This window comes from Callithrix jacchus, chromosome 21 (genome assembly GCF_049354715.1).
Source record: "Callithrix jacchus isolate 240 chromosome 21, calJac240_pri, whole genome shotgun sequence".
In the NCBI taxonomy this organism is placed as follows: domain Eukaryota; kingdom Metazoa; phylum Chordata; class Mammalia; order Primates; family Cebidae; genus Callithrix; species Callithrix jacchus.
The window spans coordinates 33,797,308-33,869,396 of NC_133522.1; the positions used below are offsets into that span (position 1 = coordinate 33,797,308).

At 34.4% G+C, this 72,089-nt stretch overlaps 1 long non-coding RNA gene across 1 annotated transcript; it reads left to right on the forward strand.

Annotated features, from left to right (window-relative positions):
• Nucleotides 1-23,300: 23,300 nt before the first annotated feature.
• LOC128930352 (uncharacterized) lies at nt 23,301-42,865 on the forward strand. The gene is made up of 4 exons (XR_008478318.1): nt 23,301-23,606; nt 33,301-33,401; nt 41,980-42,079; nt 42,212-42,865. It is a non-coding gene; the product is annotated as an uncharacterized LOC128930352 (long non-coding RNA).
• The last annotated feature ends 29,224 nt before the right edge of the window (nt 42,866-72,089 follow it).

Below are 72,089 nucleotides of genomic sequence, written 5' to 3' on the forward strand. Positions count from 1 at the left end.
GAGTGTAAAATAGACACGAAAATACTGTTGGCTAATAGTTCTTAAACACTTACAATGTAAAATCATTATGCTGAAGAGTTTGTAAATTTTTACTCATTTACTATCACACACTTTGAGGTAGTATTATTACTGTCTTCATTTTGCATATAAAAATTGGCACATTAAAGTTTAACAATGTTATGCACAAAGGATAGTGATAATAAAAGTTAGGGAAGCACATTTCTTATAAATAAACACAAAAGACTTGGATATTACAGCATGAGGATTTGCCAAGCAAAAAAAATGAATGGAAATAAAGGTTATCTCCAAGGAAAAGGTCAGGGGATCCCCCATACAGAGGTTCAAGTGCTTATTAACATTTAAATGTGGCTGGATTCAAGGCGCCAACAGATTCCTGGAAGTGAAGCTGACCATGGCCACATCATGAGTTCTGATCCTATTTAACAGATGAGCAGGAAGCCACACAAAGCTATTTATTATGGCATTACCATAATACCACATTAAAGGCTGAGTTTAGAATAAAAACTTTAATGATTTATACACAGCTTAATGAAGCTTATTTTGAAATGTCTTTTCTATTTTTTAAATGCAAGGGAATAGCTGAGTTTTAGATTAAAATTTGAGTTTTAGAATAAACACTTCAGTAGTCTATGCACAACTTAGTGCAACTTATTTTAAAATTTCTCTGCCTTTTTTTTAACATAAGGGAATAGCTATATTTAAGGTGCATACTATGTTCTACACATCTTAGTAGTTTCCCTGGTTATGTTGTATCATTCCCAACATTAGTAGAGTAAGTAGACTCATTTTACAGGTTGGGAAAGTGAGTCACAGAAAGGATGTAAAAATGTTCCTGGATTACATAAGCAGTGGGGGAACAAAATGTGAAATTATCAGACTCCAAACCTTGGCCACTATGTGTGAGAAGTACTGAAAGTCAGAGCCCTGTACAATATATTTCTCGGATGTAGTAACGTAAGTTTAGTGTCACTAAGTATTTGATAAATGAACAAAAACGTAGTGTAATGTATAAAATGTATATTACTTGATAGTAACTAAATTCTTGACAAGTAAAAGAATCAGCTAGTATCAATTGGCTATTATTTCCAGTTTACTTTAAATCATAAAATGCCATAAATAGGCAGAAAAATTCCTCAAAAGATTTCTAAGGTTATCCAAGCTTGAGAGTAAAAAATTTTACTACTGAAACAAGAAAGAATCAGTGTTCAATAGTATATAGATTTTCAAAAGCTTAGATGCTGAATTTTTTTCTCCAAATTTGTTTTTGTTTATATTTCCTTTCATCATTGTATTTACCGCTTAAATCTCATGTCCTGTAGTAACCTCCTCTTACCATCCCTTCCCCTTAGATATGAAAAAGTTTTAATATCATTACATATTTATTTAACCAAATGTCTGTGCATTTTGTGTTGGTGCGTAACTGCAAGTTAATTATCATTTGGAGAAACACTCTAGACTGAAATGAATTTCATTTTCTTCAATGGTCTGAGTGGACTAGTTCTTTTTCTCCTTCAAGATACACATGCAAAGCTTAAAAACATACTGAAGGAAATTGTACCATGCTTTATTTTATATCCCTAATATCTTGCACTGCAGTTGTGTAAGCCAAAGATCAGAATAATGTCAGGAGAAAATGTGAGCACAGGAACCTTGCAGTCTATAGTCATGATGGCCATTATTGGTTAAGGCCACTGAAAGCAATGCACAGGTGAGAAGGAATTTCAAAAGCCTGTTTGCAAATGGCTATGGCCAATAACCAGGTTCTTAGAACTACTTTAGAAACCTCGGATTTTACCTTAAAGGGTTAATCTCTTAGCAATTTTTAGATTACACGACTGAAAGTATTGCAAAAAATTTTGCTTCTCCGTTTTACATTTCTAATTATACCACTATCAACTCTGGTACCAACCACTGTTAACAACAATCATCAACCCCACCAACACTATCATCACCACCACCACCATCAGCACAAACATCATCCAAATAATAGCAGCAACACCAATATCATCATTATTGCTACCATTACCATTTTCAGCACTACAAATTTCACTCCTGGTAATATCAGATTCACAGGAACCACCACTGGCAATGCAAAACTCATTACCAAGAGTAACAAGTACTTAGAATTTAAAGGCTTCTTTTTTTTCCCTCTTCTGCCCTGCCATCTCCAAATGTGTAGAATTTAGTCTGTGTTTCATTAAGTCATTAAAATATCAAGTACTATTGTAAGACACAAGGAATGCCATTGAAAAACATTTATTGCTATATTAAACAGAGCTGGTTTTCACTACTACTGGTCTAATTTTTATAGAAAAGCTACAAAATCTACTCTATGTGAGACCGGGAGATTTAATCAGCAGCCACAAAGCAGCACTCAGTCTAACTTTTAAGCACAGAAATAAACATTGCATATATTCACGAAGTTCAGAGAGCAATGTAAGAATGTGATTTATGTTTAATCATAAAAATCCTTGGGTTTAGTTTGAAGAAATTAATCACATATACGAGAAGGTTATTAGTATGCTAAACTTACTTGTCAATATCATAAACTAGCATTTTTGTGGCAGCTTTAATATTTGAGACTTCTTTTATTTTAATTGGAATATATGTTGAAGGTGGAAAATGTTAAACTGAACTTCAATAATAAACACAAACATCAGATGGTTCAATCGTTATGAAACAACACTATTTGTGAATGTTCATCACTGAAATTTTAAGTAGTTGGAAATATTAGTTTGAGAATAAAAGGCATAGATCAATGCCTTTATTTTTCTAGTACATTTTAAGAACTGTTTTAAAAAATGTACAGAAAAAATTATGAAGATAAACCAGGGAGTTCTCATAACCCCCAAATCCAGATTCCTCTGTTACTCAGATCTTACACTGGTATGATGTAATTGTTACAATTAATGGGCCAATGCTAATACCAATCATTCACCGAAATCTGTAATTTGTTTGTTTATGGTGTCTGGGTAGGAATTAAACTTTGTTTATTGTGTGTCATAGGCATAGGTACCAGAAGCTTCAAATTTCTTTCATGTGTTTGATTGTGTCTTCCTTTTTCTCTCTGAGTTTTGCTAAGAACTCATCCTTATATTTTAAGTCTTGTCACACAGCAACTTCATCTGTAATCTACTGTTGGTAACCTCGATCCTTACCAGTTTTGAGGTAAGGTGTGAAGAGGGTAAGTTTTCTATAATCTGATGATTAAATCTCAATATTGTAGTTAGTATCTCACCTTCACAATTGTTTCTTGGCATTTATTTCCCCATTAGATGAAATAGGAAGACTAGAGTGGGCTGGAGTAGGGCAAATAGCAAATACACTTTCTACAGGATGGAAATATTTCTTGTAAAATCCTTTCCCATGGAGAATAGACCTTTGCTGTCAAAAAATTCTAGATATATATGACAACGGCTCCTTTTTTTCCCTTTCTATGGCTACATATGAAGATTTCTTGAGTCTTTACCATAAGAAGCAGGTGGGATTCCTGGAGATTGAACCTGTGAAAGTGTAGGAAACTCCTGAGATTGTGACTTGCAGGAGTTCCTCATTCTCAAACTTGTCTACAGTCAGTCTCCAGGAATTTGTCTTTATTACCATTCACGTGTTCCTACCAGTTTATGGCTACAGATGCATCTTCCCCCAGTAAAGTGATCTTAATTGAGACTTTGGATTTCATATTTCTTTAAATTTCAGGGTAGTGGTTTTCTCTTTAATCTTGTTTATCTGATGAGTCCAAGAAAAGTTATTAGTTTTCAGTTTGTTTAGTTTTTTGTGTTGTAAGAATGTAAACAATTTCAATCTCTTTACATATTGGAGTTAACAGTGGAACCACTTTCTTTTTAATATTATTAATTTTTATGGCAAAATATGATAGAGGAGATAAAATAGCATTGCATTCTTCAAATATATTTTCATTATGGCAGTTTTTATATGTTTATATTAATAATATTAAATGGACACTAATGTTAAAACTTTATGACTATCAGGTGAATAGACACAAGACTTTCTAAATGAACACTAAGATATAGTCACTTTCATTACCTTAATATGAACTATCTTAGAATTGCTCAAAGATTCAAAAGAAATGCCATATAAACCTTATTACAAATGGAATTCTTCAATGTGAATAATAGAATAATGTGAACTATTATTCTAAATATGGATTTCATAAACCTATGGTTTTTTTCTTTTTTCATATGTTTAGTTATAAAAAAGTGACATGCCTAACTTTATCTGATAGAGACGGGATCCATCGAGCTGCCCTTTGCAGTATTACTTTTTTTAGAAAGACATTAGAAAATTATAAATCTACCTGAACAACATGGAGAAACCCTGTCTTTACCAAAAATACAAAAAATTAGCCTGGCATGGTGGCACATGCCTGTAATGCCAGCTACTCAGGAGGCAGAGGTAGGAGAATCGCTTGAACTGGGGAAGTGGAGGTTGTGGTGAGCTGAGATGGTGCCATTGCACTCCAGTCTAGGCAACAAGAGCAAAACTCCATCTCAAAAAAATATATATATAAATCTATACGTTTGTATATATGTATATAGATTTTTAGAATGTGGAATAAGCAATTACGTTGCACTAAACGGGAGACTGAATGTATTTTTCAAGTTAGAAAATTGATACACTATGTATTGTATGTATCAAGGTCAGTAGTTAACAAAACCCTGACCTATAGTTTAATCCAACTCACAGCTTTCTGTTAGATAATGTTTTACTGAAACATAGCCACCCCATTAATTCACATGTTTATGGCTTCTTTCAAAATTGAAAAAGCAGAGTTTAGTTGCAACTGAGACCTTGTAGTCTACCAAGCTAGAATCTTCATTTAACACAATGCACCAGAATTTAAAATTTAAACATAGAATATGTTGATTAATTAAGTATTCGAATTTAATGAAAAACATTGAAAAATTCTAAGAGCATATTTATTTTTCCAAAGAATATGCAGTTATACTTAGGTTTTTATTTGTTACTATTTTCATAACATAGAAAATACTTATACATTGGATCTAATTTTATGACACTAAAATGTTTTCATCATTGCACATAACTAATTAATCCCAATGGATGTAACGAAAACAAAGGAAAATATTAATATGTTTAGGGGTACCAGGTATTTTATTTAATACAAAAATTCATAAAAGAAAACATTTGAGAACCTTCTTTAGCATTAAATAGGTATTAAATAATAATGCACACATTTTTAATGTATATATATTTATGTGTGTATATTTTTAAAATATGTATGTCAAGAGAGTTAGATTTAAAAACTTTGGTTTTATCTAGTACATATCTATTTCTTCTCTATATGTAATAGATGAAAATATTTTCATTGGTAAGTTTATATTTTTTTTCCTTTCCAAGCACTAGCATGATAAATAAACAAATTCAAAGGGAACTTTTAGATACTGCTTTTCACATGAAATTTAAGTGTGACTCAAATCTGTGCTCATGAGCCATTTAGTCTTTTTCCTGACTTGTAACAAGCTCACATGTGACTCTGGAAACCTGTACTTGTCATGAGATTTGAGCTTTCTATTTGGTTGATGGATGCAGTGAAAATTTATTCGTTAAAGTGGGGAAGCAGTTACTAGGCATGGTATGGTCAAGTCATAAACAACACTCTTTTACTGAGACCAAAAGTTTGGTAGTCTGGCTTGACTCTAAATTATACTCAAACAAATCAAGGAAGTAAAACAGCAAAATTCCAGTCCTGACTCAGTATTCACTGGAATTCATAAATGTAACTGAGAACTAGAGCTTTTGAAAATGTAGGTAAGGATGTTTTGGGGATTTCTTTCACTATAAATGTTTCAATCTACTTTTTAAACGACACTAAAACCTAATATATATTCTGTTTTATTAGATGCAAAGGTACAGTTTACCTTCACATAGCTTGTTCTAAAAAGGTTATACACTTTTAAAACAAAAAGTTTTAGTACAAATATGTCAAATTGTTGATTTCTGTTTCAGTTCTCCAACTATCTTCATCAACTTTAAGTATTATATATCTAAGTATAGGTCACATTTTGGAATAAACACAACTTGAGTTAGTCTGGACTCACACATCCTTCTTAGCCAGGTTCCCAGGTGACCACAGCCATCTTTCCCAGTCACAATCAAGTTCCCCATTGCCCAAGAGTATATAGAATTTAGTGAAATAAAAAGGTTTTGTTTAAATTTGGAGTTCCACCTACCAAAACATATCAGTCCTTTGTGCTCATTCTCTCAAGATTTTTCTCTGTTTCTATTACAAGAGCCATTGAATATTTAGTGCCTTTATGGAATTTCTGTGCTTTGACCAACCAGAAATAGGGCTATTTTTATTAAAGAATGTTCATCGGAGCCATTCCAAACACACCATGGAAGCAACTGCCTTTTGAAAGGAACACCCTTGCTTTGACATTTTACAACAATGCTCTATATAATACTTAAGACTTTTTAAATTTGAGATAATAGAAAATGTAACTCAAACTAGTTTAAACAGTAAAGTGAATTTATTGGCTCATCTACCAGGAGAGTACAGAGGCTTGTGCTTGTTTATTTGATGTTGCTACTCATCAGAGATTCTTCATTTAGTCTATTCTGCTTTTCTCAAATAGCCTCATGTTAAGGCTGGCTTCGGTCTTTTCAGGAACAAAATAACCACAGCAGAAGTTACATTTATACCTTATGACACTTCAAAAGGTACAAAGAGAGAGCATGCAATTCCGGAAATGTTTTTCCCCATTTCATTAGCTGAGGATTGATAAAGTTCAGTGGCTTCTCATTCATATTATGCCAGTTCTCTCAGTGCTGATAACATGCTCCACCATAAGACACAGGTGTGAGAAGGCAATGTAAACACTTGAATAAAAAGTAGGGCAATTATCAAGTGAAGGTGTTATAATTGGTAAGGAGATGTGACGCTTCATTTTTTTTTTTTTTTTTTTTTGAGACGGAGTTTCGCTCTTGCTACCCAGGCTGGAGTGCAATGGCGCGATCTCGGCTCACCGCAATCTCCACCTCCTGGGTTCAGGCAATTCTCCTGCCTCAGCCTCCTGAGCAGCTGGGATTACAGGCACGCACCACTGTGCCCAGCTAATTTTTTGTAATTTTAGTAGAGACGGGGTTTCACCATGTTGACCAAGATGGTCTCGATCTGTTGACCTCATGATCCACCCGCCTAGGCCTCCCAAAGTGCTGGGATTACAGGCTTGAGCCACCGCGCCCGGCCTTGACGCTTCATTTTATGTGTCAACTTGATTGAATCACATGGTGCTTACATATTGGCCTAAAATTATTTTGGTGCATATCCATAAAGGTGTTCTGGATGAGATTAGCATTTGAATCTGTAGACTGAATACAGCTGATGCTTCTCCTTAATGTGTGTGGGCATTGACAACCAGTTGAGGTTCTGAATAGAGCAAACGGTGGAGGATAGGTAGTATCTTTTGATTCTCTGCCTTACTGCTTGAGATGGGACATCAGACTTTTCCTGCCATGGGACTTAAACTATTGGCTCTCCTGGGCCTCAGACCTTCAAATGGGGACTGAAACTACAACATCATATTTTTTAACGTTTTGCTTGCAGATGGCAGATAATGGGAGGACTCAGACTTCATAATCGCATGAGCCAAAATCTTATAATAAATCTTATAGTTATGTGTGTACATGTGTGTTGTTTATATATACACATATATTTATATGGCTATGTATATTTTCTTTTATCCTATTGGTTCAGATTTTTTAAAGAATCCTGATGAATACAGGAGGTAATGAGAATGTCCATAGCATTCTAAATCATGAAATAATACTTAGGACCTAAAGATAAATTTTAACTCTGTTTCTTAATCGTATGAGTCTCTATTTTACCAAATAATCCAGTCAACCAATCAAAGCCATCAACAACTGAAAGATTAAAAAGTTTTTCACTTTCAAGTTATCAAAGGCACTTTTCAATAATTCAGGGAAAATTCACTTCAGCTAACATATATATTGGTATGTCTTTCTCACTAAAGTAGAAGAAACCAGGAGGAAATAATTCGATTTAATTACACAAAGAAAATGGTTTCTGTATGCAGAAACAAACCTCTGAACTTATTTTTAAAAAGATCAATAGTGCAATTCACTCTAATTATTTTGAGCTACTTTATCTGAACACCAAATATTATATTAATGATTAAGTTAATGGAAAGCATGATGATCAAAATGAAAAATCAATCTTAAAATATAGAGACAAATCTCTCTTTTATATTTATGATAGTGGTCTGGAAATCAGTTATAAAGTTCTATCAAGGAAGGAATGATATTTATCTTCTTTGTTTTCAATAGTGGCATTTTTAGTTTACTCTTAAAATTTTCTAGAAGTCTCTAACCAGTTTTAATAGTTTTTAACCTTCTTCACATATTACTTTCTGAAAAAATAATACCCCATTTGATTGAAGCCCATAGTCATGTTTAAAATTACCATGTTCTGTGTCCATTTATCTATTCATATTTACTGAGAGCCTTCTACTTGACTGTCATTGGATTTTAAATGAGGAAACAAAATAGTAGAAAATGAAATATTTCCTGAGGGAATATAATGTCTAGTGGCGTATGCCAATGGAAAACTAGGAGAAGAAGGAATAACTTTTGTCCTGGAGTGCCACACAACATCATGAAGGAGGTGAGGAGGCCAACTCAGACAGCTATGGCTAATTAGGTTAAACCATATAGTGAAGTACTTGGGAATAGATGCATGAATCAGACTGAGCTACATAGAGAAACGGAAAGAGCGAGAATCGCAAGAACTTGGATATGGATATGTGTGATTCAGAGAACTACAGAACGGAAAAGAAAGGAAAAATTGTTAACTTAAATGAGATAAGACACAGGCCAGATCACAAAAATCACTGGATCCTATGAAAGGTGTTTGGGTTTTAATTACTAAGAATTTCAAACTGAGAGGGGAAATAATAGATTTATTTTTCATGTTAGAATAGTCCATCTTTATCATTATGAATAGGAGATTGGCTTAGGAGAAACAGAGAGTGAGATGCTCAGGGCCTGAAGGAAGGAGATCAAGACGAAGAGGCAGTAAGAAGAATCTAGGCTAGAAGCTAAACATATGGTGAAGGGCGAGAATGCTTATAGGAGTACAAAATATTTCCAGGAGGAAGTTGTTTTAATGTGTGGGAAGAGGAGGAAGTTCAGAAACGCATCCAGGTATGTTGAACTATTAGAGAACCACTTGCAGGAAAGGCAAGAAGGGCGGGGTTCTCCTAATACTTTTTTTATCTTCTTTTTCCTTTTTGTTTTATGCATTGACACAAGTAGAAAGAGTCCCAGGGCTCTGGGTATTTTTAGTTATACCTCCCACTTCCTACCCACTCTCATAGTTTCACTTTAACAAACTCTCCAAAAATCTAAAGAATTCATTCCATCCTGCTCTACTTCTCTATTTATATCAGTGCCACAAGCTCACGCTTCCCAGATTCTTCTTTGCCTGGAATCCTAACCCTTATGCATGGATATGGATCTCTGAAATTCTAAACCACACTGGGCCCTAAGGGAAATCTACTTCCTCAGGCTTTTATCAAACATGTCCTTTACCCTCTTGTTCTAATTGAAATCTTTCTCATTTCTGTGGAATTGCTTTTATACATTTGTTATTTTTTTCTGTCATTGTCTTTGTAAGACTGGACATAGAGGTGGAGTAAGTTCCCTATTTGCTCTGGGTATCATTGTACATTTGTCACACCTTTCTTTTTCTCAAACTCCCACCTTTGAAACTCATACTCTCAGTCTATGCTACCTATAACAACTCCTTGCTGTAATTATTTACAGGTTTGGGCTCACATCAAACCCTCCTTCCATGATGATTTCTCTATCTGCTTTATTTTCTGCTTTTCAACATGTTTTATTATATATATATGTGTGTGCGTGTATGTGTGTGTGTGTGTGTGTGTGTATATATATATATATATATATTTGCTATGAATACCACCTAGAAAATTATTTTATTCTTTAAGACCCTCAGTTCATGACTTTCTCTCCTATAATCACTTTGTTTTCCATTTCAACTCTCATGTCTTATTATAGGCTTAGAATATTATTTATTCAAACAAGAAATTAAAAACAAAACAAAATATTTCCTGAAGGAACATAATGTCTAATAATGAATTATGCCAAAGGATAATTGGATGGATAAAGATGGATCAAAGACTTAACTCTAAGACATGAAGCCATAAAAATTCTAGGAGACAACATTGGAGAAACCCTTCTAGACACTGGCTTAGGCAAAGACTTTATGACTAAGAACACAAAAGCAAATGTAACAAAAACAAAGATAAATAGATGTGACTTAATTAAAATAAAAGGTTTCTGCACAGCAAAACAAACCACAAAGTGGGAGAAAATCTTCACAATCTATACATCTGACAGAGAACTAATATCCAGAATCTACAAAGAACACAAACAAATCAGCAAGAACAAAATAATCCTATCAAAAAGCAGGCTAAGGACATCAATGGACAATTTCAAAAGAAGACATATAAGTGGCCAATAAGCCTGTGGAAAACTTGTCAACATCACTTACTATCAGGGAAAAGCAAATCAAAACCAAAATTCAACACCACCTCATTTCTGCAAGAATGGCCATAATCAATGTTGGTGGAAATGCAAACTAGTACAATCACTATGGAAAACAGTGTAGAGCTTCTACAAAGAACTAAAAGTAGACCTACCATTTGATCCAGAAATCACACTACTAGGTATCTACCAAGAAGAAAGGATGTCATTATATGAAAAAGATACTTGCACTTGCAAAAATATAGAACCAGTTCAAATGCCTGTCAATGAATGAATATATATATATATATATATATATAGACTTAGAATAATAATCTCCTAATATATATCTAAGCTATCTAATACATACATAATATATAAAATAATCTCCTAATGCATATTATGTATGTATTAGATATATTATATGTATGTGTGTGTGTGTATTCGAAATTGACAAATGAGATCTAATTAAAATAAAAAGCTTCTGCACAGCAAAAGAAACTATAAACAGAGTGAATAGGCAACCTACAGAATGGGAGAAAAATTTTGCAATCTATCCATCTGACAAAGGACTAATAAAAAACAAACAATCCCATCAAAAAGTGGGCAAAGGATATGAACAGACACTTTTCAAAAGAAGACATTTATGCAGCCAACAAACATATGAAATAAAGCTTATCATCAGTAGTCATTAGAGAAGTGCAAATCCAAACCACAATGAGATACGATCTAGTGCCAGTTAGAATGGTGATCATTAAAAAGCTGGCAGACAATAGATGCTGGATATGATGGAGAAATAACACTTTTACACTGTTGGTGAAAGTGCAAATTAGTTCAACCAGTAAAAAAGAAGGTGTGGTGATTCCTTTAGGATCTAGAACAAGAAACACCATTTGACCCAGAGATCTCATTTCTGGGTATATACCCAAAGGATTATACATCATTCTACTATAAAAGCACATGCACACGTATGTTTATTTCAACACTATCCACAATAGCAAAAACTTGGAACCAACCCAAATGCCCATCAGTGATAGATAGACCAGATAAAGAAAATGTGGCACATATACATAAAAGAATACTATGTAGCTGTAAAAAGGTATGAGTTCATGTTCTTTGCATGGACATGGATGAAATTGGAAGCCATCATTCTCAGCAAACTAACACAAGAACAGAAAACCAAACACCACATTTCTCACTCATAAGTGTGAGTTGAACAATGAGAACACATGGACACAGGGAGGGGAACATCACACACTGGAGCCTGTCAGGGGTGTGGGACTAGGGGAAGGATAGCATTAGGAGAAATACCTAATGTAGATGACAGGCCGATGGTGCAGCAAACCACCATGGCACGTGCATATCTGTAACAAACCTGCACGTTCTCTATATGTACCCCAGAACTTAAACTATAATAAAAAACAAATTAATTAACTAATTAAAATAAATAAATAAAAATAAAATAATGAATAAATAAATAATCCAGGGACAAAATTTTTTGTAATAACAACATTTAAGCATTGGGGATATAGAACAGTATCTGAAAAAAAAAAGGATCGTAAATGATTAGAGATAAAAACAAAAATTTGTGTGATTAAAGCCAAAAGAATTAAGAAAAGGGTTACAAAGAGTCAGTGTTGTGAAATGCCCAAGAGACAAAGTTAGATAAAAGTTTGGATTTACAAAAAGGGGATTCTTGGAGAGCTGATTAAGGCAGGTTTAGAGAAATAATTGGAGCGGAAGCCAAGTTACAATGGAAAGAAAGGAGATGAAACTATGAGCATAGATTGCAGGTATATTGTTCTTGGCCATTAAAGGAAGAAAAAGTAGGAGATATACAGAGGAGCAGCTAAAGATGGGCACAGAATAAGACATTGAAATTCATCTGGGAGAGGATATCTAAAGATGCTAAGAAAGTTCAATCATTTGAAGATATAGGAGGGGATACTTGATAGGATGGGGTCCAGGAACAGACAAGGTGTCTATAAAATCGACATCAACAAAATCATTTATTTTATTGCAACTGACCAAATATTCTCTTATTATCAGTTATATGAAGTTCTTAGTTCTGTGTATTATTAAAATGTCAGTCACTTTCTACAAAACAAAAACAAAAACTTTGAAGGCTCCAACCTGTTGGGTTAAACAAAGTAATGAGGAACAAAGGTATCAACTATATAAAAAATATATGCTTCTTGGCAGGGCACGGTGGCTCAAGCCTGTAATCCCAGCTCTTTGTGAGGCCAAAGTGGGCGGGTCACAAGGTCAAGAGATTGAAACATCCTGCCCAACATGGTGAAACCCCCTCTCTACTAAAAAATACAAAAATTAGCTGGGCGTGATTGTGCACATCTGTAGTCCCAGCTATTCTGGAGGCTGAGGCAGGAGAATTGCTTGAACCTGGGAGGCGGAGGTTGCAGTGAGCCGAGATTGTGCCATTGCACTCTAGCCTGGTGCCTGGTGACAGAGCAAGACTCTGTCTCAAAAAAATTATATATATATATATATATATATAATACACACACACACACACATATATGCTTCTTTACAACTAGTGATAACTAGCAAAACCAGAGGACTCTTATTTCTGCACATTCTCTTCCTGTGGGAAAATTAAAAGAGAAGCCCAAATCACATCAAAAGACTTGCTCAGGGTAATGATTCCTTGTTGGTAGAAACAATGGTGGTCGTTGACCTTCCTCCCAGTAGATGCTGTGACTAAGTGAAGGTATTCTCATGGAAAGCTAATTTTAGAACCTGCTGAGATTACAACGGCACCTAGATGGATTATAGTTACCAGAGTGTATCTGTGAATGCCCATAGAATTTAATTAAATCCGTAAAAAGACTGATGATATAAAACTGGGAAAAAGTTGGAATGTTTCACTAGCAGGTAATGAATAGTCTCTTGGCAAAGAATAAAAACTTACCTTAGTAGTAACCATGAGAAAGCTCTTAGGTGTTGAAATTATATCTCAATAAGTAAGTACTAAAGCCAGTTCTTTGCACAAATGAGAAGTAGAGGTACAAAGGAGACAAAAGGCAAACATCTAAAATTTGCAGGTCTTGGAGAATAGTACAAATAGTGTACCACATACCATATGTACGCATATTTGAAATATTTGTTACTAGTCATTCCCTAGGTCAATTAATCTTAAGCTTGGTCAGACATTTGAATCATATGAAGAGTGTTTTAAAAGGCTTATCCTGAACCTTTCAATTCTCTGATACTTAGATGTATGTATTTGGTACAATAGCTAGTATTTTATTATCAGCTCCTAAGTTGATGAAAATGTGCACCAGAGTCACAAAATTCTTCAAAGAGTAATCATAAATGCTCTGACATGTTGTCTACTGTAAGGATGACACTCACCTAACTTCACTCTGTGGAATATTAGAACACCATGAATCAATCTCTTGTATTTCTGTTTTTGGCCAGAGGGTATATTTGGCTGCTTTTTAAATTCATTAAAAAACTGTATGGGAGGAAGACTGCAGATCTATGGAGTAAATAAATACACGTCCAAAGAGGCAGTTTTTTGAAAGATCAAGAGGCACTTGAAAACACCTTGAAACATACATACAAATTATCTATTTTCTGAATGAATCTTGATGTGATTAGTTTCCTCTGAACTAGAAATCACAAAGATAAATGTTTCCCGGATCTAAATTTTCCAGGACAACTAGATAATCTACCAAAATAACATGGGTATTTGAATAGATAATTTCCTGTTCGGTTTAAGTTTACTTAAACACACATGAGGAATCATTTATAGTTACTATCGAGGGTAAGTCTGCAGCTAAGTAGTAAAGAAAATATTCTCTAGGTAATTCTTACCACAAACATTTTACAAAATGTAGTAATAAATGTGCTCTTTATTTGGAGGCAAACTTGTAGATTTAGCAGAGAAACTTCAAGAATCCTTGTGACAATGTTTTCAATTCCTTCTTTCTGATATAACTGATATAACACACTTCTAGAAAGGCTAAGAAATAGTTTTCATTTGGTGCTAATTTTTTTCTTAATCTCAGCATTATAAATCTATAGTAAAATGGGATGATTTTTTCAAATTAGCAAAGAGTTAATTCACAGATACTAGGGTCTACATTTTTTTATGAAAATTTTAAAGACAAATTACAAAAATGCATTAGTAACCTGTGCAAAAGCACTTGAGTATTTGCTTTTCTTTAATACAGTGTAATACAGGGCCTGATATTATTTTAAGTTATTTATATATTTATTTATTTGAGCTGTTTATATATTTATATGTATTTATTTAGTGGCATCCCACAGTCTCTAAACTCAGAGAAGTTTACTTGCTAGAGAAGTATGCATTTCAGAAACACATTCATTAGGAAAATCTTGGCTTCAAATGAAACATTATTTTCTGATAGAACACATTTTTTCAGCTGTTGATAGTCATAGATTCTTAAAGCACGGTAGTTTTATACATTTATGCATCTTATATCGAGCTTTATTTTTATATTTTTGTACTATTTACTTACTTTAAAAATATTTTTACTCTTAAGTTAACATAATGGAGAAGACACCAGTAATCATCAGGCAAATGCAAATCAAAACTGCTGTGAGGAATATTCTCATGCCAAACAGGAAAGCTATTTTCAAAAGGACAACGAATAACAAATGTTCAAATGCTCATGAGGATATTGAGAAATGGGAAACTAATACACATTGTTGGGGGGAATGTAAACTAGTACAGCCACCATGGAGAACAGCTAAATATTCCTTTGAAAACTACCCATAGGACTACCATATGATCCAGCAATGCCACTACTAAGCATTTATTCAAAAGAAAGGAAGTATATTGAAAAGACATCTATACGTTCATGTTTATTGCAGCACTATTCACAACAGCTAAGGTATGGAATCTACCTAGGTGGCCAGCATCCTATCAATGGATTTTAAAGTGTGTTACATATACACAATGGAATACTATTCAGCCACAAAGAAATAAACTCTTGTCATTTGCAGCAACATGGATGAAACTGGAAGGCATTATGTTAAGTAAAATAAGCCATGTTCTCAGTAATGTGTAGAAGCTAAAGAAAAATGTAAAAGTTGGCCTCATAGAAGCAAAAAGTGGAACAGAGGATATTAGAAACCAGACAATATAGAGAAAAGAGGGACAGGGACAGATTTATTAAAGAATACAAAATTACAGCTAGATAAGGGAAATAATTTTTAGTGTTTTATAACACCATAAAATAACTATAGTTAACAATAATATATTCCATAGTTTCAAATAGTTAGAATAATAATAATTAGTGTTCCCAACACAAAGAAATAATAAATGTTTGGGATGACAGATATGCCAATTACTCTTACCTATCGTATACAGTCATCTGTAATGACATGTATCACAACATGGCTATTTACCTCATAAATATGTAAGATTATTTTATGTCAAATTAAAAAATATATTTAATAACTGTTATGATGTTCAAAGTGGAAGGAATACTACAATACCTTCAGAGATAGATCTTTCACAGTTCTATTCTCGATACAAATAAACACTGGTACTTTTCAGATAAGAGGATGCAAGGCAACCAGAAACAAAACAGTATCATGCAAATACATTGAGACACCTGCCACTATTTAGTACACACCCAAATATAAAAAACAGCTCATTGTTAGTGTATATGTTCTTTCTTGAAGTAAATTTAAATACTATTTGAATTAGCTTAGCCGAAAGAACGAATTTTAATAATGAGCTATTTTCCAAAAATGAGACTAAGAAAGAAGTAAATAATAATTTACCGTGTATACCATAAATGTGTACAATTATTACGTATCAATTAAAACTGTTTGAAAAAGAAAAATATCAGATTGATCAAAATTAAAGAAACAACATAATGCCTTCAGGGAATATAATAAGGGGACCTCGTTTTCACAAGGACTCTCTTTAGATCAGGGAGTCTCAAGCTTGGCACTATTGACATTCCAAGATGGATAATTCTTTGTGTAGAAGGTTGTCCATGTAGGACTTTTAGCAGCATCTCTGGCATTTACCCATTGGATGCCAGGAGCACTTTCACTTAGTTGTGATACCCAAAAACTCCCTGAAGACACAATTGCCCCCGGTTAAAAACTGCTGCTATAGATACACACACAGCTTGTCAGGTATTAGATGCATACAGACATTAGATGCAGACAATTATATATGAAGATGGAGACATAGTATAGGTATTGGTGTAAGTGCTACTTGCTTCTCATCATGACTTTCTTTCCAAAGTGATAAATGTGAACATTGAGTCTTATAATTTAAACAGGACATAAAACAGTTTTAGACGTTTTTCTCATGCCTTGTTCAAAAATCCCAGGAACTAATTCATTCTTTTTGGTTCACTTGTCTCCCCCAGATAAATCAGCTTTACTCAGAGTATGTGGAATAATAAAAACACAATTAATCTTAACAAAATACATTAGGATAGTGTTGTGAGAGGAATAATTACAACAAAGAATTGGTGCTGTCCCCACAAAACAGAAGATTGCAAAGAACATAAATGAAGTGGAATAGGGAACTCTATTAAAGAATTTAATACAGGGGATTTTCCTGAACAGAAAGCAGACAGAGGTCTTCAATGTCAAAGGGCTTCAGCAACCTCCTAGAAAAATTGACAAAAATAAATACATAGGTTGACGTCCAGCACATCACCTCAAAGTATCAACTAAAAATTTCAAGAGAAAACACGGTTTACCTACAAAATATTGAATATTAATTTATATTATTAATCTCACCTATAGTAGCTTAAAATAGAATAAAATGGAGCTTTATTTTTTTGTGGGAAATAGTTTTCAACCTATAATGTTATATCTATCAATCAATGAAAATAACTGTGAATTAAAGCTATTTTAAGAACTCAAAAATTTCAGCTCACTTCATCCAGTTTAAGGATTTAATGGTGAATTTATTTGTAAAAATAAACAGTAGGAGAAAACACAAGGAAGGAATAATGGATTCAATGAAGTAGAAAGCAAAGGGAAGACACAGAAGAACAATTGTGCTGAAAACCTAAAGTGTAACAAATCCCCAGGAGATAGCCTGCAAAGCAAAACCTTTGAGAAAAGTGTCTTTCATGTAAGGGTAGAAATAATATTTTAGATAATATTGAAAATATGACAATATAATGTTGAAGAAAAATAAAGGTCACCACTAGCTCTAAAGAAAACAAACTACAGGAGGATGTGAGGCCTGTAGAAAGCAATTTGAAAGGAGTCATAATGTTAAGCTGTTGCTGGAAAATTCGTAGAAATATATTTCCAAACATTCTCCTTTCACTGGCAAACAGTTAGTAAATTTGAAACTACAGAAAACAAACCCATGAATTCTGCAATGAATGATATTTTTCTAACCATAATATTCTTTAAAAAAAAGTCAATTTTTCTCTTTTTGGTTCAGATTGGTTGAATAATAATTTACATATATCAAAATTTACCTTTTTAATAAATGTACAGTGCTATGAGGTTGATAAATGTACACAGTACTGGAACCAATATAACAAATAGGATATGGAATATTTGCTTCAGCTCAAAAGTTTGTTCATGTGGACATGTAGATTTGTATGGCTCCGCTCACAATCACTGATTTCATTTCTGTTATTTTTTCAGAATGTCATATCAATGCAGTGATAAAGTGGACAGTCTTTTCTTGTATATCTATTTTATTAGAAAACTGTCTTGGGATTTATCCTTGTAATTAAATCTATGAGAAGTGTGCTTCTTTTTTTTAATCACTGATAAGTATTTCATTTTATGAATGTACAAGTTCTTTTTGAAGTATTCATCACTTGATATGTACTTAATTTATTTTCATGTTTTTGGTAATGTATCTCTCAGGTTCCCAGCAGAAGACAGAAACCTCACAGTAATTTCAACAAGGGAATGTTAATATAAAAACTGTTACCATGGGAATTAAATTAATGGGGGATTGACTAAGTAGGGCAAATAGAACTCTAACACAGCCATAAAAAGGATGAGTTCATGTCCTTTGCAGGGACATGGATGAAGCTGAAAACCATCATTCTCAGCAAACCAACACAAGAACAGAAAAACAAACACTGCATGTTCTCACTCATAAGTGGGTGTTAAACAATGAGAACACATGGACACAGGGAAGGGAACAGCATACACTGGGAGCTGTAGCGAGGGTGAGGGTCCAGGGGAGGAATAGCAGAGGGTGGGGGGATGGGGGGATAACTTTAGGAGAAATACCTAATGTAGATGACCGGGGAATGGATGCAGCAAACCACCATGGCATGTGTATACCTATGTGACAATGCTGCATGATCTGCACATGTACCCCAGAACTTAAAGTATAATAATAATAATAATGAAAGAATAAGTAATAGCAGATATTGGGAGCAGCCAGTACTCCTAGGACTGAAATAAAACACTTAAAGAAGAGGCCACTGAAGGCTGAAAGTCAAACCTTACTGGAGAGTGTAAAGAAGTTTGGTAAACCTATGGCAGTTCTTATTAAAAATCAATCCTCTGAAATGCTGAGGGTCACTGGAATTTACTGTAAGTTTCTCCAACTGTCTTTTTCTGATTCAAAATTGTTTTCACTATCCTAAGTCCTTTTTTTTCCACATAAGTTTTAGAACTGACTTAATAAAAATAAGGATGTTGGCATTTTTTTGGAACATTGTATTACCTATAGATGAATTTAGAGGATGTTGCTATTTTAGACAGATTGAATCTTCTGAGCCATGTAAACTGCTTTCTATTTTTTAACTTTTGGAAGCAATCTGCATTTTAATCATAGAAAACTGCATCATGAAGAGCACAATGTAGATTTTATTAGCCATGGCAATATAAAATTGGTAAAATCGATGAAAATATTTCTCAGACATATATAAGGAGAGTTAAAGAGAAATAAAAATGTTAATGTCATTATTTTACTGGGAAATCAAAATGTAGTATTTTTAAATGACAGAGTTTACAAAGGTAGTTGAAGCCTGCTCTTTGAAAGCGTGCAAGTGAAAAAGTGAGGCACTGATTATAGGGTCAGAAGGGAGTTTCTAGAAAACAGAACTGGGGATGAGAAAATTGTGATATGATGAATATTAGGTTTCACTATAAAACATTCTGTACTCTTTATTTAAAAAATGCAAAGGTGTATTTATTTGACAAATCTAATAACAAATCCTCAAAATTAATGGCCATGGAGTCATCACCTAAAATATTATTTACAGTATTGAAAAAAGTATCAATTTTAAGTGGAAACCTTGAATACTATTTTATTTCTTTAATTGAAATATAAACCTCATAAAATCTAGCATATTGCATCACTAACATCACTGATTCTTTAAAATATTAGATATTGACGGTATCAGATCCATCTTCAAACATAAAGAAGATAATGTAAGACTGATATTGGGTTGGTAGTTAAGTAAATTTTCAGAAACTGGAGTCCCCAATCGCTTTTCAATATCGTGCAGCTATGTAACTGCTCTTTACTTACCAAGAGAAAAAGGTGGGGGGAAAAAGTGTGCTTTCTTTCTAAAGAGACTGGACAACTGAATCTCTTGTCCCAGGAACATGAGGCATGTTGGAGGTTGTAACTGAGGGGCTGTGATGGCACCAGGAAACACAAACATTGCCATTAAAATCTACCATTCCCTCCTTCACCTGCCACAAGCAGATTAAAGAAGTCTTTTTGGGGATAACCAGTGGCATCTAAGAACAAGACAAATGACATTACATTTTGGAAGTATCATGAGGCAAGGTCTGCACCCTATCTGATTGCTCTAGTAAAGATCACTAATAGACAAGTCTCACTTGTGCACATTGTGTCAAAAGAGTATTTTTAAAGTGACATTTTAAATTACAAGTGGACATTTGAGGATCACCAAATGTTATTTGAGAACTTTTAAATAAAAGATATCAAAACAAAGAACTATGTTAAAGGGACTCATATAAAACATTGACATCATAAAATACTAAAATCCCTCAAATTGTGTAAATAATGACCTGAGAAAAAATAAAACACAATTTGTCCAGAATAATCAATAGCCTGTAAGTTTTAGGTTAAAAACTATAGATAAGTAACAGTTTTTGAAATCTGACAAAAATTACAGAAATAAATAATAAAGAACACAGAATGTACAAAATAAAATAAATAAAAATATTTTAAAATGGGATTAACCTCAGAGGTTCAATAACTGAATAACAGATTTCAGAATAATTATGAAAAAATATTATAGACATATTAATATAAAAAGTATAATTTAAGTGCATTGGTTTCTAGTTGAAGGGGGTTCCTAAAATCTCAATCAGATTTTAGTAAACTGTGATAACAGCCTTCAGATGAAGAGTAGGTCGTGTAAAAAAAAAAAAAGGTGGGGGGAATTAGAATGGCATGGTAATTCGGTAATTCTCATAGGAATCACTAACTGCAGAGTCTGAATAAAACTATTTTTCACACATCCTATATTCATAAGTCTTAGAAAATACTTAAAGCATCATAAATGGAATATTGGTAGAAATATGAGCATTAGAGGCATGCCTAGTGAGGGTCCATAAAGAAATGAGGCAAATGCTATGAGAAACTGGAGGAAGAGTGATCCTTATTATGTAGTAACAGAAAGCTTGGTGGAAGGGTGTCCTATAGTTAAGTGGAAAGCAAAAATTATAGGAAACAAACTTTGATATCTAGCCCAGGGGATTTCCAAGCAATATGCTGACGACAGAGCCTTGTTTCTTCCCATTACCTACAGTGAAATGTGAGAAGGAAGAGATAGACTGAGGAAGCAACATTAGGAAAAAAGGAAACAGGGCTTGATGACTTGGGAAATTCTCAGCCTATCCAGATTGCAAAGGCACTACAATTAGGAGATTCATCATCAGGAAAGCCTGTTCTAGAGAGAAAGCCAAGGTGTGGCTGGACAACCTTTTGCTAGTACTTTGGAAAGATCAAAAGATCAGAGTATTCAATTACACACATGGCCTTTTGAAATGAATAGACAAGTGACTCATGGTTCACTTCAGCCCTCCAAGCAGAAGCCAGGAATAGAGATGGTATTATAAAAGAAAGATTTGTGGATGAGTCTCTTGTCTAGTGTAGAGAATCCCTGAAACAAACAAGGGAAATTTGCAAGATTCTCAAGAATGTTGTGCCAAAAGACATACTCCATGTCAGCTTGAATTAAGAGGGAAACAGAACAAAATGAGGGTAGGCTATTGAATTTCCCAAATTCTACATGTAGAAAACAAAACGATAAAACTACTCAGCTGCAAACACATAGAGTCTCTACAATAGCAGCAGAGCCAAGAAACACAGAGAATAATTCTCAAGCCTTAAAACCCAATGTTGAATTCAAAGATAGATTTTGAAATTGCTTAGGACTGGTGATTCCTTTTGTGAATTGGATATCTACTCACATTATCTAATGCCTATCTCACCATAGTATTTTAGGAGCCAATATTATGTTTTATAGTTTCACAGATCCCCCGATGGAGAAGAATTTTGCCCCAGAGTGGATAATACTGAAAGCCCCAACCATGACTAACTTAGATAAATTAGGTGATAAGATTTGGGCCTTCCATGATAATGAGATCTATATCCTCATACCTGGAGGCTGTAAATATGTTAAATGTAAAGTAGGAGACTTGGGGGATATTAAGTTAGGGATCTGGAGATAAAGAGATTATTCTGGATTATTTGGGTAGACCCAATGTAATCATGAAGGTCCTATGAAAGGGAGGCGGGAGAATGAGAATCTGAAAAGACCATGTGACTGAAGATTGGAACTGATTAGCAGATATTTGCTGTTGGCTTTAAAAATCTGAGACAGGGCACTTCTAAAAGCCAAGAGTGAAGAAAGTGTCTAGAAGCTAGAAAAGGCAAGGAAACAAATTTTTCTGTAAAACTTTTAAGGGGAGTGCAGTTCTACATATCAACTGTAGAATTCCAGCCTCCAGAATTGCATGAGACTGCGTTTGTATGTTTTAAGACACTAAGTTGTGGCATCCCCTTCCTGACTCTACCTTTACCACCACAGCCACCTTTTCCCTCTCTCACTCTCTTACCTTGGAGTAGAAAGAATAAAGGAAAAATAAACAGAAACCAGAAATTTTAATGCAATATAGAAAATTTATTATATGGAGTTTTCAGAAACTTGGGAACAATTACAGCATTTCAATAGAGGGTTTTATCAGAGTTATTAGATTGATGCCCCATTGGTGTCTTTATTTCATAGGAAAGATGTAAATGGAGTGTACATTGGACCGCACAGGCAGTGGATTAAACTGGTGAGTGTCATTCGGGGCTCTATGTCCCATACTGTGCTGTAAGGAATCTCCACGTAAGAAGGATAAGTAATGCTCTCAGCTTTACCAGTCTGGCTAAAAGTCATAGTAGGAGAGAAACCCAGGCACAGATATCCTTTTGGAAAATACTTGAAGAGGAGGCTTTCTCACAGCAAAAGTCTCCAGGTCAATACAAACAAATTTGTATTGTTTTAAACCATCGACCTTGTGGCAATATTTTACAATAGCAATAGGGTGTTAATATATATGTTCTATTAACCTAGTGTGAAAGCAAAATAAAAAATAGGGTGCTAATATACCATCCATACTATTAATCTAGTGTGAAAGCAAATTAAAAATAATCTCAGATATAGACAGATCCAAAAATTCATTTTATGTACTCATTTTCCGGTAAGATCTTGAAGTATATGTCTTCCAAATGGAGTAGAGCTCCGAAGAATACATGGTATCCCAGTAACCAAACATATAACACAGGAGACAGGCAAGTGTCTTATTCTTGTAGGCTACCATTTCCTTTGGCTTATTACAAAACAACAGGATGTCACAACTTGATCAAAGTCTATTTATTTGTCTACTAAAAGGTCATGACTATAAATTTCCAACTAGAACACCTGAAAAGCAATGTATGGAATTCTGACAAATTTAAACCCAGGAAAAGATCCTATGAAATGTGACATTGATTTACATGTCCTGCTTATAGAACAAGAAAAATAAGAACAAGAGTAAGAACAGCAACAACATTTGCAGTGAGTCTACTCTCTGCTCTCTATCAATGAGCTAAATTATTAACACACACAAAAAAATGGGTTTGATATCATTTGGTTATTAATCACATGTATAGATTTACAAAAGTGACATAACACATCAATGCCATTATATTATTGACAAAAGAGATTAAATGAGAATTGATGTATTTCTAGTTATAATTTAGGCTATCATGCCAGTTTCATACTAGACACCATCAACTCTTATTATACAGGGAAAAAAAATCCCATTTTACTTAAAAAATAAGAAAAAAAATAGAAATAGCCACAAAATCAAACAATATCCCCATTTGCCTAGCTGAACTCTCTTAAATGTCACAGTCATTTTACACGTCTAAAATAAGACCACTCACCTGGAGGTAAAGGGCCATAGCATATTTGCTTGTCATGAAAAATGTTTTTCTTATACGTAATGCCTAAGGAGTATGGAATTTTATTTCCTTTTTCACAGCTGGAAAGGCTCAGTCACCAATTCACTTTTTGTAGTGCAATGTCATCTGGTTTTAGGCAGTGCCAGAAAATAAATGAAAAACAATTGACCAAAATATATGGTTTAAATGGATGTAAACCATGTGCATGGGTTTCATATCAAATTCCAAAATTATTTCTCAGTTGAACGTGAAACTATCTAATAAGCACAACATTCCAGATAGAGATCAATTAACTTGTTTGTAAAATTGTCCTTTATTTAAAAGAGTAAGCAAATATAGATTGGGTGTCTATTATGTACTTGTTTCTATGATACTTTTCACTTTTTAAAAAGAATACTAGGACTAGTAACAATCCTATAGCTCATTTGAAGCAAGCATCCTGACTTCTGCGGTGGTTGTGTTGAAGACGTTTATCTTAACATTTTAAGAGAAAACCGAATTAGGACAGTATATTCTATGCAAAATGTTTAAGGGAACTGACCTCAATAGGATGATGGATGTTAATAAGTGGATGGATAAATTAAATCTGTTTTCAAGGAGATAAAATATTTTAAAAATTATTTATTACTATTTTGGAGCAATTAGGGAGGCAAAAGTGCAATTACAAGTAAAACTGAGAACATTAGAGTGTCACATGAAGTAGGTTGATTATAATGAAGGTGTTCTGGAAAGTTATAAAAGAGCTACTGCTTTTGCTTCCAAAGCTCTAAAATATTTAATGAATTAGAAAGAAAACACGTTAGTTAAGTGTTAATTTCACTCAATTGTTTATTCTTAATTTCAGTTTCCAGGGGGAAATTATTACCTGGTTTACACAGCAGAATTTTTTTTTTAACCATACAGAACTATTAGGAAATTATTTCATGGAAGTAACGTTTAGACTACTAGTAGAAGGTGGCAGATTGGGGTAGAAATTTACCTCCTTCCCTTCCGATATCCTGCAGAAATGAAGAAAAACTCATTTTAAGATGTGTAAATACAAAACATGGTTCTGGAAAGCAAGGAAGTGTTCTATTAAATTCACTGCAGTAATTCTGAGGACTTTCCAGAGCATACCACTGATATTGGATTAAAGGAGCAACTGAGTAGAACCATCATAATCCAAAACAAACACACAATCATCGTATTGGAGAGAGTCATCCTTCCCAACTCTACTCCAGAGAAACTAAACTCTAAGTGAACATTCAGGAAGAACAGGGAACGGTCCCAGGGTTAAATGCAGAACCACCTATAGAAGACCTTAGTCTAATGTAACTCCCCGTCCTGATCACAAGTTATACAGGTGAGTGAGATATTCCTTTGTCGGTTGCTTTACTGACCTCTTACCATCTACCCAAGCATTATATTAAGAGTTCCATAGGGCTAGATGATATGCTGTTTATTGTTCTCTATCACTTGTCCAACTTGATTTAAACTTTCCTTATTGCTTAAATATCATCTATCTTTTGATGACTTTTATTTTTCAAGTTTTCAACTTACGGCTAAATTTGAAGTCAACTTATAGCTAGATTTGCCTACTGACATGCCTAATATAATATTTCAGGACTTCTGCAGTGACCACTCATTGGTCAGGGTCCATTCACCCATTTTGCAGTAACAATTCCTCAGTAGCCCTTGAGAGAAACAGTGGTTTTCCAGTCTTCCCATGTGGTTCAAATTAGGTGGATTTCTTTATCTGCTCCAAACATCAACCTACATTCCAGATTTAGCCAATCACATGAATCAATTCTGATCAATGAGAGGCAAATAAGTGTTATTTGCAAAAGATATTCGAAAGAAAAGAAAACATTACTGGGGTGGACAAGTGAAAACAATATAAACATGGATTTTAAAGGACACATGCATACACACACACATATGCAGGCACATACAGACATAGGGCGCAGTGCAGAGATATGAAGACCAAATTGTTACAAAATTATTTGAACCTCATCTTCTAATATCTTCCTCATATCATCACATTTTTGTCACCTTTAAGATGTTGCCATGTAGTTGCATTTCACTTTAGGAGTGCTCTGTGACCTTGGTCTTTGCCTAGCTGTTTCCTTCTCAAACTTCAGGTCTCAGATTAAATGCTAACCCAAGAGAGATTTTTCTTAACTTTCACTCAAAATGGCACCATCAATATTCTTTATAAAGACTAGGCAAGATGTGGCTGCTAAGTCACTGTGTAGTAGTTTCATTAGTTTATTTTTGTTATCTGTCATTTCTCTTGAAACTGAAGCTCCGAGTCAGCAGAAACCAAGTCTGTGCTGTTCCCTGTTGTATTCCTAGAAGTTAGATTAGTGACTGGCCCACAGTGTGCTCAACATATATGTGTGTGTGTGTGTGTGTGTGTGTGTGTGTGTGTGTATTGCTCAACATATGCCACTATATATGTGTGTGTGTGTGTGTGTGTGTGTGTACAGAGAGAGAGAGAGAGTGAGAGAGTTTTGCTTTTGTTGCTCAGGCTGGAGTGCAATGGCAGGAACTCTGCTCACCACAACCTCTGCCTCCTGGGTTCAAGTGACTCTCCTGCTTCAGCTTCCCAAGTAGTTGGGATTACAGACATGCACCACCATGCCTGGCTAATTTTGTATTTTTGGTAGGGAAAGGGTTTCTCCATATTGGTCAGGCTGGTCTCGAACTCCCAACCTCAGGTGATCTGCCTGCCTCGACCTCCCAAAGTGCTGGGATTACAGGTGTGAGCCACGTGCCCAGCCTCACTAAATATTTCTGAATGAATGAAAACAATAATTGTATAACTACCAAAACTTCGGAAGTTGAAGAAAGAGTAATGAAATTATAAATATACTAAATTCCTCATCTTACATAAAAAGGACTTAATAAATCCTGCATAAAATTAATAAATTTTTAAAGAAGGTATAATCATATCAATGTTAGGATAGCAATCAGCAGAATAATTTATACAAAAACTTAACAAATGTAGAACTTGATTAATCATAGTGTGTTCGTCTGCATAGTCTGGTATTTTTTAATGTGCATGACTAAGGGTGAAGGTAAAGGAAGGAGGTTTTTAAAATTAACTAGACATACTCCTGCTTTATTGACTTTCTCGCATGTATTTACTTTTTTCACAAGTTTTAACTACTCTAAATTACAGCAATCTTCATATCAATTTAGTTTAATTTGTACAATAAGTTCAACTCAGTACTAAAATCTTAAGTATTCCCTATATTACAAATTGATAAGCTTGTTTTATAACATAAATGAAAATTATTTAAAGTATCTTACTAAAATTCTAAAAAAAGTGTTTCATAAAAGTTGGATAATAAATCAGTATAAAGTACAGATGTGTATTTTATGTCACTGTTTTCAAGACACTCGCGTATCTAAGGATGATCAATACTGTGGTCCTGTTCTAAGAGAGAGGAAAACAGAAAAAACATGACATTCATTTATCAGGTACCTGTACATGGCCCTCTGGTATGTCCTTGTCCTTCATAAATTCCCACAACAACCCTGAGAGAAAATTTCGTGGTGAAAGGTACACTCAGATACTGGGAAACGGTTCTAAGTTTCTACAGTTAAACACGTAACAAAACTGGGATTACACTTTTTTTTCAGGCCTATTCTATTTCCCTATAATATATTGTTTTAATTACAAAAACATGAACATTTTGAAAATTTGTATTTAAAAGCATAACATGCTCACTCACTTTAATGTTTATTTTCATTTTATGCTATTTCTGTTTGTCATTAAAATATGTGATGCTTCTTTATATATATGTTGCCCTAATATAAATGTATATTTTGGAGAAAACACCTTTTGTACTTATGGAGGTAGGTATGTATGTATGTATTTATCCAATTTATTTGGAGTGAATTTAAACACATTCCTCAATACTTTTTTCAGTGAAAAATATATAACTGTCTTCAATGGTAAAAAGGTGAATAAAATACAACAATGGTTTTGAAACATAATGTTTCAACAAATACTAAAAATAAAATTTACTTTGGATAATGAGATGTTTTGATTGTGTGATATAGACAGATATTTTTGAAGACAGATTTGGCTTTGGTAAAGGGAAATTAATTTATAATATTTAAAATTGAGCCATTATAACCAGTTATTCCAAACTAACTTGACTTTTTACTTATGCCAACACTCAGATACTGAAGAAAGCTCAGCAACATTGTGCAATATCAATTCTTTCCTACTCTGTGCATAAATAATATTTTTGCCATTTGCAGGATTTGCAAATTTCCAAATGCTGGATTTGAATATAGTCATACTCCACTAATTAAAAACAGTTCTGAGTTTTTCATGAGCCCTATAGCAATTCTTATACTGGGAGACGTATATTGACCATTGATGATTGGGCTCTGTGTCCCCACCCAAATCTCATCTTGAATTGTAATCACCGTGTTTTGAGGGAAAGATCTGTAATCCTCACATGTGGAGGGAGGAAGGTGATTGGCTCACAAGGGCCATTTCCCCCATGCTGTTCTCATGATAGTCAGTGAGTTCTCATGAGATTGATGGTTTTATGAGTGCCTGGTATTTCCCTTACTTACAATTCTGTCTCCTGCTGCCATGTGAAGAAGGTCCTCACTTCCCCTTCACCTTCTGCCATAAATAGTTTCCTGAGGCCTCTCCAACCACGTAGAACTGTGAGTCAATTAAACTTCTTTCTATTATAAATTACCTAGTCTCTGGGGTGAGAATAAACTAATATGACTATATAATTAAAAAATCAAATATGAAGGTCATGTTGACCTGGATTGCTTACCAAAAGCAAAAGAAAGGTATAAATTAATCTGTCTCCTTTATGTTTGTCCCCTAAGAATGATGTGGTCTTAAGATTTTCTCAAGGAAAACATCCATGTCATACTAATAATGAAAAGTTGTGTCTCAGTAAATTTAAATTATTATGTTAATTAAATATTTAGATAACATTGCTTCATATCACTAGTTAATATCATTCAAAGTTTGTTGATATTTATTCATATGTGCTTGTCTTCAATAATTTGGAAAAACTTCTTCTAAATTTGACAATCTTTAAGTCAAAAGTTAGAGGTAAAGCAAATTTTTGTGTAACTATGTAAAAATTATTTGAAAGCCAGTATATGTGTGTGTGTATGTGTGCTTGAATTAAGATGATTTTTGACATTTATCTTTTGCAAACAATTTTATATTATTTAATGTTTGGTTTAGATTCTGGGATTTAATCCTTCAAAATATTTACATTGAGTATGGTATGTAATTATCCTTTATGTTAGAGATATGGTTAGAAAGTCAGAAAAAAAATCAAGGAGAGTAGAGAACAGCATGTATTCAGTTTGTGTTCTCTCTTTATAAATAAGCAATTGAATACTAAGTACCTATGAAATACTTCTATTACTTGCATCCTGTATTAGTCTGTTCTCTCCCTGCTAATAAAAACATGCCCAAGACTGGGTAATTTTTAAAGGAAAGAGGTTTAATTGACTCATAGTTTCACATGGCTGGGGAGACCTCACCATCATGGTGGAAAGTGAATGAGGAGCAAAGTCATGTCCTAGATGGCTGCAGGGAAGAGAGTTCACGCAGGCAAACTCCCATTGATAAAACCATCAGATCTTGTGAGACTTCTTCACTATCAGGAGAATAGTATGGAGGAGATGGCCCCATGATTTAATTATCTCCACCTGGTCCAGCCCTTGACATGTGGAGATTATTACAATTCAAGGTGAGATTTGGGTTGGAGACACAGAGTCAAACCAGATTAGATGTTCAAAATAAATGATCCCTGAGAAACTCGAAGAAAGCCATTAATTAGCATTAAGTACTTATTATTGAAAGAAAAAAAAACAGCTATCCTTTTATAATTAAATAAATATTTGATGTCCCTGTTTACGTAGAAATATATACTACGTTGTCAATTTATATGTAGGAATTTTGTTTTAAATATTTCAATTACTTTTATACTTAAAATTTTAAATCATAGTTTTAAAGCTGAAATAGGTAAATAGGCGCTGAAATTCATTACATTGATTTATGCTGAGTGTGTGTTCCAGTTACCAGCTATTGCATGACAAATAAAAGCAAACTTAGCAGTGTAAAGAATGACTACTTTATTATGTACACAGATTATGTAGGTCAAGAATTCAGTGTGCCAGCAGGAATGGCTTGCTGTTTCTGATTCATGGTATCTGCAGACTTAACAGGAAGACGTCAATGACTAGGAGTAACTGCAACTTAGAATAATCTGGAGACTTTTCATATACACAACTGACAAAACTGGATTAGGAGGATTCGAAGACCAGGCTCGGCTGGGGCTGTCAACTGAGAATCCTACTCTGGCTCCTATCACAAATTCCACGTGGTGTGGACCTCCTTGAAGCATGTCACATTACAATAGTTGGTCTTCCTATGTGGAAGCTTAATGCTGTACTGTGGTCGGAATTCTTGTGTCTCCTCATAATTTGTATGCTGAAATTTTCACTTTCAAGGTGATGGTTTATGATATGGGCCTTTTGGAGGTTGACTAGGTCATGAAAGAGGAGCCCTTAGAAATGGGACTTGTGCCTGTGCAAAAGAGGCTCAAGGGAGTTCTTTTCCCCTTCCCCCATGTGAGGATATAGCAACAGGACATCATCTATGAATAAAGTAACAGGCCCTCAACAGACAGGATCTGCTGGCATCTTGATTATGAACCTTCCAGTCTTTATAATCATGAGGAATACATTTCTATTGTTTATAAGCTGTCTAGTTTATGTTATTTTGTTATAGAAGCCTGAATGGACTAAGACAGGTTTCTGAATAAAGTGCTTCAATGAACACAGCAGAAGTCTCATGGCATTTGATGACATAGCCTAGGAAGTCAAACAGTATCTTCTGCTACATTTTATTGGTTAAGACAGTCAATTCAAGGGAGAAGGATACATCTCTACCTCTTGCTGGAAAAACATCAAATAATTTGTGGCCAGGTTTTAAAATCACCAGAGTGTGCCTTCTGTTCTCAAATGATTTGCTTTCCCTCCACATGCAAATTCACTTATTTCCAAGACCACTCCCACCTAGTCTCGTTTCATTTCAGTATCATCGGGTTCAGACTCAATGTTCAAAATCTCAATCTCAATCAAGTCCAGGTGTCAATAAGACTTCTCAGGTATAATTGCCCTTGATGCACAAAGGAAACAATGTATCTTCCTCTTCCCACACCCAGCATGCAATAGTGATAGAGTCAAGGACAATGTAATAGAGAAAACCTATCAGAATAATTGCATTTAATGTAAAGTTATTCAGTTATTTCTGTTATATGCAAATTTCAATGATTATATTTTAATGTGACCAATTTTGAAATGTAATTTTAAGTATTTCATACTTAAAATATCTACTCATCATTCAAGTTGGCACATTATCAATCAGATGTCATTATTTCAAATGGGCAAAGGAAGACATTCTAAAACTGTGCTCAATTTCCCAGAAACAAGATGATGAAGACAACGGCTAGATAAACAGTTTTAGAAATATTTCCAATGGCTTAACAATATAAGACATGCGTGGAAGAGAAAACATGCTGAAGCTTGAATTGTGTCCTCTGGGCAATAAAAGCAATGACTAATTGCCACAGGATATTGGGAATTGCAGGTGCCACATTGTTTCACAAAAATGGGGAAAAAATAAAACTACTAATCTCAGACACTTTGCCTCACAAAATAAAAGCTAATTCCTTTCATCTTAAATATTATAATATCACAATTTATCCCAAGGTTAAAAATATAATGCTATGCAGTGATTATGGAAGGATAAAAATAATAGTAGGTATATGCTACAATACAAAGCCTTGGTAGAAACCATTCTAATTTGGTAATCAATGACACAAAGGCAAAATATTGCAATTCTGAGCAGGAAATAAAGAAATACTTTTTACTGTTCTTTAGTTCCAGGAATAATAACAATAGAAATAGGGGGATTATGTAGATTAAGTCAATCAAGATTTTTTTTTCCAGTCAGATTGTATAAGTACTTGGAATATACAGAAAATAAAATACAAGGAAGATTAAACTTTATGGTATGGAGCCTGTGAGAATTCTCTATTGTCTCCAGTCAGGTGTTTGAATTAAACCAATCCCATCTCTGTTCCAGTTCTGCTATCTGGAAGTCAATGAATTTTTAGTCTAAATTTTAAAGTTACAATACCAGACTGAATTTGATAATACCAGGACATTTAAACTCTGCCCCATTTCCAACATTTTGCATTTCTCCATTGCTGTACTTACAACATCTTTCTTGAGTACCACTATCTGATTTGGCTTGGTGTATATTTCACTGGCACACTCACCTGCTCCCATGATGATTCTAATAACACGGTCTCCAAAGAATGAACAGGAATTCTTGGAAAAGGGTGTGCTCCTTAAAATTTAGTAGAATTTTCTTCCTGGGATTGCCCTGGCAAAAGGAGGTAAGAAAGGGGATCCCCTGACAGTGTATGGGAATTTCCACTGCATTCCCTCACAAGTGCAGGGAAATCAGATACTTCTAACAGTCATTTAAAAGTAGAGATGAGTAAGGGCAGTATAACAGTTCACCAATATATAAAAAAGAGGCATATTATATAGTTCATAGGACCTAGCAGTAATCAAGTCAAAAACCAAGTACATAAATAACTTGACTATATCTGCGTATCTATCTATGTAAAGTTTTTAATTCCAGAGAACAGAAACTGATTTGTTTTATTGTTTGTTTTCTCCCTGGAAACATTAATGGCATTGGAATGTACTATGGTTTAGGCAACTAAGACATTTCTGAAAAGGAATTGCTTAAGTGAAATTACAGTAAATTATTTGTTAAAGGGAAATTTAAAATGAAATATATTCTATGAAGTAAATAATTCAGCTCTCCTATGATGGTTTTAAATCAATATTTGGTTTTATATCTTAGGTTTTCTGGTAGTAAAACATTCTGATTACACAGATGATAGATAGATAGCTGACATTAAGCAATACAATATTTCAAATAAAATTCCACACAGTGAATATTAGCAGATTTTACATAATATAAATTTTTCAAACATAATTTTATGAAAATTAAAACTGAAGATAAAGTGGTAAGTGTTGTAGTTCATGACATTCTTACCAAAACATGCCTTATTACACTGTAAGCGCACACACTAAATACTCACTGTTGTAACTTAAGGTGATAGCTTGAACACAAACACATGAAAGAGTTTTGAGACAATTCCAAAAATACCTAAATAAGCGATATTTACATACTATGGCCCAGGGAATAGATATTAACAAAAGTTATCCTCCCTCAGGCCACTGTCTAGACCACAGGAAACCTGGGCAACGACATATGGGATGTCACCAGATTCAGACTCAGAAGTTTCCATAACGCTGTGGCCAACTGCTAGACACAGTGAGTCACGGCTGGCCCGGTAACCAAACTCTCATCATACACAGGCTGTTTAGATAGTGATGGAACAGCATCAAACACAATCAGGCCAAACAACATCTTAAGGTTCTAAAAAATGATTTTTGATTCAGCAGAGCTTCTAAATTCAGCAGAATCCAGAAAGTTTTGCCAGAGCAAGCAAAGTATAATAAATTAGAAGCAAGTTACTTTTCACAACTCAGGTTGCTTTGAAAAAGAAAGTATTAGATAAAAGAATTTAATCTAGACAGTTAGGTAGTCACATCCATGTCAATATTTGTATCTCTGTCTGTATAGTAAGTTTGATATCAGTGTACGCCCATCAGTGAATAATAGTATCTACCTCAAATGAAATGAAAAATAAATGAGATACTACAATTAAAGTCCATTAGCATGTCAGTTGTGTAAACAGGCCTATGTAAGCACAGGTGTGCACACACTATTTTATTGAGTTCTTATATTTCTTGGAAATAATTACATTTATATTTACCAGTGGAGCAGAGTTATAAAACATAGCAATATGCTATTTCACATACAAAAATAGGTATGTCTAGGAAGGCACACTAGATCAAAAACTGATATATAAGATGGAGTTTAGAAATCAACTGTAATTATATCTCTGGAAAATTCAGGCACATTAGGGAAATCTTGCTCCCGCCAGCTTTATTTGTATGCTTTGATTTATCTTAAAGTAATGTCATGCCTTATGCCAGTGACTGATTCAACACACAACATTCTCCAAGTCACGGGAGTCGTTTCAAGAAGGACAGACATGTCACCTTTCCCAGCCAGGGACATATGAGGAATCAGTGTTTAGGAATATGGGTAAATGCATTTTGTTGTTACTGTAGTTTCAGGAACTTTTCTCTCTTTTTCTGCTCTTTCTTTTTTAAGAGAGCTCCAAGGAAGTAAGTTTTCTCTTCTGCACACTGCAATTGCACAGTATTATTATGTATAGGCCTGCACCTGTTACCAGCCTGAGAATAAAACCGCCTGATTGAAAAATGCCCTGAAAAGAATTTTATAAATGGAGCCAGTGGCTTGGCCATGCCGGGACTCTAATCTCTGTGAACTGGGGCTATCTATATTATTTAAGGCAATTTTTTGGTAATATTTTACTTAAACCAAAAATTATTATATTAGAGTATCCCAGCCTCTTTTACCCTAAATGTATTTAATTAAATACTATAAGCTCATGACCCCGTTTGACTTTATTCTCTTTAATTATATCCTTTTGTATCTCAAATCTATCTTACTCTTGTTAATGTGTTATTTTTTAAGTTTCCCAAATCCTCACCTGAGTGCTATAATTGATCCAACTCTATAAAAAAATGCAAATTTATTTTGAAGCATATTGATACTGAATATGTTTTGTTTAAATAATAAAGGAATAGACCCATAAATACTATTGTATCAGATGTAAAAGCTTATTTACATATTTGTACATATTTTACATTTGTATATACTTTAACAGAAAGGTACATAGTGTGGTTCTGAATATAGTCTGTTGTTAAAACTACTTCGTAAGGTTGGAATTATGGACCATTTTTAAACCAGTTTTGGCTTAGCAGTGGGGTTCTTACAGATCACTGATCAAGAGGAAAATATCAAAATATAATACATTCATCAGCTAGTGAGGAAATCCATTAAGTGTTAGATTCCTATACTAGTTTCCCACATACAGGTTGGTGAAAGTGAACGAAAAATAAAAATCATCACACAAACCAACTTAGGAGAGTTTCTGTGGTCAGGGTGAAAAACTTTAGGAGACAGAGTTCAAGACAATGAAACTATACTGTTTTCTATTGCAAACCGTACCTACTGTGGAGAGAAAGTCCTGCATTATACTGTGAACAACATAGTTGAGTTCTGTTGTTTCAAAGACTCATTATGTTCTTTCTGTTGCTGAAGGATAGAAATCAGGAGTGCTTAGACTAATGGTTAAGAAAATGGCTTTAGGATTTTGTTGTTGTTGTTCTTGTTGTCGTCGTGATATACCAAAGGAAAGCATAAACTTTATTTTAAAGAAGAATGAAGCAATAGAATTTAAGGGTTAGAAGCTCAAAGATAAGAGAGGAAATGGAGGCCTACCTGAATGTGGATATATTGCAGCTCGTGGAATGAGAGTCGATGGAACAGGGGTTGAATAAAGACTGTACAGAATATTCAGTGGTAAGTAATGGAAGGCAAATACTTAGGATTGATACATCATCTAGTCAATGTTAAGTGGGAGCATGTTTTATTTTATTTTATTTCATTGTTCTTTGTATTAGTTCATTTTCACACTGCTCTGAAGAGCTACTTGAATCTGGGTAATTTATGAAGAAAAAAGTTTTATATGGCTCACAGTTCTGCAGGCTTAACAGGAAACATTACTGGGATGCCTTAGGAAACCTACAATCATGAAAGATGGCAAAAGGAAAGCAGGGACCTTCTTTACCTGGTGGAAGGAGAAAGCAAGAGAGTGAGGGAGGATGTGCCACACACTTTTAAACCACCAGAGCTTATAAGAACTCCCTCACTATCATGAGAACAACAAGGGGGAAATCTGCCCCCATAATTGTTACCTCCCACCAGACCCCTCCTCCAATTTCACCTGGAGGAAGATTTTGGCAGGGACACAAATCCAAACCATATCAATCTTGCTTTTACATAATCTGGGAAACCTTTGTTACACAGACTTTCCGTAAAACTTTGCGTCATATATCATCAATGTGTTCAGGGCACTATGGGAAGAAAAATATTTCAAGATATTGTTTTGAAAGGGAATAATAAGTTCAAAATAAATGAATCTGATATAGATACTAGTCAGGAGAAAATGAACACACTGGACAAACTTGGGAAGATTGAGGAGGCTTTTTACACATGGGGTGGGGACAATGTTTCATGAGTTGGATGATACTTTATGAGTTAGATGAGTTGAAGAATTGGGTGATGTTTCATGAGTTTGATGAGTAGAGAATAAACATAGGAGATCTAAGGAAATGGGAACACACTGCCTGGTAATTATGCACATACAGCAGCTATAAAATATAGTTTATCCAGAGGGAAATAAGATTACTTAAATGTAAATATTCTCTAAAAGGCACATTACTTACCTGAAGTTTTTCTGCTTTGAACATATATGTTCTTGGTTGCAATTATTGGTTGAGTCACACAGTTTATGTATACGTGTATATATGGGGTTTGAAATGAGAAAATAATAAAGATAAGACATGTATATAAAGTATCTTCTCTATACAATAAAACTAAATATATTCCGTTATACAATTCTTATATACATCTAATATGAAACAATAGAAAAATGTAACTTAATGCACTCACTACTCACCATAGAGATGATGAGAATTCTAATCTAGAAGACCAATAAAAAAATAAATTAGTAGTGCATTATGCCCATCTTCTCTTTTTGATGTCATGTCCTCTGTTAATTCTTACACTTTATGGCATTATCATCGCATGTCATCTGCAAAGTTTATAGTTTCCACTGTAACTATAACATAGTTCGATTTTAGAGTTGTAAAGCACATAAATCATTCTAAGTAGAGTATTTACACAGATTTTATTTCTCTCTACTATGACATGCAAAATGTCAATAGCATGCTTTCCTGTGGAACCTGGCAGTAGCTTTTGTTTTTCTCTTTGTCCCGGCAAAGCACTTGGTCAGATAAGTCAGACACTGGTGTTCCATGAAATACCTAGTTGGGGAGTATATTAGTTTGTTTTCACCCTGTTAATAAAGACATAATTGAGATTGGGAAATTTATAAAGAAAAAGAGGTTTAGTGAACTCACAATTCTACATGGCTGGGGCAGCCTCAATCATGGCAGAAAATGAAGGAAGAACAAGGGCACAACTTCTATGGCAGTAGGCGAGAGAGTGTGTGCATGGGAACTGCCTTTTATAAAACCATCATATCCCACAATTCAATTATCTCTTACCATGTCCCTCCCACAACGTGTGGGGATTTGGGGAGCTACAATTCAAGATGAGACTTGGGTGAGGACACAGTCAAACCAAATCATATCAGGGAGTATATTTAATTTTACCTCACCTCACTAAAGTTTTCCTTTCCTTTTGTTATCTAAGCTGGATGTATATTTATTTTTTCTTGTTGTTCTATTACACTGATGAACCACATTCTTAAATAATAGTGATTGACTAGTACTAGCTTAAGAATACAGTTGTTTTCTTATTATACATTCAATATGTTGTAGGCTGCACAAATGCTACATTTAAATTATATTTTTTCCTCCTCCCTTAAAAAAAACTGCAATAAAAATAGAAGCGACTCTATTTGCCAAAGTAAATGTCTTGTGAAAAAATGACAATCTCTAACCTTATTATGACATTTTATTTTATTTTATTTTATTTTATTTATTTATTTATTTTTGAGACGGAGTTTTGCTCTTGTTTCCCAGGCTGGAGTGCAATGGCGCGATCTTGGCTCACCGCAACCTCCTCCTCCTGGGTTCAGGCAATTCTCCTGCCTCAGTCTCCCGAGTAGCTAGGATTACAGGCACGCGCCACCATGTCCAGCTAATTTTTTGTATTTTTAGTAGAGACGGGGTTTCACCATGTTGACCAGGTTGGTCTCGATCTCTCGACCTCATGATTCACCCGCCACGGTCTCCCAAAGTGCTGGGATTACAGGCTTGAGCCACTGCGCCCGGCCGACATTTTATTTTTAAAAGTGGTTGATGAACTAATATCAAAAGATACTCAATACTCATATGTAAATGAATGGAAGAAAATTAATATCATAGTGAACCATAGGGTGTTGTTGCATGTTCCCCCCTACTATAGCTGACAATGATGATTTCTTTTTTTTTTTTTTGCATAGTTTTCAATGTAACCAAAAAGTCTGTAAATTATAACCAAAAGGTCTGTAAATTATAAACTTTACTCAATTAATTTCTGTTGTTTCTTCACAAGATATTTATTTAGCTTTGGAATTTTATTGAAATCTATATTACTAAAATATATTTGCAAAGGTGAGCTATAAAAATATATTGATGATTTCATTTCATAGAAGTTTTTTAGAATACAAAATGAAACTTCTAGTGTATCTTGAAATGTTGTACTAAGTTGACCAATATATGCTGCATCCAACAGCAGTACTGGAACAAACAAATTAACAGACAAATATATTTACAAAGCCAAGATTTAGACTCTTATTTTGTTAATTTCAGATCCTTCTAGAGGACCACTGAAAACATCTGTAATTATTTCAAATAATATTATCTCTTAGACTTGCAAGAAATACAGTACCCTCTTTTTTTTCCCCCCTTTTTTTGCTCCATCACTTAGGCTGGAGTGCAGTAGTGGGATATTGGTTCACTGTACTCTCTTCCTTCCAGGTTCAAGCGATTCTTCTGCCTCAGCCTCCTGAGTAGCTGGGATTACAAGCACCCACCACCATGCTTAGCTAATTTTTGTATTTTTAGTAGAGATAAGATTTTGCCATGTTGACCCAGCTGGTCTCGAACTCCTGACCTCAGGTGATCCACCCATCTCAGCCTCCCTAAATTCTGGGATTACAGGTGCAAGCCACCATGTCCAGCCACAGTAGCCCTTCATATCTGCAATTTAACTTTCTGTCCTTTTAGTTATCTATGATCAACTAACTATAGTTCAAAAACATTAAACAGACAATTCCAGAAATAAGCAATTAAAAAGTTGTAAATTGCATGTCATTCTGAATAGCATGATGAAATTTTGTGCTGTCCCTCTCCTTCTTGCCCTGGACGTGAATCATCCCTGTGTTCGGCAGACCCATGCTCCAGACACTCCCAGCCTGTCACTTAATAGCCTTTTTCAGGTATCAGATTGACTGTTGCAGTAACACAACCTTGTGTTCAAGTCACTCTTATTTTATGTAACAATGGTTCCAAAGGTCAAGAGCAGTGATGTTGGCATATTGTTATAATTTTTCTATTTTATTATTGTTGTTGTTACTCTCTTACTGTGCTTAATTTACAAATAAACTTTGATATGTATACATAGGAAAGAAATAGTGTATATAGGATTTGGTAATTTTGGTGGTGTCAGGCACGAAAAGGTGTCTTGTAATACATCTCCCTGAGACAAGTGAGGACTCCTGTAACAAACTTTGTTTTCTGTTTACATCAATCCCATTTTAGGAGACAGGTGGAAATGGAGAATGGCAAGAAAGAACATATTCTACATTTAAAAAGTATTTTACACAATTCTGCCCAGACTATAAGCACACTTCCCAGGAACTCTTGTTTTTAAACAAGTGAAAAAAAAAATAGTGACAGTAACAGAGGTGAATGGTGGAATGAACACACCATGGGTACGTAGTTAGTGGTCTTCTCTACCGAAGTATGCTGAGATTGTCTATGTTGATGGGCTTAGAAGTACCAACATCAGTTAAAGCACCTACATTAATCAGCCACATTCCCTCTGAACTAGGGCCTAAACTGAGAAAAACGTGAAGACAAGTAGGACTGCACAGGAAGCAAGAAACATAAAATATGATTTCTAACTTTTCCATTCCTTCATGTTGGAAATAAAAAATAATAAATCATTATTATTGATGCCAGATTTGGTTTAAAGAGGTAATGTTTATGTGAATCAAAATAGATTTATAAAGCTTTCAACACTGCAGCTTGGCCTTAGAACCTTTCCAGAGATACCTCCTTTTTGTTGTTAAAGTAGATGGCACACACACACACACACACACACACACACACACCACACGCACACACACATATATATATATATGCAAATGAAAAATCAACTTTGGTTATAAAACAAAGAACTAAGATTCAGCAAGCTCAACTTAAATTATTAGCTCAGTACAGGTGAGTTCAACAGTAGCTCTCATTAAATTCAGACCAGCCCACCATTGTAAGAAAGACAGGGATAGTTATGCAGTATCTGCAAGGCATTTGAATCCATTACATAAAAATGTGTGCTTGGAATACTATGCTATAGTAAGCATTATGAGAGTATGCCCACTTTTACCCTGGGGACTGTAATTAAGTGCAATGCTCAAATGAATAGTTTGCAGTGACATGTATTATCCTCCTAGGCTGGCTCAGAAGAAGCTCTGAGTCTGTGCTATAGCATTCACTTCAACCTATCTTTAACATATATTATGTTACCTTAAGCCTCTGGGGATGATTCAGTGGAAATGTGTTGCTTGCCTCAGTTAACATTCTCTTATGGAAACCACAGACCTTCTATTGTTTTTGCACAGATTCTCACTTTTCCTAGTTGAAATATAAGACCCTTAAAATGAGAAGAAACAACCAATTGATCATTTTTTGTAAGTGTTCAAAGCTGCATCAATTTGACTTCTGCACAGCTACTACTTTAAGGAGTAAGCTGAGAGCATGAAATTGCATGTCTTCCAACAGTATAATGACATCTATAATTCCATAATAGTTTGGCTAACATTGCTGCAGGCTGCGTAGAACAAAATTAATCTTATACAATGAGGGCATATTGACATTTTCAGGTCAACTTAGGCTAATGAATTTCTTGCATTATTCGATGTGGAGTTTACAATTGAATTCTAGGCAGTATGGTTCCTTTTATTAATAATATAATTCCTAAGCCCATAAATTTGGGGATGAAATATATCACTGAAACATCAAAGATATTCCTTCATAAAAGTAAACTCATATCAGACCTACTCAGAAACCCAGTTAATTTATAAGAATGTGTGAATTCTACATTGGTGTTAAATGGTGACTAGGAAGGGTGGAGTGAAAGGAGAGTGGATGATGAGAAATTACCTAGGGGGTACAGTGTATGTTATTTAGGTAATGGATGCATTAAAAGCCCTGATTTTATCACGGTGCCATAATCCATGTAACAAAATTATCTTGTACCTCACAAATTTATGCAAAAAAGACAGTGTTATAGGCAGCAAGCAACAGCAGTGAAATAAATAAGAATTATAAATCCCAAATTTTTTTCAGCATTTCAACTAATGTTTTAGGAGTTCACAAATATTGTAACATATTTGTTTAAAAATTTAGATTAATTTATATAAAAATGTATCTCTATGATAACATTTACTCTCTGAATATTATGAGTTTAAAAAAGTAAAATATGGGTAAGACCAATTATGTGATTAAAATCTGGATTATTAAAAAAATAAAAAAGAAATGACAGTACCAAATCTATTTTTCTGGTACAAATAACTTTATTATTATTTACTTCCAACACAGTAAAATAATAATTTAAGGGAAAGATGCTTTACCTTTGAAATTTAGGTGCCTTTATTTAAAGTTCATTAAAATTTCTTGTATGCTTCCAGAATGTATTATATTTACAAGTAACCATGTGTCTAAACATCTGGTTAAACACTATTATTGTTTCACTATTAGTATTTTCTTGAGTTTTATTTAAATGACTATCTTCATCGTTTTTCATGAATATGTGTAATCCTTTCCTGCTAGAGCATTATAGTGTTCATGCAGTTGAACTCAAGTGTAGCCATATGACAAGCTGGCTTTACACAATAAAGAGGGAATGGAAATGACATGCTTGCCTTATTCTTGTGCATTGACACCTGTCATTGTTCCAGAGGGAGTACTCTATGTGTGCTCTAGTGAAGATGATGAAGTCAGAACTCTATCTGAGCTGTGATGAACATGGAAAGTGAGTCGAGGAGTTGTACTTTTTTGGTATGGGCCAGTGACTTGAACATCATGGGCAAATGATTTCTCTGCTCATTTTCTGTCATTTTTAACCCCAGCTGCTGTTTACCAGATATTTCTCAAATTTTCTCGTCCCAGTGGTGTCATATTTTTTTCCAGAAACCTGAGTCTGAGAACTTGCTTATGGATCATTTGTTTGTAATGCCAGGAAATAGAATAGAGGACTGGGAAGAGTGAGAGAAGGAAACAAAGCCAGTAGGAGATTATGTTATGAGCTGTGAGTAATTGGGACTTGATTCCACTAATTGCCTTTGAAGTATCTGAGAATTTGCCTCCAGAGTTGTCCACCTGAAAACGATAGAAAGGAGAACATTTATCTATTGAAACTTCTCTTCATCTTGCACTGGTCAAGAGTTGTCCTATGGGATATTAAGACAGTTGCACTTTCAAGTTTGCAGCAGTGTGGGAACTAAAGCATCCAAAAAGCCCCGAGGCAGGAAGCAAGCTGAGGCAAGGTGTTGGTGATGATGGTACACCTGGATGGAGCTGACTTTAGCAGCAATAGTTGCTGAATAAATTTTTCATTTAATCTAAATTGCCAAATTCATCAGCATAAAATTGTTAATGATATTCTTTTAGAACGTGGATGGTGATAGGAAGGAGAGGAGCAAAAAAAAAAAATAACTATTTGGTATGAGGCTTAATACCTGGGTTTTGAATAATCCGTACAACAAACCCCCATGAAACAAATTTACCTATATAACACGCCTTACCTATATAACACGTCCCCCCAAATCTGAAATAAAAGTTAAAAATGACAAAGCAAGCTAAGACTCTCTATTTCTTCTCTTGCGTGCCTGATACTGGCAATGTGTCTTCTTATCATATTTTTCATGATCAAGTCTGCAAAGGAAAATTTTGTCAATATTTTCATATATTTCACATTTTATCTTGTTAATTTCTTAAATTATATTTTCATTTTCTTTTTTACTTATATCTTCTTTCCTTTGCCTTTCGGTTTTATTTGCTACGTTTTCCTAATCTTTTAATGGGGAAGGTTCAATTATTTGTTTTTAGCAATTGTACTTTGATAGTTTTATGAGTGATTATATATAAAATAAGTTAATGTATAAAGTAACATTTAAATATTTAAATTAGATATTTATATATACAAAAGAATTATAGAGCTATAAATTCCCTTTAAATGCTTTATTAGCTGTATTTCACAAATTTTATGTTTCTATTCATATTCATTTTGAAATATATTTAATTCCCCTCATGTTTTCTTCTTATTTTCAGTGTTGCTAAAATTTATTGTATGCTTATTATATATAAAATACTTTTATTTATTCATTCAACAGATTTTTTTAACTTTTTTTTTAACAGTCTTTAAGTTCTGGGGTACATTGTAGAACTTGCAAGGTTGCATAGGTACACACATGCCATGATGGTGCCTCCATCCCCCATCACCTACATCAGGCATTTTTCCCAATGTTATTCCTCCCCAATATCTCCACCCCCTACTATCCCTCCACTACTGTCCCACCCAGCAACAAACCCCAGTGTGTGATGTTCCCCTCCTGGTGTCCATGTGTTCTCATTGTTCAACACCCACCTAAAAATGAAAACATGTGGTGTGTGGTTTTCTGTTCCATAGTTTCCAGCTTCATCAATGTCCCTGCAAAGGACACGAACTCATCCTTTTTATGGCTGCATAGTATTCCATAGTATATATATATGACACATTTTCTTTATCCAGTCTATCACTGATGGGCATTTGGGTTGGTGCCAGGTCTTTGCTATTGTAAATAGTGCCATAATGAACATACATGTGCCTGTGTCTTTATAATAGAACAATTTATAATATTTGGGATATATACCCAGTAATGAGATTGCTGGGTCAAATATTTCTATTTCTAGATTCTTGAGGAATTGCCACACTGTCTTCCACAATTGTTGAACTAATTTACACTCCCCACCAACAGTGCAAATGTTTTAATTTTAGATAGTATAAAACTTGGTTTTGTTTTTTAATTCATTTTGAAAATATGAATTTTACTTTGATTAATTCATTAACAATTAAGGTAACTGTTGATATGGTTATGTTGTGGGTGATATCTTATGTTTTCTGTTTTTTTCCCTGTCTTAACTTGGTTCCCTTTTGCTTTTTCTTTTCTTTTTTTTTCTTTTTTAAGACTGAATCTTGCATCATCTCCCAGGCTGGAGTGCAATGGTACAATCTTGGCTCATGGCAACCTCTACCTCCCAGGTTTTAGCGATTCTCCTGCCTCATCCTCCCTAGTAGCTGGGATTACAGGCACCTGCCACCATGTGTGACTAACTTTTTGTATGTTTAGTAAAGATGGGGCTTTGCCAGGTTGGCCAGGCTGGTATTGGACTCCTTACCTTAGGTGAGTTGCCGACTTCAGCCTCCCAAAATGCTGTGATTACAGGCATGAGCCATCACACCCAGTTGGTTCCTTTTTCTTGTAATTTTTTTTACTTGAAATAAATTTTAGATATTACTTACATTTTCCTGTTGGATTTTTAGCTACTTTACTTTCTTTCATTACTTTTTCTCAGTACCATAGACATTATAATGTGTATCCTTAACTCTTTATAGTTTAATAATGTGCTACCTTGCTTAAAATATCAAACTCTTGTGCATGTAATTTCATATCACTCTCTTTAAGTTATGGTTACATTAAATATACATGCATATAAATCTAAAAGACAGCTATTATATATATGTATATATATATATATATATATATATATTCTTTTACACACACATATATTCTTCAACAGTTATATGATTTCTCTAAAAATTATAAAGAAAATGGCCAAAGAAATAACTTTTTTATCCACCCAGATATTTTCTGATTCAGATGTTATTTTGTGTGTGTGTGTGGGGGGGGTGTATCTTTTCTTTCCTATCATTTTCTTTCAGCCTAAGAATTTTCCTTAACATTTCTTGTAGGGCAGGTATGTTGGTGATGATGTACCCTTAATTATTTTATGCGACAATATTTTTATTTTACCTTCACTATTGAAAGATGTTTTGCTGAGTATAGAGTTCTGGGTTGACAATTTTTGTGTGTGTGTTTGTGTGTGTGCATGTGTGTTTTCAACACTGTAAAGATGTTTTTTTCTTTTCTTCATAAATTCTCGTAATAAATTAGCCATTCATTAGAATCTTGTCTCCTGCATGTAACATATTGATTTTCTCTTGTCACTTTCAAGATATATAGTTTATCTCTAGCTTTCAAATATTTGACAGCAATCCACCTAATTTTTAGCTTATTTTTTTAACTTGATATCTATCAAGCATTTTATATATGCAAATTTATGTCTATCATAAAACTTGGAAAATATAAAACAGTTTCTTAAATAATTTTTCTTAATTTTCTTTCCTTCCATTATTGTAATTACACATGTATTGAACTGTTTGATATCAAAATCATCTAACAAGCCCGTAAGTCTCTGTTTATCTTTGAAAATTATTTTCTTACTATTTTACATCTTATATAAATTTAATTGATTTATCTTACTTTCCTCTCTCATACTTATTCAGTTATCATTTCCAATCTAGGAAAATTCCTTTACTTCAGAAATTTTATTTTTAGTTCTAGAATTACTAATTAATTTATTTTTATAGTTTATTTTTCCCCATTTGGCATACCTATGGTGGCACAGAACCAGTTTTCAGGATGAAGCAGAACACCAGGAATATATACAAAAGAAACTTTGAGAGAAAAGACAAAATGCATTTTTACAGAGGTGGTTATGTAATATTTGTGGATAGTTTTGCCCATGTATTTGGCTATGATAACTCAGGGCAACTTGAATGTATTAGTAAAATATTATGGAAATACTATGAAGCGTTTGTTACTAGGTAACATAGTTCACTAACACAACTATTGTTAGCTCTTGGAAGGTGGCCATGCTATGAACTTATACTCAATTATCTAATTCATAAAGAATCTTAATTAAAAAGGAACTTTGGGGAGTGTTCCCTGGATATGTTTAATGCCATCATGGGACTATTGAAATAATTTTACTGTTATCATAATATTATGGAAAGGTACAGAAGTCTAACAAGGGACTACTGAAATAATTTTGCTGTTATCATAATATTATGGAACGGTACAGAAGTCTAACTGGAAAAGGTAGAGAAGTGTTTACGTAAGTGCTTAAGAGTTGTTCACACAGTGAAGCGTCACATACGTATTACACATAGCAACAGATAAAGTATATCAGTATTTAATGTGCTCCTTAGAAAACAGTGACAGGTAAGATTAGGTTGACATATATTTAGTGCCAATTGAAGAATTTTAACTGTTGAAATACCTTAATAATGAAAGTAATATTGCAATTCAGATATGTAAAGTATTTTTGGTCTTATATTACATATACTGGTAATATTCTGGAACAATGCATGAAAACATACATATACATCCTTGTTTCTATACAGAACAGTGCATTCAAACAGCATTTTACCTGATAAGTGATCTCATTTTCCTCAACACAGAATTAAGCCAAAACACTCTGTGCAGCCTTTATAGAACTTTCATAAGCTAAAGCTCCTGCACTTCGATCATGGAAGGATGTCCTGTATACGTATGCAGTATCTGATTATGCAGAATTCTGAAAAGTTCAAAACGTAATTGAAATAAAGTATTTGGAGGGAAAGAGATTCTAAAGTGAGTTTCTTGACTACTTCAGTTAAGACAGCAAAAAATATCACAGTATAAGTATACATACAATAACACAAATCAGAGTAATAAAGATGAAAAGACAAAATCATTCTAGATAGGAAATGGTATTCTGTCAAGCTAGTTTCCAATTCTTCTTCTTTTCTTTTCTTTTTTGAAAATATTAATTGACAAATAAAACATATGCATTTATTATGTATAACCTGTTTTGAAATATATAGAGAGTGAAATGGCTAAATTTAGCCAATTAACATGAATTACCTCACATACTTATTTTCTTGTGTGAGAATACTTAAAATCTACTCTTTCAGCAATTTCAATAATGGAATATTATATTATGATAAACTATAGTCACCATGTTGTACCTTAGAAGTTTCCAATTATTTTCTACCAAATTTTATTTATCCTTAGATCATTGAGTTTTACTTTTATTTTCTTTATTTCACTCAACTTTTAAGGATTCCCTACTTTCCTTCATTGATTTCTGGTCTACAATGTAATAAAGAACATTTTCCCATTAGTAAAAATAAAGATAAATTGTGACAATCATCATTATAATATTATATGTTAGGCTTCTTCTATAGCAGATAATTAAGATTCATCTTTACTAAATTAATACCCCATCACTAAAAATTTTTGTCTGTGTTTCTTTGGGGAAGCAGTTATTGATTTCATTAACTTAGAGGGTGAAGGAGTCAATTTCAGTTCTAACTCTTCCTAATAATTCAACCGATATCAGAAAATCCCTACTCTGCTCTCCATTGTTTTTTAAAAATTTTTTAGTTAAATTTTATTTTTGTTCAAAAATAGCTACAAAGATTGTATGAATAAGACTTCAAAAGCACAGAAAATTAAAACTGGAAAAATGGGATTATGTCAAACTAAAATGCTTTTGCACATAAAAGAAGAAAATCAAAAGAATAAAGAGATAATTATTGAATGAAACAAAATATTTGCAAACTGTTTCTCAGACAAGGGATCAATACGAAGAATAGTCAAGGAACTTAATATAAAAAATTATTTTTAAATGGGCATGAATAGATATCTCATTTTAATATGAGCTGAATAGATATCTCTCAAAAGAAGACACACAAATGGCCAACAGATATTTTTTAAGAGCTCAAAATTACTAATCATCAGAGAAGTGCATACTGAAACCACAACATTTTCTGATACAATTAGAATGACTGTTATCAAAAGCCAGAAATTACAAATGCTGGAGAGAATGTGGAGAAGGGTAAATTCTTATGTGATGTTACTGGGAATGTAAATTAGGATGGGTATTATGAAAAACACTATAGAAGTTCCTCAAAAAATTAAAACTAGGGCTACCATAATAAGATCCAGCAACTTCACTACAGGGCATATTTCTGAAGGCAACAAAATCAGTATGTCAAAGAGCTACCTGCACCCGAATTTTTACTGTAGCACTATTCACAATGGCCAATATAGTCAATCAACCTAAGTGTCTATCAACAGAGGAATGAATAAAGAAAATGTGCTATCTATACACAATGGAATATTATTGAGCCATTAAAAAGAAATCATGACATTTGGAGCAACACAAAGGAGCTTGGAGAACAGTATGCTAAATAAAATAAGATAAGCACGGAAAGATAAATACATCTGTGTCTTACCCATGTGTGGAAGCTACAATGTTGATCTCATAGAATTAAAGAGCAAAATAGTGGTTACTAGAGGCCAGTAGGTGTGTGGGAAGGAGAGATGGTGAGAAATTGGTTAACATACACAAAATTGCAGCTTTAAAGGAGGAAAAAGTTCTAGTTTTCTATAGTACTGTAGGATGAGTATAATTAACAATAATTTGTTGAATATTTTCAAATATCAAGAAGTGCAGATATTAAATGTTCCCAACATAAAGAAATTATAGATGTTTGAGATGATGGTGATGCTTATTACCCTGATTTGGTCATGTATATATGCATCAAAATGTCACGTTGTGCCTGCAAAAAGTATAATTGTTATGAGTCCACTAAAAATAATAATCAAAACAGGCCAGGTGTAGTGGCTCATGCCTGTAATCCCAGCACTTTGGAAGGCCGAAGAGGGTGGATCGCTTGAAGCCAGGAGTGCGAGACCAGCCTGGCCAACATGGTGCAACCCCATCTCTACTAAAAATACAAAAACTAGCTGGGTGTGGTGACACATGTCTGTAGTCCCAGCTACTTGCGGCACTGAGGCAGGAGAATGCCTTGAACCTGAGAGGCAGAGGTTGCAGTGAGCCAAGATTGCACCACTGCACTTCAGGCTGGGCAACAGAGTGAGACTCCATCACAAATAATAATGATAACAAAAAATAAACTGAAGGAAACATTAGCATATTAAAAAGTAATAAATTTTATTTAAAGTAACCCTATGTAAATAATTTTTATGCATGAAAACAATAGTCAGTCTAAAAATGTTCTAAACCAAAAGACAATATTTTTGTAGTATTTTATTAAAAATGGATTAACCTCAAGGAGTAAATTTCAAAAGCTACAAGAGTAAACAAATATATGGTAAAATGTAGGTAGTATGGTTGGGCACAGTGGTTCATCCCTGTCTCAAGAAAAACCCAAAAAAAGTATAAGTAGTAAATAAAAGTACAAAAGTTACAAATTATGAGCATCAAATAAACATATTATAAAAATCATTTTAGAGATTAAGAACAATAACCAGGAAATCGTTTGAAAATTGTGAACGTTAGGAATGACTTTACATATTTGCAGGAAGAAATCCTGTTACATGTGTTTATACCTTAGTAAGAAAATGCTGGTTTATATATATATTGGTTGCAATGATCATAATAAGAGGCATTGCTTTTTAAAACTGTCTTTATTACATTCAGAGTTTTGCTTACAGTTAGACCAAGATATTTTTGGAGGGTGCTCAGATACGTAACGAAAGAACAGTAAAGAGATGAATATATGTAAAAACTAGACAAAACAAACAAAAGCCATTCAGATCACATCAAGTGTCTCAACGAGCTATTTCAGAGCCAAACAAAGAGTTGGATGCTCTAAATAGTTTTTGGACAGGGCCAGAGGGAAATTCCTCTTTGCTACCTAAATAAATTTATCCTTAGGACTCAAGAGGCCCCAAGAAAGTATGAGTGGAGGCCCCCGGGACCCCTGCAGAAGTGGTGACAGAATCCAGGCTGAGTTGTTCTTTCCCTGATCTTAGTCCTATCTGCCCCGTCTCCTCATATCTAGCTTGGATCATGCTCACCCACAGATATCAGTGTGGACTTTAAAAATATACACAAATGCCATATTTGGTTAAGAATTAGTCTCAAAGTCCTGTTACAGAAATACAAAGAACAAAAACACATTTGTGTGATCAGAAAATTTGTCTGATGGTCATTAACTCTTTTGTGTTTTTCATTTTGTTTTATATATATATATATTTGAGACAGGGTCTTGCTGTGTCTCCCAGGAGGTAGTACAGCAATGCAATTATAGTTCACAGCAGCTTCAAACTCCTGGCATCAAGTGATCCTCCCTACTTGCCCTCCCAAAGTGCAGGAATTACAAATTTGAGCCACGGTGTCTGGCCTCATGAATTCTTATTATTCAAATCTATTTAAGTTATTTTTCACCAGACAGATTTGTGAGAAGGGAAAGTTGGGTGGCTAATGGGTAGGGAAGGAGAGCTGGGAGAGACACAGAGAGACACTGCTGACAGGGGTGGGCAATGAGTAACGAAAAAGCTTCTATAGTAACCTTGATCCAAGTCCCAGACCAAAAATAACAATTAGGGTCTAGTCTCATCTCACTCCTCATTACCTCTATGATTTCAGGAAAAGCAATCATCAATCTCAAGCTTTAATTTTCTCATCTAGCCAATAAAGAAGCAATATTTTGAAATAACGCATGTGAACATGCTTTGTTGTTTCAAATGCTCCAAGGTTGGTGTTAGTGTTATTATCAAATGTTTATTGATGTCAACCAAAGCTGGCTCCCAGTTTTATAATGGCAATATGATAATCAATAAACCCTAGCGAGACAAGCTGTGTGGAAGATTAAAGGATCAAACTATAGCAGGAACATTGTTGTAATTATTACCATTATGTCAGCTAAGCAGGCAAAAACATTTTAATTTTACTTAAATTGCTATAATGAGATTCGAAAGGACACATTTTTGGAAAGGATTATATTAGAAACATATAAAAACCATTTTCCTGGAGGATTATATTAGAAACATATAAAAAACATTTACTAAAATAAATGTTTAACTGACTCTCTATGCTATGAATTATTACTTCATAGATTCTTATTAAGTCAGCAAGCCAGTTACGAACTCTATTACTGAAGCCAGTCTCCTCTTAAGTTTTTCTTCTCACTATCTGAGTGATCCTGGATAAAGTCTTCAGCAATATAGACTTCAGCTTCTTTGTCTACACTTTGACTCTGTTGGCTTAAATGCCTCTGGTTTTATTATTCTATGATTCTCTCACTCTTTATTTTGCATGGCTAAACTTAGACCGATCACATAGAGAGAGGAATAACATGGGCCTTCCCAGTAGATCTGATATCCTAAAGGAAGCCTTTAGGATGATCACCCTTCATGATTATAGTGCTGCATCTGTGATGAAACAATTTTGTAATTAACCTGGAATTCTTAATCCCATTTTCAAAATAACACATGTATTAGTTTATTTCCATGCTGCTATAAAGAAATACCCAAGACTGGATAATGTATAAAGGAAAGAGGTTTAATTGACTCACAGCTCTGCATGGCTTGCCGAAGTCTCAGGAAACTCACAATCTTGGCGGAAGGCAGCTCTTCAGAAGGCAGAAGGAGAGAGAAGTGTGTGAGTGCAGGAAAAGCTACCCTTTATAAAACCATCAGATCTTGCGAGAATTCACTCACTATCATGAGAACAACGTAGGGGAAACTGCCCCATAAATCAATCCCTTCTCTCTCGACATGCACAGATTGCATTTCAGGATGTGATTTGGGTGGCGACATGAAGCCTAACCATATCAACATACTTCAATTTCATAAGGTCTTATCTTTTCTTACTTATTACACATGTGCAGGAAGTAATTATCAATTCTATGAAAGGCAGATTTAATCCTTAGGGACAGGAAGCAGATTGGGGCCAAACAAATCTTTTGGAGGTGATGAAAATGTTCTATGTCTTGACTATATTTGTGGTAACACAGGTGCATGTATTTATTTAATCTCATCATACTATTCATTTGAAACAGCTGTATTTCCTTTTATGCTATTTATACCTCAATCAAGTTGATTTAAAGAAGAAATAATCCACCTAGGGTTTTCATTGTCATTGCATTATCTTTCTTCTGATCTCTTCTTTGTCACATGATTAATTATAAAAATAAGAAATAAAATTCTAGATCTTCATTCATCCTCATAGTTGCCTATTAGACTCTCCTCAATATATTTATCTACTCCCTCAACTTTTGATTAAAATATTTTGATATTTAGTTTTTAGTTCAATTTACTTAATGAGCATATTACTATGAGAATGTACAAGTCATTTTATCACCTTTGTCTTCCCCATGTGTCTATGTGAAAGTTAAATATATGTAAAGCAATAATGTTCCAGGAGCATACCTGGTATACTTTTGGTGTATAATAAATGTTGGTTGAATGAATGAACAAACAATACTGTCTTGCTTATAGCCACATTGCTACTTTCTTGAACAATAGAAATTTGAAAAATTTTAAATTTTGCATTCAATGGTGATGGAGCAAGTATATCTATTATTAAAGGAAGGTATAATCTGAAACAAAAACTTTGTATGAAAATAACTAGATATATAATATCTGTAGTAGCTAGTAATCCTAATAGTTGTGTAACTCTAGGATGCATTTCTGTCAGATGATCTAACTTTGTTTGATTGAGTGTCTTATTCATAAATCCATGCCTTGGGATTATTTTATCCATATGTTTTTTTGCATAACATCCATTTCTTTGATCCTTTCCCATCCAGGCACTCTTAATAGTTATCTCCTCAAATTACATTGGGATTTGTGAATCCCCTTTTAATATTTCAGAAAAAATCCTCAAATTTATTTATAACCCATAACAATTAATCCCCCAATTTCTGTGAAAGAATTTATGAATAATCAGAGACATTTAGTTATGTGTAACTCCCAGACATTAAACTTCACTGTGGATTTCAACAGTTTTTCTTGTGCCTTATGTTTTCATGATAATCACTGAGCCCTTCGCTGTCCAAATGCTCCGATATCCTTAAGGAGAAATGTTTTCCTGTAGTTTTTAATAAAGAGCAGAGCAAATCTTGGTTTATGAAGATTGAGAAGTATAATAACCCTATTTAAAGTTAATCCCGACTTCCTGTCTAACTCCCTATCAAAGGAATATAGCCTTAAATCTTAAATTTTTTAGAAAATATAAATGGAGAATTCAGATAAACAGTAATTATAAAAATTTTATAATCACAAATTGAGAGAATTTCTATAATAATAAATTTATTGATATAATGTTAGCATTCCATTTAATATGATCTAAAATAGTAGCAAGTAATGAATGTAATGCAGAGCCACTTGAAAATCATATTTGCAATAATGCATACGTTTAATATATAGAAATACCTTTCTTAATGCTAATAGATAGTATTTGTTGACTATTTGCCATTATCAAGTACTATTCTTAATGCTTTAAATTCAGTCTTCGCAATAATCCCAAATATTAGATATTATTACAAATGCTATTTCAAAGGAAAATGAAATCCAAATAAGTGAAAGTCAGCTACCTGTTGTGTAACTAGAAGTGATAGACCTGAGAGTTTTAATTCCAGACAATCTGGACCAGAACCCTTGCTTTTAATCAATATGTTAAACAACCTCAAAATAATACTTGGAATCATTAAATGCATCATCAAAAAGCAAGTGGATTGCTTGAAGAAAATTTTTCAAAAATTGAAGAAAAGCTGAAAGAGATTTTGTTTTTCCCACCAGAAAGAAGGAAAGGGCTTTAAAAGATAGGAAAAATAATACTGTTATTTTTTATTAAAAGGTACATGATCAATTACCACCAATATTCCTTCCCCAAATGTTAAGTAGATAATGAGGACTGGAACTCTTTATGTCTAAAGGATGACCGGAAAAGGAGGATGCGTTAGAACACGCAATAGAAGTATCATTTTCAGATACATGAGTCTGTCTTTTCATGGATACAATGACGTAGGTACCACCATAATGCCCATATCCTGCTAGCTCCTCAACTAACATTTTTGCTCTTCAGAGACCCTGGCAGTGGCTCCTCCTAGATTGTTCATAAGCCCCACAGCCCCTGGCACAGCTTCCTTGGAAAAGCTGTCAAGCCTCTTTGATATCCAGTAACTATATTGATCCCGGTTCTAAGACATTCTTACAGTAAGCCATCAAGCTGCTTAGATGCCATAATTAGTCTGAGAAAATAATTATCAGAACAAGACCATCAGTTCTACATTTAAGCCTTGACTCCAAGTAGATCTTATGGCTATAGTGCTGTTTACTAAGAAAAGCCCAAAGAATTTGGAACTGACATAGTGAATTCTTTTGGCGCAGCATCGAATAGAATTTCTCTCCTGATTCCATGTGCATTTGTCACAACTAAAGTGCTGGAGAACGGAACTACCGTAGGAAGCCCATGCAACACCATCAAAGGCAACCAGTGGTTGCAAAAACCACCAATGCAACTGTGATCTCTGGAAATACCAGCTCAAGCCTTTTTATCTGAGTCGATCTGATATAGCCTCACTGTCCTCCTTTATTTTCAGTTGTGATCTGAATTAGCTGACAATTCCAGTGATTGGTTTAGACCCATATAGCTAGCTGACATTTGTTCAATATGTCAAGGAGTCAGTATGTCTATCTTCCTACATACCTGCTAGGTCTCAGCTTAGCTATCTGCTATAGATTGTGTATTAAAAGAATGGCTGATTGCTCTAGGCCTGGCTTATTCCTTATCTGCTACCTGTAAGGCCCGCACAAACTGCCCATATGTTATGTAGTCCCCTTTCCCTTTCAGGCCTTCAAACAACTACAATGTATCTCAGACTTCAGTAGTTCAGTTTTATCCTTCCAGCAAATCTTCTAGGGCACAGCTCACAGCAGCAGCCCTGCAGAGCTATTTACTGTTCAGTGACAAGGACATTCTCTTCCTCTTCACAGTAATGATGCATCTATATGGTTACTCTCTGGGCCTGCTTATCACCTAAAATTTGAAACTGCTTAACTTTTAAAATCTTGACGCTCAACATGTCAACGTTGGAATAAATCTTCTTCTCCTTCCACATTCTTGCTTTCATTACATTCCCTTCTTGTGCTTAACTAGATGTTTATTTCTGTTCCCCCCACATTCCCAGAATAAACTGCCAATCCTCTTTCAGCCTTGTCTCCTATCATGTGCCTCCTGGCTACATTTTTTTTTCTTTTTTGAGACGGAGTTTCGCTCTTGTTGCCCAGGCTGGAGTGCAATGGCGCAATCTCGGCTCACCGCAACCTCCGCCTCCTGGGTTCAGGCAATTCTCCCGCCTTAGCCTCCTGAGTAGCTAGGATTACAGGCACGCGCCACCATGCCCAGCTAATTTTTTGTATTTTTAGTAGAGATGGGGTTTCACCATGTTGACCAGGATGGTCTCGATCTCTTGACCTCGTGATCCACCCGCCTCGGCCTCCCAAAGTGCTGGGATTACAGGCGTGAGCCACCACGCCCTGCCCTCCCTGGCTACACCTTATGTCTTTATGCCACAATGATGCTCTCACCACTAATCCTGGCTGGTTCGCCTCATTGTGTCTGACAAACCTGGATTTAATGCATTTTTAAATCTTCTGCAGTTGAATAAAGCCAACTATTCCACCTCTTTGTTCCAACACCCAGTCTATTTAGGACTGGTTTAGAACATCACAAAATGGTGACAATTGACAACATTGCAAATTCCTGAACTCCAGCTTTAGACTGACACTTCCATACTGCCCAGAAGTGCTTCTATAAGTGCAATCAGCTCTCTCTGCTTTGCTATCTAAGAGTTTTCTGCTTAGTACAAGATTAGCTAATATAATAAACTCTTGGATTTCTAGAATAAGGAATATCACAGCCAATTCCCACTCAGCCTGTCTATATCCACAATCAACTACTTTGCAATAAAACTGATTTTTTTCTCCTACAGTATCCATTATGATAAAAGGCAATAAAAGGCATTTAGTAGCCCTTGTGAAACATCTGGTATTAGCCTTCTCCTTTCTCCCATTTAAATAGTCACTAAGTATATAGATTGCATGGTTTTATTATTGCTCCTCTCAGTCTCCTGCCCTGCTGTATTTCTGGCCACCATTGCCTCTTACATGGTCCCAAGGACACTGGCTATGCTCATACTGCTGTCTAATAAATATTTTCATAATGCAATCCAAGCTCAATTATAGGACTGTGCATCGTACAATCCTACTGATCTTTTCCTTTGCATAAGATCAAATCTAGACTATCATGCAAACCTCCCCTGTCTCTAACCATTTCTCATCTTGAACACTTCATTTCATGTAGCCTGATTTTCTCACCACTGCCAAAGGCAAAGTGCTATTCTGTGCACATCTTTCTTTGTTGAAAACACAACACTAAATTGTTGCTATATTATGTAGTTTTTTTCTCTGTATGCAAAATGGACATATTAACATCTTCTTCATAAGTCACACATTATTTGTGTATGCTTGCCAGAGACTGTATTTGGGTATTTTGGGGGATAATTGAATTTAGCTAGTGCTATAAAAAAACCTACTGGGTATCATCTGCAAAAGAATATATTGCAATTGCAAGTAATGAATAAAATATGTGGTGACATCACTGCACAAACTAGTGTTTTGAATCACATTAAAATATTTAGTACTTATCCTGTGACAACAAGAGTTCAAAATCTTGTCTATATATTAACTACGGTTAATCAGCTTAATAATGGTGCAATTTCTACCATTTTATTTTCACAGATGAAGAAACTGCTATATACAGAGGTACAGAAGCTTGCTCAAGGATACACAGCTAGGAAGCAAAAGAGTTGGAGTTTCAATTTCAGCAGTCTGACACTAGGTTCTTTGTGTGTTTAATCAATCAGCCAAACTGCCTCTTTAGAACCGTGGAAAATGTATGTTCTGAAAAGTAGTGTCAATGTATTAGGTGTCAAACAGTAAATGAAATTTCTCAGAATACTACTCTCTGCCATATTAATAATACATTTAATACAACCACCAGAAAAATCAAGCCAAGAAACTCAGCCCTGGAGTTCAGACAAAGCTGGTGGCCTGCCAAGAAACAGACAAAGGAATGTTCAGTTTGGGGAAGTTGGGGTGTGTGCTCACATGGGCAGAGAGTAAGGGGTGATGTGCGGTCAAGGTTTACAGGTTAGGGCATGGATCAAGAGGTCACACCAGGGAAGGGAGTACAGGAAAGAATCCCATCCAAGTAAGAAATCATCAGATGTACTCTTCCATTTTTAAGCTGCCAAAATTAAGAAGGTAGGCGTAAATTTGCACAGGACCGTGGTAAACAGAAGTTTCTGGGTCTGGCTTGGGATTTTACATAGCTGCATTATGGGGATAGCACAATTTGATTTCTAAGCAAAAATCTCTTGGTTTGAGAAGCTTTCCTGGACAGAGAGACTCCTCAAATTCCCAGAGTAGGGCAGGGATAAATGGGAGAGAGACAGCAATTGAGTTATCTCTGATAAAGTGTCCCAGGTCCCAGATATTCTATTGTAAGTCTAGAGGTGAATATAGAAAGTTCTGCTCCTTAAAAGCTATGAGAACTTAGGAAAGATAATGACCATTTGTAAGCTAGGATTAGTAAGCGGGTCTGTTTTATATGGATCAATTAAGCGATAAGCATATTTTGAAATATAAATTGACCACAGCATTTTTAGGAATTTATAAACTTTATTTTGATAAACGAAAACCTAGATAAATATTCATATTCCTCTCCTCATATTTTTATAAGAATTCAAGCCAGAAAAAGTTAACTACGTTGATAGTCTTAGAGAAAAATTAGGTGTCAGCGTCCTGCAGAATTCTTTCCATCTGTTATGATGAATCTTAATAGTTCATTTCTTAATAAATAGAATATGTTAATCAATTAACTGAGCTAAAGCTATTAATGAATAGAAAGGTAAATTAACTGAAATGTGACTGGCATTCTTCATAGAAGAAAGATACTGTTATCCTGGGAATCACTTTCTCTTTAAAATGGATATTCTGTCAATTCATAGACACATTAGTCACTGTGCCCTTATGTGGCTATATGTGTAGGTTCTTCTAAAATCTCAAGTTAGCAAGTTTCTTTATTTCTAAAAGGTAAATATTAGAACCAGAGTATCTGGGGAAGTCACCACATTGCAATAAATATTGGGTCTCCCGAGCCAAGTCTTAACATTTTGTTTTATTAATAGCTTAAATTGTTTATACATATATGTTTGAACAATTCTTAAATCCAGTAGCTAAACAGAGTTGTATATAAATGTAGAGGGGTCTAGGGTTGGCAGTTCCATGGAAAATCTATTAAGTCAGGGTAGCAGAAATAATTCTGCTTATTCTTTGATTGTCAACCATAGTGGGGGATTGTAAGAATAATGGGAGAATTTACATAGAGGCAGCTGCTTATAATTGAGGGGTTGTCAGCTGACCACAAACATTTGTTTCCACTGAAATACTCCTAATGAAGGCAATGCATTAATATTTATGTGATTATTGTTTTATAATATCTAAGAAGGGATCAAGAGGGTAATCAAATAATCATGTTACCAAGCAAGCAATGGGCTCACTGCGTGATGAACATAGAAGTCAATACCATGGCACCAGCTTTTGAGAAAATAAAAGCTTTATTGAAAGTTGATTGGCAAGGAGACAAGAGGCAACAAAAATGTGTCTCCCTGAGCTGGGGGCTGGGGCAAATTTTATAGGCAGAGAGTAATGATCTGATTGGATCTTGCAATGAGAAACGCTGTGAGGCATGCTCAGACTGGATCATGCCATGAAGTGATGCCTGGGGCTTGATCTGATTGGATGCATATATCATGACATGAGGTGTCCAGTTATTAATTCAGTCCTCCATTTCTTGGTATGAGCACTTAGGTTCCACCCATGCTTGCAGACTCAATTAACCTAGACATGTTCAGACTGCATCATTTGCATCCTAGAGAATCCATGGCAACTGAAAACTCACCATTTTATTACAAAAAGTTGAGTCAGATTAGCCTGGTTGTGTGGTTATTAATTTACCACAGAGTTTTTGAAGATTTAACTTTGAATATCCTGCATCAGAACCATTGGGAAAACTTGAGAATCATTGCAGAATGTGCAAAGTCTTTGCTATGTAAGCCCTGTAATATTCATGTTTGATTCTTTTTGGGCCTCTGCCAATGCTTTCAGAGAATCTTCTTGAGAATCATCCACTTTGTAGTTACCCATAAATGTGATTTTTGGTGACAGATCGCCTTCACTTTCCCAGTACTTCCAACAGTTGTGAGTGCCTTTACTTCACTGTATTGTATTTCTTCCTACTCAAAATATAGAGAATGGCTTCTGCTTTCCAGACTGAATCCAAACTGATATGCTCAGGTGATAGAGAAATACATAGAAATTAAAAATATGACTTCTGTTTTATTATTGCTAAGAATGAATCCTCCTTTTACTCTTTTTACTGGGTGATCTCCCACCAGAGTGTACCAACATGTGAATTGGTCAAGATAAATCATTAAAGTGTGTCAAAGAATTATTAGAACATCTATTTAAAGACAGTCTCAATTTTTATTAAATTCTAAAAACATAAGTGAATGTCAATATTTACATGTGTAAGATGTAAAAAAATACAACAAATACTCCCATACCCAGCAACAACCCTGATAAATAAAACTTCGGCAACATTCCTGATGTTCTCCTCAAATTCATTTTCTCTTTTCTGCTGTTTGTCTTTTTCGCAAATTATATATTGGTAACACAACTGAAATTTTTGGTTTTCATTTCTTTAATTCTTTTGCAACTTGCTTTTTATTAACTAACACAATATTTTAAAGATTTAATTTGCTGAGCTTCTCTAGTAACTACAGTTGATCCTTTTTACTACAGAAAAGTTTGTGTTATGAGAATGTAACACAGTATCTAATTTTTCTCTATATAATTATGATTGTTCATTTTTTGTTTTTTGGTTTTTCTTGTTCATTCATTTGTCTCATTTGTTGTGTTAGTACATACAGTGCCACTGTTATAAGCATTCAATATTCATTGTGAAACTACTGGCAAACATAGGTCAATATTTCTATAGAATATTTTCTCATGAGAAATCTGGCTTGTTGGTTCTTCACATTCTCAGCTTTACTAGATAAAGTCAAATTGCTTTTAAAATATTTCCACTAATGTAGAGTCTATCTACACGTTGTTTGTACAAGTTCCCGTTATTCTACATCCTTGCCAAAACTTCATGTTTTGGGACTTATTAATTTTTGCCCATCTGGTGGGTGTAAAATGGTATCTCATTGTGGCTTTAATTGGAATTCCCCTGATTACAAAAGAGGTTAAACTCCTTTTATAGAATTAAGGGCTATTCATCAAAATACCCATTTGTGCATATTGCCATATTGCCAACTGGTATGTTTAGTTATTTATCTTTCTCTTAGTAATTTGTGGGAGGTTTTCATTTGTTCTGGATAGTAATCCTTTGTTAAGGATAGTAATCCTTTGTTAATTACATAGCTGTTGAACCAGTATGCATTGTATCTCTTTGCATTCTTTATATTTATTGCTACATAGAAATTATTAACTTTTTCCTCCTCTGCTTTTTGTTCTTTTTAAAATTAACCCTTTTATAACACAATGACAAAATTTTCTCCTGATTTCATTTAAAAATGTTTCATAACTTTGCATTTTGTTTGTATAGAAATTGAATTCACATTATAAATGTCAAAATTGCCCAGGGATGTAAAAGAACATGAAAGCTCTTAAGGTACCTATATTAGTAAAAAATTAAGATAATAATTATGAATCCTGGGTTTAAACGTTTCATATTATTGTTTTGCAATTATAAAGAGAATACATTCAAAATAAGGTTCCAAGCAATAATTTTACTTTGAAGTAAAACAATTACTCATGTGGTAACTTTGCTGGAATATAGAGCACTTGCAGATCACTGGCATATTCAAAAATATAAATTTTGAATTGTGCAATAATGGAAAACAGTCCTTTGAAACTGAGTGAATGTGCTATATCTTTAGTAGAAATTAAAGTAGACCTGGTAAAAAGGCACAACTTTTTATATCTGTTGTATGTTAAGTCTTATGAAATATTATAAAAGCATTCAGACAGAGGCAACAGAAAAATCTAGGTTTATTTGTTTCATTTGTTTTTTATGTATTATAATATTTGATCTTCTTACCTCTTTAATTTGACCTGGTTTGTTCAATTACTACTATATAAACTGATACTGCACTTTCAGAAATGTAATTTATAAAAAGTTGTGAAACGTTTTGCTTTTTATCTTAAAAAATTAAAAATTGAAAGTTTTACTGCATTTGTATTCAAATTTCTTGAGATTCAAAACATTTTTATGAGTGTTCTAATATGCATATGCAGCTAAGTCCTAAATTAAGGCAATATAGGATCTTTTTCCTCATATAAACATTCTATAATATAAAATGATGGTAAACTACTATTATATCACTTTTTATGAACAAAATGAAAGAGAAAATTTTAGATCTCTCTCTACATTTGATTCCAGAATTCGACGGTCCCAAAAAAGCATCAAGAGTTAACGTATGAAGAATAAAATAAAAATCTAACTCCCTTTAAAGTGTTGTATTTTTATGGCAAGTATCTGGGTTTGTTTTTATAAAGTCTTTTAAGATTACTTTGGTGCAAGCTTTTATAAAATATAACATTGATATTTTGGAAAATAGTGGGGTTTAATTCTAAACTTCATTAAGTTAATATTTATCTGAAAGAAATTGGAAAGTAATCTAACATTTTTCAGCCACAATTAGTTTTCTAAACTCCTATAGATCACACAGTTGTGTGTAAATTAAATAAAAAACTATTGTAAACCTTAAGATTTTTATATTCCTATAATATATGATGTGGAAATGAGACAAAACAATGTGATTATTTAGAAGTCCCAAAGGGAACTTATAGTGAGATCATTAAATTTATGTTACATCTATTTTGAAGCTAAATATTATTTATTTTTTTGAACTACATATCATAAAATTAGAACAGTTTCCCAAGAGAAGTTATAGATGAATTTATGGATTTAGCGCTAGTTAGCTAAGAATATAATCTTGTTTTAATACTGCAGGCTTTCAGCCAGGATTATACCTCATACATTGCTTGAATATTTTCCTTAAAGAATACTTTGGAATGGAATTTAGCATTCCCTGTATATGCCAGCCCTCAAGCCTCAACTAAGCTCAACTTGAAAAACAATGCTGTACACATCACCCCAGCAGAAACTTTCTCACATTAATTAATAGATTCTGATTGGATCCCAGCAATCAACTCATATGGTGCCATATCATCCACATTATTTGGAGAGTAGGCCATGATATTTATTACTGTTGGTCTGGCAGCTGTGTCTTTAAATTTGAGGTGGTTACAAATGGAAACGGGCCACATACCCCAAACTTACTTTCTTCTATTACTTCATTTTTTCTGGCACTTGTAGTTGCAGTTATGGAATTTATATATTTCATAATATTGTCTCCTTAAGCACGGATTAGCAGCAGCATCAACAATAAATATGATTGAAAAGAAATGTATAATTTTTTCCAGAACAGAATGTTCATCTGTAGTGGATATATCCAATTCAAATGAAAAATGTGTTAGTCTCCTCTTTTGCTTAGATTTGTTTGGTTCAAAAATAATTTCAAAGATTAACAAATTATGTAGATTAGTAATTTCAGGAATAGTGCTTACCTTAAGTAACAACCAAATGTGGTATACTAATTTTGATGATTTCGTATCAATATTAGTTACTTTAGGATTCATAGAAAAGCAAAGGAAATATAAATATACATGTTAATTATCAGTCTTTTTGTCTTTTGATAAAGGAATTAATTTTCTTTTGATGTGGTTAAAAATAATGTCAACCAAAACTAAATCAACAGGTAGATGTAAATACGAAAAGAAAATAATATGAAGAGAGAAGTACTGAACTTCAGAGCTTGAAGGAAAGACTTCCTACCATGAAGTCTGTTTATGTTAGAATAACTTTTGTCTTTTTCTCTGTTTCTCTATGTATTTATTAGAATCTCACCCACATTAAACGTGCCTACTGAAAGAGATTGTTTGCAAATTAGTGCCCCAAATGTACTTCGTTTTACATATACTTTTGGATAGTCACCCCTTCCTGCACTGACTTTTTCATTGCCATGTGATGTTCTCTTTTTAATGAGACAATAATATATGAAAAATGTTTGTGTATGGGGCCTACCGTCTTTTGCTACTAAGAACCTGTCCTAAACCATGGGAACAAGCCCAGGGAAGACTCTTAGAGGGTGAAAGGACACGCAGTGACAGGGCCCACCTGTCCCCTCATTTGCTGTTACCTATTCCACCAGTTGGAGTTAAAGGTTAGCTACATGAACTCAGACCAGGACCACTACCCAGCTGAACTACAGAATCAAAGGCAAGTATGTGATGATTGTTTTTGCTACTGATCATTGGAGGTTTTTTCTTTTTTAATAAGACAAAATGCAATAAATATAATTATCATCATTGTATTTTCAATAAAAGAGAAACTACAAAAGAAAGCAATCTGTAGCGAGTTTATTAATCTGATCTTTATTCTAACTTTAATTTGTATTTCCTAGAACTGAATTTTGAAAAATTTTTACATTTACACACTATTGGAGCATGGAAGTCTTATATATAACTTTTTTATAGAATGACTTGAATACTACAACTAGTTAAATCAAATTTTTAAAAATGGCTTGTATAATTCTGAATTTAAAGTTTATGAAATTAATTTTTAAAAGTCATCCTAATGCATTTTATTTATTGAAATTCTGTTTATGTTACCATGAAATGAAAACTTTGCTTAGAGCTTTTATCCTTGGATAATCTGTTGTTTGTAGCACTGTATCCAAGACAGAATTTGCACATGCTTTTAAATGCCATATGGTGATGCAAGATTTTTCTACATGCCTTTGTCAGACTTGCAACGAGGGTGCCTCATTTACTTGACTCACCATGCTGAGCCACTTGTGGGAGGGAGCACATGAGCAAGTGAGTGTAGGATCCAGCAGGCCACTTTGGGCACCAGCAGAAGAAAGCTCCATGCAGGGCCCTGCGGCAGCACCCAAGTGGGGTGCCTGTTACTCTTGAAGTCCCAGACATATTGCAATGGTCTCAGCGCCACCATCCATGGACAGTGGTGTGTTTTCAGCTAGGTGGGCCCCTTTCCTCATCTCATGGGGTGACTGTTCTCAACAAGCAAGGGCAAAGGGCCAGTGTGACAGCTTTTTTGGGGTTCCTGCCATGGGTGGGTCCCAAGCTTTTGTCCAGCGTCCAAGAGAAATGAGGTCACACAGACACTTGAAGCATGGTAGAGGTGGAGAATTGCATTTAGCCATGGAAATGGCTCTCAGCAGAGAGAGGAGCTGGACAGGGGGTGGGATGGGCAGGTAATCTTCCTCTGAAGTCATGCCATTTCTCCTCCAAAGTCGAGCCATCCCTCTGAAGTCAAGTTGCCTCTCTCCAGTCAAGCCACTTTTCTCTCTTCTACTGACTTAGTCTGTGGTCTTTACAGGCACAGGATGTGGGGCAAGGAAGCCATAGGTAGTTTTGGAGAAGGTAACATTTGAGTGGTTAAAAGATGTTATTCAGAAAGAGCCAATCAGACAGGGATAAAAGTTCTCACTTTGGGTGGCAGGTCTCCAGCTTTTTGGCTCAAAGGCGGGGTTTCACTGGGGACCCTTCCCTGTGTGCCTAGAATTTCTCTGCCTCTAGCAATAGGAAAACATATTCATGAAGTGCAAGAGCTGCTGCCAACTCTCATGGAGATTCTCAAATGTACTCTTCTGAAGAAAAAAAAAAAATGATACAAGGAGAAACGATCTGAAACAGCCTTTACAAAAATTTTTATTTATTTATTTATTTTGAGACGGAGTTTCGCTATGTTACCCAGGCTGGAGTGCAATGGCACGGTCTCGGCTCACCGCAACCTCCACCTCCTGGGTTCAAGCAATTCTCCTTCGTCAGCCTCCCGACTAGCTGAGACTACAGGTGCACGCCACCATGCCCAGCCAATTTTTGTATTTTTAGTAGAGACAGGGTTTCACCTTGCTGACCAGGATTGTCTCAGTCTCTTGACCTCTTGATCCACCCCACTCCACCTCCCAAAGTGCTGGGATTTTAGCATGAGCCACCGCGCCCGGCCCTTTATAGAAATTAATACATATTCTAAGCTAACAGAGGGGTTTCAGATCACACCTTAACCTCCAGAAAATACAAGAAGCATCTGAGGAAACAGTGGGAAGAGTAAATGCTGTGGAGTAACAAAACAAATGTTCATAGGACAACCCTGCAGGTAATAAAATAAGTTCTGTACAGTGGCATTTTTTTTCCTTAAGCTCCACTCACCTATATCTTTAGAATAAATCTGTACATATGTTTTATACGGATTTATTTTGTTCAAGTCCATATCAACATGAATTCTAAAAACTAGTTCCACAGCTATTTCTGCTAACTTCTTGAAAAGTAGCCGATTTTTATCTACTTGAGAATAAACTCAAGTCTCTCTCCTCTAGTCTTCTCGTCTCATTGGCATAGCACTATGTTCAATGTTGTCTTTGGGACCACCCCTCACAGTCTCACAGTGACCTCTATGGCAAGTGGGAATCCTTACTGTCCTGAATCCCTGCAAATACAACAGAAACAGGACTGTGCTTTCTAAGAAAATTGGACAAACTCAAGAAAAAATTGAAGTTAAAAAGAAAAGTAGTTTATCACTACCATTATTCACTCTTAAAATCCACAGTTCCAGGGTGCACCTCACCATCCCTAATTAGAACCTGGCAGCTTTCTATGTTGGAGTGACCAACTCAGCCTGACCAACAGGAATGCCTTCCTAAAACTCCCTGCTCTTCTTTAATGGTAAAAGATTTTATTATATCTCCAAGTTCAAGTCTCATCACATTTTATTCTCCATATATAAATATATATATATATGGAGAATATATATATAATTCATGATTAATAAAGCAATTTATATATATATATGGAGAATATATATATATATAATTCATTATTAATAATAAAACAATTCCCTTAGAGAATCTCTCCCAGCAGAAAATTGGCTATATCCAAGGCACAGTAAACAAACATAGGTATTGAACATACATTATGCCAAGATTGTGTTTATTATGTTAATGATGCTATAGGTATCTCATCCTCAGTTGTCCTAAGTTTTTGATAACCAGAATGGAACATCTCCTTTACGTGATATTTCCACTAAAGTAAAATAAATTAGACATAAAAGTCCTTGTTGCTATGATCTGGTTTTATTCCACTCTCTACTTTGAGTAAATGCAGAGGCTAAAACAAAGACACAAGTAGGACTACAAATATACTGCTAAAAATTCATTTTTGCTGCTTATTGTACTTTAAATCTCCATTTGGGAACCTTTTTTTCAAACAAATTTTTAAAAACAATTTTATTGTTTTAAACAATGGTTTAAAGTTGATCAAGTTATGGTTTATGATCAATAATGGTTTATGATTATTTCATGCAACTTTCATTGGTGAACAGAATACTTGACATCCTCTTATAAAGCATCTATGTAGGTTCCTATTTTAGTATGTTCTACCTTTTATGTGCATAATATTAAGAAACTCTTTTCTCAGAATGAAGGAGTAGACTCCCCTAAAGACAACCATTAATACCCTGAAGGCAAAAAAAAAATTATCATGTTCTCAATGGTGAATTTCTAGCCACAAATCCTATTACAAGTTACCCATGGTAACTGTAAGCAATTCATAGCAATATCGAAGTTGCCAATAGATTATCAGAAGGCACAGTACTGTGAGTCGTTCTTCTGGAATGCTAAGACAGAAATGTGAAATATAAATATAAAAACGAGCTGAGATATTAGGACCCTTCAGGAGAAACAATGGACCTGAGACATCAGGAGCTCTTCTGATAAATGGCCTATTAAAGTTATCAAAAATCAACCTAACTTCAGGAAAGCCATGCAAGGAGGAGAGTTGGGGTTTAAAATGCCCACGTTAAATAGCTTCTGGATGAGATCCGTGCGTAAGAAATAATTCAATGGCTTATTACCGAGAGGCTTCAGTCCTTCCCTATAGTGAGTGATACAACCTTTGAGGAAAATTACTGTGTTAAATATATTCGTGCTTACTGATGAGCTCAAGACTGTCTATTAATCATCTGAGTAGACTGATACCAAGTGTACTTTGCAATAGCAATTTGACTATGAATACCTGTTGAACCTCGGAAGGCCCTTGGTTCTTACTGCAGGAATCGTCAGATTACAGATGGTATGTAAAGGAATAGGGCTAGATAAAATTTTTAAGGAGAGTAAGCAGATAACAGAAGAAGACATAAGACTTTGAGACAAAGTACACTCAAGGTGTACTTTGAGGCACCTTAGAAGTTAGAGATCAAGGAGAAAAGGAGAAATCACAGAGGAAACTGAAAAAGAAACACCTACTGATGTGGAAATATAATAAAAAGAATGTGGTATACTAAAAACCAAAGGAAAAGGGTAACTTAAGAAGGTAGGATAAATCACCTGTGTCAAATGTCACCTGATACTGCAAACTAGAATATTGCCAGAAAGAGGGTGGTGTAAGAAGTAGTTATTTTTGGCTAGCCTCTGCTCTGATTGGCTAATACCCATGCCACACCCTAAAAAGCAACGTTAGTCCAACTTTTCTGGAATTTGGTTGAGCAGTGCACAGGGGAGGTAAAGTTGGTTTTAAGCATACTCTATCTTGTCTCAAAAATGTCATGTTGGCAAGATCTTCAATGGCAAGAGTATGTGGAGACAGTGGATGAATGACTAGAAAGGGAAAGAAAAGAAGAAATAGGGCAAGGGACAGTTTGGTTTCTATATACATCAATATTTCATTCCTTTATAAGAAATGACCAAGGGAAATGAAATAGTTTTTCTCCATTTTTGCTATTCTTAATGACTAATAATTAAATTCCTCATTAAACCTAAACTATATCAAAAGAGAAATACATAGAGAATAACAAATATTTGAGGAGCTCATAGATATTGAGACTTATTAATCACCCTAAATATCTAAGGACAATACACAATTGTGTTTTTATGACTGATTAAATTTCAGTGTGATTGCTTCAGAATAGGGTGTGTGTGTGTGTGTGTGTGTGTTTAAATTATATGCTACATTTGGTGAACAGTCATTTCCCATTCTTCATATGGCACACTGCACTTTCTTTAATGACACATGTGGGCTGGGAAATGTCTCAATGAATGGAAGGTGCAATTCCAGTCATTTAATACACCCTACTGCCAGTCAGTACATGTTGCTTTTTGCTATTGACTTAAAACTTTCCTTTGTTTTATCAACAACTTCACCTCCACTAAAAACCGGTTGTCAAGAATGACTACACCTGGCATTTTATTCACAAGGAAATTTCACGTTACATCAAAGTTCTTGGAAAAATAATGTGGAAAGTTGATGTCCTCTCAAATTCTTATGTTTTGCTTCACTTTTTTACAAGAAAGGTATTATTAACAAATATTTACATGATTGGCACTGGCAGTCAGACTGTAAGAAGCTACACATCCAGCATACTTCAGCTGCGTAGCCATCAATCACAATGTTTTCCTTTCCTCCTGAAAAAAAAAACAGGGGTAACAATTTGGTCATATGGTAGTTATCTTCATGACCCAGCCAATTCATGGTAACAGACTATTTTATTCTATTAGTTTCTAATCCAACATGAGGCTGTAGGTGATCAAAATAAGGTTATGTTTTTACATATACAATAAATCCCATTTTTTCAGGGCTAACTCACTCATAATTGGTATTATATAAATAAGAGCTAAGATGAGAACTTATCTCTACAATTTTTTTTTAATTAGCTAGGCATGGTGGTCTCCCCTGTGGTCTGAACTACTCTGAAGGTTAAGGTGGGAGAATCTTTCGAGCCCAGGGGGTTGAGAATGCAATAAGCCATGATTGATCACACCACTGCACTCTAGCCTGGGCAACAGAGTGAGACCCTGTCTTAAAAAAAAGCAGACTCCCCATTAATAGTGCAAACAACATTTAAGGGGTGAGGTGTCTGTATCTATTCTATCTGTGTATAATAGAAAATTTATTTGTTCGAATGAATTTTAGTTGTGACCAAATGCAAGATGCTTAAGTCTTCCAGAAAATACTGACTATAACATAATCTTAATAAAATTTATTTATTTATTGAGACAGAGTCTCACTCTGTCGCTCAGGCTGGAGTGCAATGGCAGGATCAGCTGGCTCTCTGCAACCTCCACCTCTCAGGCTCAAGCTATTCTCATGCCTCAGTCTCCTAAAGAGCTGGAATTACAGGAATGTGCCACCAGTGCCTGGATCTAATTTTTGTATTTTTAGTAGAGACAGGGTTTTGCCATGCTGGCCAGGCTGGTCTCAAACTTCTGACCTCAAATGATCCACCTGCCTTGGTCTCCCAAAGTGTTGGGATTACAGGCATGAGCCACTGCACCCACCAAGAATAAAATTTAAAGAGCAAATAAAAACCAAACCATTGTGATTATACAGGTTACCATGAGTAATATTTGAGGCACACTTTCAAGAAAGAAATCAATAACATCAATAGCGAAATAGATTCTTTGTAATTTAATCTAATTATTCAGATAACTTTATCACACATTTGTAAAACACTGAGAAGCAATAGGAATTGGCTGAAGACACTAGACTTGGAAACAGGAAGCGTGGCTTCAACTCTAAAGATTTTCTGGATTATTTTTAACCTGATAAAGTACCCTTCACAACTCTAGGTCTTTTCTTAGTATATCAATTATATTTTGTTATTTAATAATTATATGTTTTTCAAGAACCTATAATATTTTTCTTAAAATTACACATGACTAAACTTCATGTAGATGTATTCTTTATGACATTTCTGTCTTTATTTAATTTTATTTGCCTGTAAAACATTGTTAGTATAATTGCTTAAAACACCTATCTTTTAGATCAATTAAAAGTAAGAAAATAATATAGTTTTTATTCGACTTTCATTACCCTTCCAACACCCTTTTTATGTAGATCTAAGTTTCTGACATAAATTTTGTTTTCTGCCTAAAAAACTTCTTTAAATGTTTCCTGAGGACAGGTCTACAGAAAAATATTTCCTCCATTTTTACTTCCCTAGAATAGCCTTTACTTATCTTTACTTTTGGAAAATAATTTTGCTAGATATATTTTTCTCTGCATGGTTCTTTGCATGGTTTTTGACAAAAAAGAAAAGATGTAATTTTTATCTTAATTTCTTCTTATGTAAGGTGGATTTCTCTGAACCTCTTCTCCCTTTTGTGTTTCTCATTTTCTTTTCTTTCATTTGAGTAAGAAATGTGCAGGAATAATTTTTGTGGTTATTAATCTTGTTTAATATTCTTTAAGCTTCCCAGAACTATTTTTGTGTCTATTATTAATTTTGGAAAGTTGTCAGACATTAATACTTCAAACAACTATTCCAGTATTCCCTGGTATTCCAGTTGTGTATATGATATGTTTTTTGATATTATTGTGCTGTTTGGGACTCTTATTTTTTTGTTGTTGTTTTCATTCATTCTTTTCCATTTTCTCTTTTCTGTTTGCCTTTCAGTTTGGGAAGTTTGTTTTTTGACCTACCATCATGTTTGACCTATCAATTAAAACTATTTTTTATTCCCAGCATTTATATTTTATTACTCTTTCGAGTCTCTCTCTCTCTGCTTATGTTATGCACCTGTGCTTGTTTGTCTACTTTTTTCAATAGTTTTCAGAAAGTCATGACAGTAATTTAAAAATCCCTGTCTGAAACTGACAATGCCAATATCTGAATCTTGGTCTAATGATTGTTTTGTCTATTTTCCCTCTTTATTATGGTTTTAAATATATATATTTATTTATTTATATTTATATTATATATATAATTGTATATTTATATTATATATATATTTTATATAGCACGTTGGGGCAGGCCTTCAATGCTCTGGCAGTTTATAATCAGCCTAGCTATGTATCACTTTCCACTAGCACTGACCTCAAGATCAGCCAAAGGTAGGAGCATAGAACTTTCTCTGGTATTTCCTGGGCATTCACACAACTTTGTTCTTGGCATGGACTTCTGTTTTCCCAGAAATATGTCACAAAATTTTAAAGTTTACTGTAGTCATTCTTTTCTTTCAAGATTTTGGTCAACCTTTTTATTATCATCTGGTATTATTCCCCAGGCAGCCATATTGTTAAACAATTGCTGCTAATTGTTTTCAGCAATCACCCAGGGACAGGGCTTTTCTTACTGGATGAATGCAATTGAATGAGCTTTTCTTTCCCTCTATCTATGGAGTGAGTTCTTTTAATATTCAACAAGCTCTTGTCATCATTAAGTAAAATAATCACAAGCCCTGTGAATGGAGATCTTCAGGGATTTACCAGGTCAAATAATGACACTTATCTGATGACTGGGCTTTCTGACAAACTCCATTCCTACTATACCTATCCCTGTAGCTGTTAACTTGCCATTCTTCACAACTACCATGCTTTAAAAGCTGTTGCTTTTCAAGACCACAACAGATCTGGGAAGTGGAGAATGAAAATAAAGAATGTTAAAAAAAAAAGAAAGAAAATCAATGGTTATTATCAAATTTTAACCATTTTGCTTGAATAAATATTCCTTAGTATAACCCTCTAGTGAAAGTTCTAAAACAGTTCATTTTTGCTATTTTGGCCAATGTTCTCACATTGCTTTTGTGGAGGATTTTATTTTTGGAGTTTCTATCTACACCATTCCAAAAGTCTCACTCTGTGTTGTTCAATAAATCAGTAGTCACATTGCTATAAATGAATGCCTCAGACTTAGCAATTTATAAAGAAAAGAATTTCAATTGGCTCATTAGTTGACAGGCTCTACAGCAAGCAAGGCTGGGGAGGCCTCAGGAAACCTACAATCATGACGGAAAGTGAAGTGTAAGCAGTCGTGTCTTATATGGCCAGAGGAAGAGGAAGAGAGGCAAGGGAAGGTGTCACACACTTGTAAACAATCAAATCTCAAGCATTCATTCACCATCATTCACTATCATGAGAGCAGCACTATGGGGAAATTCACTCTCATGATTCAATCA